Here is a 72,089-nt window from a genome sequence, read left to right on the forward strand (position 1 = left end):
GAGAAGGTGAATGGCAGTATCGACTTTAGAGAGTTCCATTTGGAGGACAAAGCATTACATATCAGAAACATTTAAACACTGCAAATTTCATTAGTATGTGCAGTTTAGAAAAATAATAAAGGCACCTGTAGACGATGTCATCCAAAATGCACTCAGCAAAGTTTTAAACAAAGCCTGTGGACCAAAGGCTGATGATGTGCAAAAGAGTTGAATTGAATGACTGATGATGATCAATGTAGAAAGAAACATTTTTTTTTCTGGACTCTGATAGAGTACCACCCACACAGGAAATTCAACAGACATATTAATTATACCTAGCATGTAACCCAGAAGATCCAGGGAATGTCCTTCATTTATTTTTCTTTGGGGTGGGATGAGAGTAAAATAAAATGATAGCTGCAGATGATGCTGAGATCTGGGTGTTCTGTGTTCATCTGAAAAACCTTAAGTCACACGAATTCCAAAATTGTTATCTTTCTCTGTAAATAAAACTAAAGCTTCATTTCAAACAACTGGTCAAATGCAAATAACTACTAAACTCAGCTCCTATGTGAGCTGTTGCTCAACTATGGGAAAGACTTCCAAAATGATCCAACTGTTCTGTGTGGTGTGTTTCCCTCCTCCCCCCAAACAGACTCACTCTTAGACACTCATATCCACTTTATTTATCCCTCTTGCCACCTCCTGAAATAAGATACTCATCTTTTCAGGACTCTTTCCAACCCCATCTATAAAAGCTTAAGCAATCTTAAAATTCCTAGTTTGCTAAAAGAACCATAGAGAAATTCAGATCACCCTGAGCTGGCAATTGGAGGCTGATATTTCCTCAGTACTGACTTAACTTTGGTACATGGGTGCAAAGCTCATGAAAGGAGACACCAAGTCCCCAAGACCCTGGAGGTAATGGCTGTAGTCGAGACTTTTGAGTCTTGTTCTGTTAGTCGAGGTGGTATCACTGTCATAGCTAATGCTGAGGCAAACCTGCAGTCCATGTGCCTGAGGAGCATTCAGACTGCACAGTGCTTCTGTAGGGGTTCCCATTGGCCCAGTGTCACCAGCTCCTCTGTCCCTCTCACCTCACTGAGCTTCTCCTGGATCGACCCTTTCTCCATATCACCTCACTGCCAGCTTGGCTGTGTCTGGAACTCTCTCCTTCTGACTATAACTCACTGCAGAAATCAGCTTTAACAATTCCCCTTGATAAACCCTCTTCTGAGTCTCCAAGCAGGGCAACATTCCCTACAAAGAGCATGTGGGGCCACATCCTTGAAATGTGTAGTGCCTAGCACGCCTGCACATGGGTTTGACTGTGAGAAATGACTCACCCGTCTGAATTCCAAATGATGGACTGGGAAACAGAAGCATGGTGAAAATGAGACTTTTAATAACACTTTCAGGCAACCATTGTACTGGAATACACGTGGGGCAGGGAGCATAGCCTATTTATTTAGGCCATCATCCAGTTCCTCATTGGCTGAGGACTATGAGACCACTGTTTCCTCCTATGTTTCCTAGGTCTTGTTGTCTCCCATTGGGCCATTAAAATACTGGGCTGAGACCTTTCTAGCTGTTGCCACCTCCCTTTTTTTAGGAGAATCTTCCTGGAAAATGTTTTATGGGCCACATGCACTGCTCTCATACCCTCTCCCTCTCACCCCCTACATCCTCTTTGCTCTGGGGAAATTCAGTAACCACCTAGCCACATGCTGTTTGTTTTCTATGAAGATGAATCAGAGGCATGTTTTTTACATTGACGATGTCCTCTCTGCTCTAAGCCTTCTCAGAGCAGAGCCCAGTCCTGGCTCATGCTCTGTCCCCAGCACAGGGAAGTGAGCAGCACAGGCTATTCTCAATAAGTGGCTGGATGAAGGACCAGAGCCTGCTTCCCCCTCAGTCCTTCACTCTGCAGTAGGAACGATGTCCTATCATGCTTGAGTTTCCCAAACAGAGCACAGCTTCCAACATGCTGTAGGCACCTCACGACTATTTACTGAATAAATGACTGTTAATATAAAAAACATTTACACCTATAGAGAATTTTTGTGAGTTTATTTGAGCCAAACTGTCAACAATTGCTTGGAAGCAGAATCTCAATGCACTGCAATAATGCTCTGGAGAATAGTTTTTACTTATTTTTTGTTTATTTGTTAATTCTTTATTGTTGAAAGTATTACATATGTCTCCTTTTTCCCCCATTGACCTCTCCCCAGCCCCTCCCCCCCTGCCCCAAATGTCCCTGTCCCACTACTAGCTGTGTCCTTTGGTTATGTTTATATGCATGTATACAAGTCCTTTGTTTGACCTCTTACTCCCTCCCCCTTTCCAGCCTCCCCTCTGAGGCTCAATGGTCTGTTTGATGCTTCTATGTCTCTGGATCTATTTTTATAAATTACCATCAAAGGTGGACTCCTAAGTGGGTTACATGAAATCCATTAGTGATAAATTAGAGAGGTGGGAGGAAGCAAAGGGGAGGGGGGGGACATCTCTGGGATTGGATAAAGAGTAAAATGATAGACACAAACTTCTTTTACTAGGGGGTACAGGATAGTTAACAGTCAATAATTAACATGATAATAACAATGAAGGAAGTAGTGGTATCTGTCCTGTCACCTAGGGCATTTGGTTGTACCCTGAGGGATTCAGAAAAAAGGAAAGTTACTGGTTACCCTGACATTTCAACAATATGTTATCATAGATGCAAAAAGGTAAAGATAGACCTTGTCAGGGAAGATACTCGCCTAGGCTGTGACTACCCACCATAGTTAAGGTTTTAATTTCAGACCATCCTTTCTGGTTTTTTTTGTTTGTTTGTTTGTTTTCGGTCTTTGAGTTTACAAGACTGCCATGCAGGCCTTCTCTGAGTTTGTTGGGTTAGCATGTGACCCCTTTTCATCCACATGACTAACAGGAACACACATTCTATTTCATAACATGATATGGAGACAGATAATCAATTAAGAATCTATATTATGTCCTTTTAAAAATTCTTATTTTTAACAAAATGGCCATAATAATAATAATAATATTCCTTCAAGAGCAAACTCATGGTACCCCTACCAAAATTAAATATGTCCTGGTATAAAAAAACCATCAGCCAGTTTATTTAGGTTTGATTTTTTTTTTTTTTTAAGAGAGAGTGGAAGGGAGGGAGGAACAGAGAGAGAGAGAGGAACATCTATGTGAGAAGAGATACATCAACTGGTTGCCTCCTGCTCATGCCCTGACCTGAGCCAGGGATCTAACTTTAAACCCAGGTATGTGCCCTTGATAGGGAATTGAAACTGTGACCCTTTTGTCCATGGGCCAATGCTCTAACCACTGAACACACAAGCCAGTGCATTATGAGTTTTTGTTTGTTTATTTTATTTGTTCATTGGTTGCTTTCTGTTTTATATACCACATCTGAATGAAATCATATGGTTCTTGTCTTTTTTTCGTCAGCCAATTTAACTTAGTATGATATTCTCAAGATCCATCCATGTTGTCAAAAATGGCAGTATTTCATCTTTTCTTATGGTTGAGTTGTATCCCATAGAATATATATACCACATCTTCTTTATCCAATCATCTACTTCAGTTGTTTCTATATCTTGGCCACCAACAATAATGCTGCAATGAACATAGGAGTACATATATCTATACAAATAAATGAATAAATGTTTTTAAAAATTTTGGGGGTAAATATCCAGAAGAGGAATTTCTGGATCATATGGTATTTCTGTTCTTAATTTTTTTAAGGAATTTCCATACTGTTTTCCATAGTGGCTATACCAGTTAATATTCCCACCAGAAGTGAATGAGGGTTCCTTTTTCTCCACATCCTCTCCAACACTTGTTATTTCCTGTCTTGTTGATAATAGCCAATGTAACAGGTAAGAGATGGTATCTTGTTGTGGTTTTGATTTGCATTTTTCTTATAGATAGTGAAGCTGAGACTCTCTTTGTATATCTGTTGGCCATTTGTATAACTTATTGGGAGAATTGTCTATTAAGGTCCTCTGCACATTTTTAAATTGGATTGTTTGGTTTTCTATTGTTGAGTTGTATAAGTTCTTTATACATTTTAGATATTAGGCCCTTATTAAAGCTATTGTTTCACTAGTGAATTCTAACAAACACTCAAAGAAGATTTAAAACCGATCCTTCTCAAACTCTTCCAAAAAAATGAAGAGGCAGTAATATTTTCTAACTCATTTTATAAGGCCAACATTAGCCTGATACCAAAATCTAGCAAGGACACACACACACACACACACACACACACACACACACACACAAATTACAAACCAATATCTCTGATGAATTTAGATGCAAAAATCATAAATAAAATACTAGCAAATCAAATACAACAATAAATTAAAAAATAAATTAAGATCAAGTGGGGTTACTTCAGGAGCACAAGGATGGTTCAACATGTGTAAATCTACCAATATGATATACCATATTAACAGAATAAAGGGTAAAAATCATATGATCATGTCAATAGAAGCAGACAAAGCATTTGACAGGATACAATGTGACATGCATTTATGATAAAAATATTTAATAAGATGGTGATACGGAATTTTTTAACTGAAACCTGGATTCTTTGTCCACCAGACTCGAAGAATGAATCCACGAACAGAAGGTGGTATAGCAAAGGTGGAAATTTATTGAAGAACAAATATAGACTCCCATGTGGGGAAAGAGAAAGATTCTCACAGCACAGACTCCTGCATGGGGAGGAGGAAAGAGTCCCACAGACTTTCTGTTTCCATGGTTTATAAAGGCTGCAGTTCCTGTGTCCTGATATCCGCTCTGATTGGTCAATATTCCCTTTCGAATTGGTTACTATAGTAACTCCTGAGGCACTTTTGATGATCACATTTGAAGGCTGTTTTTTTAACCAAGTCCCAACTTTTTAAAATTCTAGCTTGATTTTCAAAAAATTAGTTTCATTGCATACTTTTATCCCTAAACTGAAATAGATTTGAGATTGCGTTCTGCTGATCATGCAGAGGCATTCAAACTAATACAAACTGTTAAACAAAATCCAGATGCAAAGATAAGGAATAATCTATACAGAATATCATCTTTCAAAATCTGAGAGCAGAAGTATGTCTTAGGTTTCTTGCTCTAGAGTGAGAATAAACCAATCAGGAGAGATTGAGTGAGTGGGAGTGAGGAAGGGAAAGTCCCTGCTAGATTTGTGTTTTTAAAAGAATGAAATGCTGACAACTTGATCATAACCAGGTTGCTTTCTCGCCATTACCACAATGAGTAAAATATCCTTAGTCAATATTCACGAGAACTTTTTTAACAATGCACTTAATTTAAGCTGTTTGTTAAAATGTATTACCTATATCGAAATGTTTAGATGTTAGTGATAATAAAAATCAGAAATATTCTGGAAAGGATAAAGAACATTTTCCAAGCTCATTGCAATGGTTTCTATCCCATCTTTTTGTATTTACTCACCCTGTAAATCAGCAAATTAATGGCAACCTGAGTTCATCCTAGATCAAGTGCATACTTTCCCTAGTTAGAAACTGCATGGGGTGTCAACCAATTAAATCCATATTGTGTCCCCTCTACAGTGAAGCCATGCAGCCCACAGTTTCTTCTACATATAGAAATTATCTACTGCCTGGAGAAAACAGTGACAGCTGAGAATGCTATAACCTTTTCCTGTTAAGCAAAAGCTCTGGTAGCCATGATATAAAACTTTCCTAAGTGGTCACACTACATACCTGGTAAGAGCTCACCAACGGGGAGGGAAAAAAAAGCCATTTAAACATTTAAAACTTCATATGTACTATCATTGCCACCTCACCAGCCAATAAAACCACAGCCTTCTCAGTGTTTGTGGGAATAGCGATGTACCCTGCTACTGGGGGATTCTGGGCTACAGTGGGGATGCCAGGGAGAAGAGACAGAGTTGGCCAGGAGAAGATTCCACACCAGGCTCAGTTGACTTTTCTGCAAAAAGCAAAATAAGAAGCAGAGAAAGAAAAGGAAGAGAAGAGAAAATACTGGTGCATAAGAAAGTTCACTGACTGCTACATGAATGTGATCCTGCAACTCTGCCCAGATCTCCCACCTCCATGGGACCAGCCCCCTTCCTGTATAATAAGAAAATTAAATCTTATACAATCTTCCTAGGTCACGATACTTCATTAAGACTTCAAAATCTAAACTTTTTAGACATAGTTCTGTTATCAGAACCTAGAATTCTGAAGCCAACACACACACACACACACACACACACACACACACACACACACACACATCCTAATATATAAAAACCCAGGGTCTGTAACATTCAAAACGACCAAAGGCTCAACTGACCAGAAGTCAGTGCTGAGACAGCCCAGCACTGACGGCTGCTGCTGCAGGTGCCCTGACCCAGCACTGACTGCTGAGGAGGCTGTAGATCAGGCCTGAGCAGAGGACTGGAGAGAGAAGCAGGGTCTGATCCATAGCCTCCGTGGCAGCTGTTGATCAGCACTTGCCTCTCTCTTTCCCTCCAGGCCTGGCCAGCAGCTGATCCTCTCTTTCTCTCGGGCCTCTGCTGGGGCTGCTGATCAGCCCTGCCTCTCTGATCAGGCCCGTTGATAGGCCCAGCGCTGCTGACGGGCATAGAAACCGACCAATCAGAACCAAATCTGGGTGAACTGCAAAGGCAGAACCTAAGGTGGGGGCTGAGGAGGGGTTTTAAGGACAACAGCTGTTTGGTGTAAGGTGTAAAAAAGCAGTTCAATTTTTTAATGACTGGTTTGGCAGTATAGTGCATATGGCTGACTATCAGTCCAATATAGGAATTATTTATTTTTGTCTGCCAAGAGCATCTCCTCCTGCTGAAAAAGGCTTCTCCCCTCATTTAAGCAATTCTATCCTATATAATCTATCTATACTAATAAAAGAGTAATATGCTAATTAGACCAGGTTGACCAGCCATCTTCCGGACGTCCAACTTCCTTTCGGACAAAGCCATGGTGGTGGGGGCCGAGGCAGAGAGGGCAGTTGGGGGCGAGATCAGCCCGGCAGGAAAGGGCAGTTAGGGGTGATCAGGCAGGCAGGCAGAGGCAGTTAGGGACTATCAGGCAGGCAAGCAGGTGAGTGGTTAGAAGCCTGTGGTCCCAGATTGCAAGAGGGATGTCTGATCAATGGTTTAGGCCTGATCCCTGTGAAATCAGGCCTAAACTGGCAGTCGGACATCCCCCAAGGGGTTCCCGATTGGAGAGGGTGCAGGCTGGGCTGACAGAATACCACCCCCAGGCACGAATTTTATGCACCGGGCCACTAGTGCATGTATATATATATTTCCCACTGGACCCATAAGTGACTCTTCTCTCACCACTTCCACACATGACCTCACTGACCATTCTTGAACTTCCCTTTGGTACAGCTTTAATGATCACATTTGAACTTCAGGAAGGATGGGAGTGAGAGAGAGTGAGCCCCCAAATTTCTCAATCATGACATCTTTTTTTATTTAAAAAAATGTTTAATGTTGATATTGTTGCAGGAGTCCCCTTTCCCCCTGCCCTTTGCCCACTTTCTTCTCCTTCTGCTGCCTCCCCCTTTTTTGGCCTTTACCAAGTTATTGTCCATGACCATGGGTATGAATATTATTGGTGCTCAAATGTATCTGCTTAGCAAAATAAACTCAAGATTTAGCATAAAAAAATCAAGATATGCTGAAGAAAGGAAGTAGATGGCTCACCCATTCCTCCTGCCTCATTTCTATAGATCTCATTCTCAGAGGGACAGAGTTTTCACATTCAGTTCAGAAGAACATCTCAGCCCACCTAGTATGGCCAAGAGCAGTCTTTGTTATAAAATCATAGTAGAAATTCCCAAATCTTAATTTATTCACTCAAAAAAGTACTATTGAAGATTTACTATGCTTCAAGAGCTTGTACCTCTTTAAAATATTGAAAAAGCAAGGCAAGTACATTTCATAAATTTTGTGCCCTCCCATAAGCAGATTGAAGACAAAAAGATGGAATCGATCTTGTGCCTGCCACATTCTAGTAGTGTGAACTTAGATTCTGAAGCTTAATTTTCTTATTAATAAATAAGCATAAAATAGCTATTTTGTAGGATTCCAAGTAGACTGAGGTTAGGTAAATATCTACACTAATAAAAGAGAAACATGCAAATTAACCATCACTCTGCTACTCCCACCAGCCAATCAGGAGGGAATATGCAAATTAGGAGGAGAAAGATGACAGCTTCCCAGCTGCTCTAGGCATGGAGTGGCTGGGTGGGGCAGGGCGCCTGCTATGAGAAGGAGGGTGGGGGGCGAAGGGATCTACAGGAGCGGCACTCTGGCCACAACAAAGACAAAGACTGCAGACTCTGGAGTCTGCAGTGAAGATGAAGATGGCAGTCTACAGCGAAGATGGCAGACTCCAGCCAGAGTCTGCAGCGAAGACGAAGGCGGCAGACTGTGGCCAGAGCCTGCAGCAAAGGCGGCAGACTCTGGCTGGAGCGAAGGCCTGGGTCCCAGGTGCCAGAGGAAAACCGGTGCTGGAAGCCAAGGGAAGGAAGGCCTATTGCACTAATCTCTTCGTGCAATGGGCTTCTAGTACAATAATATCAAGAAATATTATCATTACCTAATCAATATTGTTACTTAAATGGTTGCTTATATCATGAAGGAACAACAAGAGACCCTGGTAAATTTCATTTGGACAGAGCTCTTAGCATGTACAAAGCTAAAGCTCTGCCTGTCAGCTAAAGCCTTCTGGAATACCAGTGTTTCTTGAACAAGTCAGTTGCTGGCTACCTGATCAACTGCACTCAATATTTTCCAGAAAATAAAAAGATGTCAGGGTAACTCACTGAAAACCTCCACATGGGGGATATGATCACCAACTGTACACGTTTCATCTCTAGCTACCAACTCCAGAAATGTCCTCGCCACATATTTGGGCACCAGATGGGGTGATGTAGATGAGGCCAGTGGCTGCCAGACAGAAATTCTCAAACTTCATGAGGCGAAGAATGGATATTGCAGGGGTCAAGAAGATAGCAAATTGGCAGCATGAGCCATAGTGAAAGGTTTGGAATCATGTGTGTGTGTTCCAGAACTTCCACCAAATCCAGTTCCCCAAATATAACCAAGGCACTGAAGGAAGCAGTGGAGGAGAGAGTGGAGCAGGCAAAACTTCTTTTAAAAAGATTGCCATAAATGGGAAATTTAATTGCTTTAACTCTAAAATAACTTATTGAAAAGAGCCAATTTCTATAAACCAATACAAGAAAAGCGCAAGTGAAAGAATTTCAATGACCAACAAATAAAGCACTTGTGGTCGGTCACATGGTTGCAGCCCTCCACTTGGTTATTCTCTTTCTTCCTTTTTTTTCATTGCAGGTTTTGAAAAATAAAAATGGGAATATATGTCTGCATATTATGAATATTCTTGTCAGCATTCTTTCCCTCATAACTCTTTTCTTTCAAATATATTTATTTCTTATAAAGATTGGAGCATTGTATATTGTGAGTGTCTTTCCTTGTCAATATTCACCCACAATGTTATTTTAATGGCTAAGCTGAAGTCTGAATAAAACCCACTGTTCTATCTCTTATCTCCTGCTTTTCACAGAAGTTCTTTTATGGTGTAACCTAGGTTGCGACCAATGAACTTTTCTCACCAAAATTATTGACCATATTAATTCCATGATAGCTCCCTCAATGAGGCCTGTTCCTTTCTGTCTTAATCTTCCATCTGGTCTGAGGACACTACATGGCTTCTTTATTACACAGCTTGTCTTCAGTGGATCCTTAGGTAACAGCACCTCTCACCCCAGAGAGCCTCCAGGACCTGCCATGTTTCAGGACTCACCTCCAGTGAATTATTCCCTCTTTGTGGAACCCTGAATTCCCATCCTTGGTAATTATCTCTTAACTAGAAGTCAAGGTGGTTCCTCCACCATCACCATCACCATGTTGTATCTACTTAGTGTTTCATAAGCCTAATGAATGTGTCCCAATTCCTCAATTCCTCTTTCCACCTCTGTCTGGCCCATGTATTATACTGAAAGTATTTATTTGCTGACTGTTGCCAAATATTCCACGTTGTAAGCTATTTAGAAGCTCAACACCATTTTATTAACAAATTCACAATTGAGCACTCTGGCTCCTTATAAATGCCCATGAGGAGACAAAAAGAAGCAATCAGTTAACCAAAAGTTGGCTTTTATCTCCATGGAGACATCTCTTTCCATTTTCAATTTAGAGTGACCTGCCCAAGAAATCATGTTTTCATAATTATTAGAAATATTCTGCATGTTATTTGGCCAGGAAGTCTATAGCTCACCTGAAACTCACATGAACTTAGAAGAATTTAGTTGGGGTTTTTTTGTTTGTTTGTTTGTTTGTTTCCAGTTTTGACTCAAGATAAAACAAATCAGGGCTATGGAGGCAAGGATGCTCCTGATTCTTTATGTAGCACCCAAGCTTACAGGAATTTGAGAGGTGTAGTAGAAAGTCACAAAAATCCTACCCATAATACATTTCTTTTGCTCCGAGGCAAAAATTGTTTGTAAAAACTTTTCTTTTGATTTCTGTTATCCAAATAATTCCAGCTTAGATTGGAACTCAAATATTAATCTGATAATGACACCGTTGAGACACATTCTCTGACAATTGATCTCATATGACTTCCCAGGGTTTACTTTAGCCATTTTCTGCATTCCTTTGCAGCCAAGTTTTGCCCATCTTTAAAACCAACCCCCACCCCCAACACAACCATCATCTGGGAGGAAAAAGACCCTGAAGAGCATGTCTTAAGATGATTACTATGTGCTTGGGAGTATCCTTTAATTTAAATTTTGTGTTATTTTATTTTTAGCTTCAAAGCTTTTGCAGGAATGAACACCTGTCTTTCGGGTCATTATAAGAAATTGTCAGGTATCTAACATACTTTGTTTTGTCAAGTCCTCCAGCAGTGACACCAAGATAGAAGTCACATTTTAATTAATGATCAAAGGAAAGGACACCTGTAAAGCTGGGGTGGGCTTCTAAATTCTTTGATATTCGGTTTATAGATCTGAAAAGGCCTTTTAGTTCTCAATGTGTTTGTCCTTCCTTGGAGATCAACTTAAGCCTTCCCTCCCACCCCACCCCCCCGCCAAGGCAACATATTCAGCTAACCTGAGCATGGAAATTATGGGTGATAATGTCCATTCACACAGCAACTCTTAAAACCTTCTAAAAGTCATACTCTATGATGAAGGACACCAGGATACTGTCCAAAATGCCCCACTGCACTGGAAATTTGTGGCCATGCTGTCTAACACACAAGAGCCCTCAGGAGGCCTCAGAAATCCTTGGACTTGACATTAGTTTAAGGAAACTACCTGTGGCCTGTTACTGCAAAAACAAAGAATGTAGACTCATTCAGACAATTTAGAATTCTAAGTTCAACTGTAATTATTCCATCTTACAGGCAGAAATCAGGTATTTTACATAAACTAAATGCAAACATAGTTATATATGTTTATAGTATATGTGATATATAACATACTATTAACCTATTGATATATTATTAATATAATAATATATAAATTAAATAGTATTGATATATAAACATATATCAATATTAGCATGTTTATATGTTACTAGAGGCCCGGTGCATGAAATTCATGCATGGGAGGGTGTCCCTCAGCCCGGCCTGCACAGTCTCCAATCTGAGACACCTCAGGGGATGTCTGACTGTCATTTAGGCCCAATCCCACAGGCACTGCTGGTTCCTAACCGCTCGCTTGCCTGCCTGCCTGATTCCCCCTAACCACTTCTGCCTGCCAGCATGATTGCCCCTTAACTGCTCCCCTGCCAGCCCAATCGCCCTCAACTGCTCTCCCCTGGTGTCCTGATCGCCTGCAACTGCCCTCTCCAGCTGGCCCGATTGCCTCCAACTGTGCAGGTCTGGTCACCCCCAATTCCCCTCCCCTGCCTGTTCACCCCCAACTGCCCTGCCCTGCCAGCCATCTTGTGGTGGCCATCTTGTGATGGGCATCTTGTGGCAGCCATCTTGTGATGATGTAAGGGTGTCACGCAAGGGCGGGAGGACAACCTAGGCTTTTACTTGTATAGATAGGATACATATAGTATTACATACTATATATGTTATATATACTAATAACAGATAGGGTGATCTTTATACTCATACATACTAATAATATCCATGGAGAAAATGGGACAATTGAGACTCAACTATAAAAGGTTGCACTGACATGTAAAAGTAATTTGGTTTCACTGACTGGCTACTAGAAACAATATTTAAAATCATTTACAAAAGTGTAAATATAGAAAAGTATAAAGAATAAAATTCAGAAATAATCCCCTTCATATTTTAGTGTACTTTTATGCATTTTTAATGTGAATAGAATTTTATTATTTAAGTATACTGGATGTATAATTTTATATTCTTTTTTAAAAATTAATATAAGTATTTTCTTTTATTGTTAAAAGTGTCAGTGAATATTACTTAGTGACTATATAGTTATGTATCCTATAATCCTCAATAATTTACTTGATTATTTGATTTTCTCTAATTTTGTACTAGCAAAAAACATCACAATGAAATAAAATAAAATAAACTGTAAAGTTCCTGATGCACAGTGCTAAGTTGTCTTTCAAATAGGCCATCAGTTTACAATTTTACCAGAGATATATAGAAATACCCAATTACCAGTAATTAGTGTTTATTTTTATCATTTGAGACTAATTTTGTTTTTAAATTTTCACACTTTTTAAATGACTAGCATGGTTGAATATTATTATTTATCAGACATTTTATTTTTAGTCTTACTGACTATATACTCCAATTATTGATTTGCATGAGTTCTTTATATAGTAATAGTAATTTTCATTAGGTTTATTGCAAATAATATTCTTCTATATTTTTTAATTTTATCAATGGAATTTTTAATGCATAAAGATCTGTAAAGATTTTAAAAGTCTATGCAAGCAAATCTACCAGTCTTTCCTTTTATGATTCCTCTCATTGTTTTTTATTTCAGAAAGACTTTGGCCATAGAGATAACATAAATATTTGCCTGTGTTTCCTTATTATTTATCTTAGATCAGCTCTCCCTATATTCATATTTCTTTAAATTAAATATTTATAATAAAGTAAGCTTTTGTTCTTCAACACAGCATATTTTGCAATCATTTTCATTATTTTTCAGAAACTAACCAAGAAAAATCTAGGTCCTTCTCAGCTAAGAAATCATATGGAAGCACCAGCTACTCTCATAGGTCTTGAAGTGTCCCCAGTCCCTTTTCTGCCCTGAGTTCATAAAGGGCCGATGTGACAGTTTAAGTTACTCTGTTACATGAAGAATTATAGTTTATCATGGAGCAATAGCCTGAGCACAATTTATAACTTCAGAGAGGGAATGGTAATTGTGATGGGCTCTGTTTTTCTAACAAGGTGATCTTCTGGTTTGGTATGATAATTTGAATTAAAGGAAGGTTTTGAAGACTTGCCTATGCTCCATGAAGAGGAAATTTGATGAGAAGCAGCAGTTTAGTATTTGCTATGAAGTTACTCAACTTAAAGCAGCTTTCAACATCTTTTGAAGAAACCACCCTGTAAAGTTAACTACTCAAAGTCATATAATGTAAAGAAGTCAAAACCCCTGGTAGGCCAGTCCATTACAGAGCCTGAAGAGTAAAAGTTTCAAAGCTCAGGTCAGTGGAGAAGTCAAGAGTGACATTGTCTGTAGAGTGCTTCCTTGCCTCAAAATGAATATGAGCACCTGTGGAAATGAGCCCATGCCTAACCAAACTTAAGTCAAATGATCAAAAAATGGTTATCACTCTAACACCAATTAAACCAGAAATTATTGGAGAACAGCATTCCTCTTCTTTGTGCATGACTTCTGATTCCTAGGAGAAAAAGACATACAGAGATACCATTATTCAAATGTTTCACTTACTTTGAGACCAAACATTAGAATCCAATCTTTTCTTTAAAAATGGGGCAGGGGGAGGAACACCACTTGATTTATACTGAAAGGTAATCTGCCTATAATGATTAGAGAGTATCAACAATTTAAAATGCACAAGTGGGGCTGTGCTTAAAAGAAGTGTCACCAGGAGGATAAAAGCTTCACTTGGAAACAATGTAGGGCAAAGGAGACAGATAAGAAGGAAGAACTGGAGATGAAGAAGAGTTCCTGGGGTGTCTTACTCACTCTTTTCATATAACAATTGCAAGCTAATTCTCTGTAAATGTAGAAAGAAATAATACTTTGAGGTATTATGATCACTCTATTGCAAAATATTTAAGAGAGTGCCCATACTAATATATAAAAACCCAGGGTCTGTAACATCCAAAACAACCAAAGGCTTGACGGACTGGAAGATAGTGCTGGGTTGCCATGGCGACCCAGCACTGACTGCTGAGGGGGCTGCGGATCAGTACCGAACAGAGGCCTGGAGAGAGAAGCAGGGTCTGATCCATAGCCTCCGTGGCAGCTGTTGATCAGCACTTGCCTCTCTCTTTCCCTCCAGGCCTGGCCAGCAGCTGATCCTCTCTTTCTCTCGGGCCTCCACTGGGGCTGCTAATCAGCCCCGCCTCTCTGATCAGGCCTGTTGATAGGCCCAGAGATGTTAACTGGCATAGAAACAGACCAATCAGAATCAAATCTGGGTGAAGTGCGGGGTGCCAATAGCAGCCTAAGAGGTGGAGCTTTTGACACTGACTGGCATAGAAATTGATCAATCAGAACCTAATCTGGGTGAACTGTGAAGACAGAACCTAAGGTGGGGGCTGAGGGGTTTTAAGGGCAACAGCTGTTTGGTGTTAGGTGTAAGAAAGCAGTTCAATTTTTTAATGACCAGTTTGGCAGTATAGTGCATATGTCTGGCTATCAGTCCAGATATAGGGATTATGTATTTTTGTCTGCCAAGAGCATCTCCTCCTGCTGAAAAAGCCCCCCCCCCCATTTAAGCAATCCTATCCTATATTATCTATCTATACTAATAACAGAGTAATATGCTAATTAGACCAGGTCAACTGGCCATCTTCCAGACATCTGACTTCCTTTTGGATAAAGCCATGGTGGTGGGGGCCGAGGCAGAGACCCTTAGGGGCAATGAGGCTGGCAGAAGAGGGCAGTTTGGAGTGAGATCAGGCTGGCAAGGTAGGGCAGTTGGGGGTGATATCAGGCCAGCAAGGGAGGGCAGTGGGGGCGAGATCAGGCTGGCAGAGGAGGGCAGTTAGGGGCAACCAGGACGGCAGGCAGAGGCAGTTAGGGGTGATCATACAGGCAGGCAGAGAGGTTAGGGGTGATCAGGCAGGCATGCAGAGGGGTTAGGGGCAATCAGACAAGCAGGCAGAGGCAGATAGAGGCAATCAGGCAGGCTGGCAGGTGAGCGGTTAGGAGCCAGGAGTCCCAGATTGCAAAAGGGATGTCCAACCCACAGGGATCAGGCCTAAACCAGCGGTTGGACATCCCCCAAGGGGTCCCTGACTGGAGAGGGTGCTGGCTGGGCTGAGGGAAACCCCCCATGCACAAATTTAATGCACTGAGCCACTAGTGCAATTTATAACATGACAGACTCAATGCAAGGTATATGTTATACTAAAGTAAAGTTCAATTGTCATACACATTCCAAAATTTCTTACATGGGATGCTGAAATTTGGGAATGTTGGAGTACGAATACTTCACATTCTAGCCTATGCAGACTAGTGTCAATTGCTATTGATTTTTATTATATAAAAAATAATACATTTTTTTGTTAAAAATATGGGCCACTGCATAAAAATTGTGTCACATTTTTAAAATGATAGTAACATAAATAAGGCATTTAAGATTGGAAAAGATCATTGTTCTTAGGTGAATTGAGAAAGAGAATAATAAATTCGTGGAGGAATACTTTGCCAGGGGTCTACTACAATCAGACAAAATTGGCCATTTTATTCCCTCTAAGCTTCCACTCCCAACCTGTAACTCCTTAGGAATACAAGTAATTTCACTATAATTTAAGCAGAACTGGTTTTGAGTTTTTTGTTTTGTTTTGTATTGTGTTTTTTTTTTTCTTTTGATTTTTAAGAAAATTAAGTGAAAATAGACACTTCTCCAAAGTGGACATTCGGAAGGCCAAGAGACATTAAAAAATGCTCAAAGTCACTAATCATTCGAGAGATGCAAATCAAAATGACAATGAGGTATCACGTCACACCTGTCAAAATAGCACCATCAACAAATCAACTAATGACAAGTGTTGGCAAGGATGTGGAGAAAAAGGAGCACAAGCACACTGCTGGTGGGAATGCAGACTGGTACAGCCATTATGGAAAACAGTATGGAGTTTACTCAAAAATTAAAAATGGAACTTCCATTTGACCCAGTAATCCCACTTCAAGGAATATATCCTAAGAAACCTGAAACACCAATCAAAAAGAATATATGCACTCCTATGCTCATAGCAGTGCAATTTACAATAGCTAAGATTTAGAAACCGCCCAAGTGCCCATCAGCAGATGAATGGATAAAAACGCTTTGATACATTTACACAATGGAATACTATGCAGCTGTAAAAAAGAAAGAACTCTTACCATTTGCAACAGCATGGATGGACCTAGAGAGTATTGTGATAAATGAAATAAGCCAGTCAGAGAAAGATAAGTATCATATGATCTCACTCATAAGTGGAATCTAATGAACAAAGTAAACTGATAAACAAAATAGATCCAGAGACACAGAAGCATGGAAGAGACTGCCGATCCTTAGAGGGAAGGAGGAGGAGGATGGGTGGGTGGGAAAAAATCAACCAAAGAACTTGTATGCATATATGCATAACCCATGGACACAGTCTATAGGTTGGTGAAGGCCTTGGGGCAGGGGGCAGGGGCCTAGATGAGATCAATGGGGGGTGGGGAGGGAAGGGGATATATGTAATACTTTCAACAATAAATTTTTTAAATAAAATTAACACAAAAAGAAAAGTCAGGAAAAGCACTCATGTAGGCATGATCATCTGCTTAGCTTCTGAGCCAAAAACCCAGCACAGGTATTTTATCTATACAAAAGGGGATTGTGGACACAGGTGGGACTGAAGAAAACAATGCAATTAAGTCAAGTCTCATGCATCCCTGTCAGGGAGCATCAACTTCCCCTGACAACTCATACCTTGAGTTCCATCTCTATTCTTAACATGATTTCAAAGAAGGAAAATCAAATCTGTCACTGTCCAAAGATTCATGCCTATTTTTCTCTTAATCTTCCCCCTCAAGATCACCCTTTGAACCAGATTTTCTGGGTGAATAGAGATTAAGGACAATTATGGTCTCTGTTTTTCTTTTAATGGCCAATGCAACCCTGAAATGTGCCCATGAAATCTATGGTGAACACATCCATACCACCTGTCTTCATCTGTCAAGTGCCATATTTCATTGTTTCCACATGCCACTTTTGGTGTTTTCTTTCAACTTCAATCTGAAAGCTTTACTTTTCATGTGCTTTCAGTGCAGGGAACCAGTAAGAGAATTAAATTATCACAGGGCTTTGAGGGAGAGAAGGAATAGTGAGAGATTCCCCAGTAAGATCCTTGTCCACCCTGGACTTTGCTCATTATAAAAACAAACAAACAAACAAACAAACAACAACAACCAACAGGCAAACAGCAGACAAAGGAGTTGGGAGTCCTGGGATTTAAGAGTGACGCCTCCACTGTGAATGGAGTCCTGGAAGGCTGTTATCTTCATCTGTCTTGTCATAACAGGAGGGCAAAAGCCCCCAAAGAATCCATCTCATTGACGTAGAAATGGTAGCTGGAGCTGTTTCCTTTTAAATAAATCTTTGGGGCTAGTACTGTCTATATAATCTTCCCCAGAGCTAAACCCTCACCAGAACAAAAGACATGACAGAAAAATTAGGTGCGTGCCAAAGTATTCTGAAGTGGGAAGGTGTGAGACATTTCCTAGTCTGGGTTTCAGCCCCTAACACCTCACCGGGCTCACACCGTTCATTTCCCACCGGGACCACAGTCTGGTCAATCCCCTGCCTGGTTTCTCAATGAACAAATGTGGATTGTTCATAGTCGGCATGTGAGATCAGGTTCTGAGCCTTCTGTGACAGGCAGATTTTGTGACACAGGAACAAATAAGTAGTTGGAGAATAAGTAATAAATAACTTATGTCAAGATGCATTGCTGTGACTATAGACATGCTTGTGCTTAGCCTACAATGCCAGGGGCTGCAGGAATGGGGCAGATCTGAAATTAGGAGCCTTGGCTCTCTCAGAATTTACCTAGAGATCCATCAACAAAACTGTAGCAATAGTCCTCAAATCATTAACTGGTTGGGATTAGAGTATGGTAGAAATAACTTGTGAAATTTGAATTCCACAGAGTAACGTATCTAATATATAGATCTAGATCTAGATTTAACTATATCTGTCTGTGTATAATTCCAGTACTAGTATATATCAGATATCATATACACATATCCTATATAATAAAACCCTAATATGCAAATCGACTGAATGGCTGGCGGAACGACTGGTCACTATGATGCACACTGACCACCAGGGGGCCGACACTCAGTGCAGGAGCTGCACCCTGGTGGTCAGTGTGCTCCCACAGGGGGAACACCACTCAGCCAGAAGCCAGGCTCACAGCTGGCAAGCTCAGCAGCCATGGTGGGAGCCTCTCCTGCCTCCACTGCAGGCAGGAGTAAGGAGTTAGGGGTACCAGACTGTGAGAGGCCTGGACTGTGAGAGAGATGTCTGCCTGCCGGCTTAGGCCAGATCCCCAGATCAGGCCTAAGCCGGCAGGCAGATATCCCCCAAGGGGTCCCGGTCTTCAAGATGGTGCAGGCCAGGCTGAGAGACTCACCCCCCCCCCCCCCCAACAGAGTGCACAAATATCGTGAACGGGCCTCTAGTAAGGATATATAACTAATATTGAGATTAAGGATGGTAGAAATAGGTGGTAAAATTTGAATTCCACAGAGCAACATATCTAATATGTGTGTGATTCCAGTACTAGTATATATCAAATATGTACCATGTTTCCCCGAAAATAAAACATCCTCCGAAAATAAGACCCACTTACAGGTTTCCTTCTGAGTGAAATATAAGGCATCCCCCGAAAATAAGGCCCCAGGCTCTGTCTCGAAATGAAAATTAATTTACCGTAAACTAGTCGCTAGGGCTGCCCCGACTGGCGTCTAGCAACCAGTGACATTACGGGGAGTCCTGACGTCACTGCTGTGTGGAGGCGGAGCAGAGGTTGGAGTGAGCGGTGAGCGCGGGGCGGGAGAGAGGTGGAGACTTTCGCAGATGCATGTAGAAGAAAAGGAGGATTAGAGCAGACGGGACGCGGCGAAGGTGGTGAGTGCTGGTCTGTCTCTGGTGACACTACCTGATGCTTGCGGCCGCCTTCATGATGACTGAAGGTTCTCAGTCAGTGGCAGACCCTGCTCCAGCCCAGATCCAGGCCCCAGCAAGCCCAGTGACAGTCCCCAGGCAGGCCCCAGGGGGTAAATGTCTGATAAAGGGGTAGGGGGGATGTCTGGTGAAGGTATTCAGTGGCACAAAGGTGGGGGGAGGGGGATCACTTAAAATGACACAGGAGGATCAGAGGGGGCAATCAAAATGACACAGGAGGATCAAAAGGGGTTACTAAAATGGTAATCCCCCCTCTGATTCTCCTGTGCCATTTTGATTCCCCCCTCTGATCCCCCCTGTGTCATTTTGAGTGATCCCCCTCCCCCCACCTTGATACCCCAATTCCTTTTTTTTACCCCTACGGTAGAAATGAGTGCAAAAAGAAAAAGCTACTCTGTGGAGTACAAGCAAGGAATCGTGGAAGACTCTTTGGGCCAAAATCTTACTGCTTTCTGCAAAGAGAAGATGTTGAGTATCCGATTGGTCCGAAAATGGCGAGCAGAGTATGGTAACCTCATTGAACAAGTGGACAAGGGAAATGCTAAAAAGCGCAAGTGTGGATCAGGTCGGCAACCATTATTTTCCAAGCTGGAAGACCTGATCTGTGAATGGGTTGTTGACAGGAGAGCAAAGGCTTTGGTTGTGAATAGGGCTCAGATTCAAGAATTTGCCCTTGCAATGGCACCACAGTTTGACATAGCCCCCGAAGACTTCAAAGCATCACAACACTGGCTGGATAATTTCCTTCAGCGAAGTGAACTGTCTTTAAGAAGATCTACAACATTGTTTAGGTTGGAAGATACTCAAGTTATTAATCGAGCACTTGCATTCAAGTCCTTTATTGATGATGCTGACTTCTCTAAATACAATCTTTCCAACATGATTGCTATGGATGAAACTGCAGTGTTTATGGGCCAATCATCTCAAACAACAATTGAACAACGGGGTGCCTCCTTAGCGTACATTTCCTCCACTGCTTACAAACGTGCATGTGTTTCCTGTATTTTGGCAATTCGTCTGGATGGCACTAAAATCCCACCTTTAATCATTTCTAAGGGCAAGAAGGAAAAGATTGAACGTGTTTTGGGCACTTTTATTCTTGAAACTGAAAAAGCCTGAGCCACACAAGCAGTTATAAGGAAGTGGGTCAATTTAATAGTGCCACTTGTTATGCGAGGGAGCCAAAGAGGTCTGCTAGTCTGGGATGCAGCCAGCACTCACCGCGCTAAAGACATGAAGACATTTCTTCACGAAAGAAAAATAGATCAGATAATGATTCCCGCAGGAATGACGGCCTATCTCCAGACTCTTGATATTGCAATAAACAAGCCATTCAGAGACAATTTGCGCATGGAAATTAATGACTACATTGAAAATAGAATGCAGAGAAATCAGCGTGGAAACTTTGTGAAACCTAAACTGCAAGAAGTTGTGACTTGGGTGAAGAATTCATGGGAGAAAATCACTGACAGTTGCATTGCAAATGCACTGCGAGCAGGCTACCTTGACAAGAAGTACTCATTTAAAGACAGTGCTATTGCTAAACATGAGAGATTTGGTCCACTGATTCTAAAAGAAATGGAGTCACAAGAAATTCACCAGGAAATTCAGGAATTGGATTGTTATAAAGATGTTCCAGAAGATGATGACATGATTGTCATTGAATAAATGAGTAAATTCTTGATACTGTAGGATTCACAGTTTGTCTGGTTTGTGTTGACAACTACCGTACCGTATACAGGTAATAAATTTCCTTTATTTTCATTTAACAATAAATGTGTATCGTATTCTTCTTCATGGAAAAATAAGACATCCCCTGAAAATAAGACCTAGTGTGTCTTTGGGGGCAAAAATTAATATAAGACACTGTCTTATTTTAGGGGAAACACGGTAATTACATGTAAGTATATAATGATATATAATACTAGAGGCCCAGTACACAAAATCATGAATGGGTAGTATCCCTAAGCCTGGCCAGTGATCATGGCTGATTGGGGCCTTCCAGCTGCTGGCCAGGGCCTTCACTCATTCCGTGCCACCCCCTGGTGGTCAGCACACATCATAACGAGCAATCGGTTTACCGGTCGAACTCCCGTGGGGACAATTTGTATATTAGGCTTTTATATATATAGATAACTAATATAATATAAACATAGACATGTATAATGTACTAGTGTTTTTTAGTATATGTGCTGCTAAAGCAGGCACTGGTGTTTTTTTTCATTTTAGGAATAGTATTAAGTGTCTAGAATGAGTGTGACAGTCATACAATGTAAGATAAATGGCCTCTGTTCTGAAGAAGCATCCTTTAGGTCTGTTTATTTAATATGTTTAAATATGCCCTATAATAACTATGGAGTGTCTCCTCTACCAGAGCTCATGCTGCTATCTAACAAGCCTTATATATGTTCTTCATACCAACTGTCCATGGAATATTTTACTTCTATTACATGTGAAATAGAAGTAATGAAAGTAAGTTGGTTCTGTGAGGTAAGTTAACCCAAAGCCATGAAGCCAGAGAGTGTGGATTCCACTCTATGTGGCTGTTTGTCTGTATTCCCTTTCAGTAAGTCATCACTGGGCAATGATTATGACACAACAAGGCATGAGGGCCATGAAGGTGTCATAAGCAAAAGCCACCATGCTAGTGCTGTAGGGACACAGTTTCCTACTGAGAGATAGAACTGATGAAGCTTCATAGGAGAAGGGCCTTTGAATTGTGTCATTGACAATCTGCCCATATTTACAGAAATGAAAATTAGAATTCTGTTAAGAAATAGGCCTGGATGTCAGTCATTAATTAAATGGTCACAAGATTAGTGAACCATTTAATCAAAACTTTTGGTTCAATCCAGGGCTCCAGGACATTTCTAGCCAGTGTTTCATTGAGGCAGAGCACCCATCTTTGTGTCTGTCAATTGATGGAACTATGAATGAAGCAACACCAACAACAGGTGTCCCCTAGAAGACTCCCATAATCCTCCCTGTGTGGAATTCACAGGGCCAAAAAGTAAACAAAATATTCAGTTAATCAGGTTTTCCAACAAAAATCTTTAGTAGTGGGTAATCTGAACATGTGCACAATGACATTTTAATAGCTGAATCAGAGATAAGGGCAAGTATCATGGGCTGTCAGAATATCCAGGTTAAAATTAAAATTCTAGTTACATCAGTTGTATTACCTCCTTAAAACTTAGTTTCTTTATATACAAAACTAGAGGCCCAGTGCACGAAATTCGTGCATGGGGGGGAGGTGTCCCTCAGCCCAGCCTGCACCCTCTCCAATCCAGGACTGCTGGCTCCCAACTGCTCACCTGCCTGCCTTCCTGATTTCCCTTAACAGCTTCTGCCTGCCAGCCTGATGACCCCCTAACCACTCCCCTGCCAGCCTGATTGATGCCTAACTGCTCCCTTGCCAGCCTGTTTTCCCCTAACTGCCCTCCACTGCAGGCCTGGTCACCCCTAACTGCCCTCCCCTGCAGGCCTGGGTCCCTCCCAAGTGCCTTTCCCTGCAGGCCTGGTTGCCCCCAACTTCCCTCCTCTGCCAGCTTGGTCACCTCCAACTGCTCTCCCTTGCAGGCCTTGTCCCTCCCAACTGCCCTCCCTTGCTGGCCATCTTGTGGTGGCCATCTTGTGTCCACATGGGGGCAGCCATCTTGTGTGTTGGAGTGATGGTCAATCTGCATATTACTCTTTTGTTAGATAGGATAGAGGCCTGGTGCATGGGTGGGGGCCAGCTAGTTTGCCCTGAAGGGTGTCCCGGATCAGGTTTGGGGTTCCCTTGGGGTATGGGGTGGCCTGGGCAAGGGGCCTGTGGTGGTTTGCAGGCCGGCCACACCCCCCGGTGACCCAAGCAGAGGCCCTGGTATCTAGGGTTTATTTATCTTCTACAATTGAAACTTTGTAGCCCTGAGTGGAGCCAAGCCTTCTGCTTGCTCCATGGCGGCAGCCATTTCTTTTGGGATTTATGTATCTTCTATCATTGAAACTTTGTAGCCTTGAGTGGAGGCCTAGGCCAGCAAGGGCAGGCGGAAAGCTTGGCTTCCTCCATTGCCGGGGAAACCCAAGCCTCCCTCCTGTTCTCTGTGGCCGTAGCCATCTTGGTTGGGTTTATTTGCATATTCGCTCCTGATTGGCTGGTGGTCATGGCTTGTGGGTGTAGCGGAGTGATGGTTAATTTGCATATTACTCTTTTATTAGGTAGGACTAGTGGCCCCAAAATTCATGCACATTAAGAGGGAATTAATTAGAGGAAATATTTTAATATTGCTATTTGTTCTTTCTCTATAATAGAAGGGTCAGAGATGAAAGAAAATTAGTAAAATGTATATGAAAATTTTCCTCCTGTCAAAGTCTGGGGCACGTGTGGGACCCAGAGTCAAGTCCCTGCCCATCCACGCATGCCTCAAAATCGCATGAGACCCAGACCTGGCAGGCCCCACCCCCGTCAAGCGCCGCAAGGTCAGTGGGGAGGGGGCAGCCTCAAGTCCCCCGGCCCAGTGCTGGGTGAGGGGTGCAGCCTCAGGTCCCCTGTCAAGCCCGGCTGAGTGGGGGACAGCCTCAGGTCCCCCGGCCCTGGTGCCAGGGCAGGGACCGTGGTCTCAGGTCCCCCAGCCCTACCACAAGGGCACGAGGGCATGAGGGCATGAGGGTGTGGGGGTGCAAGGGCGTGAGGGCATGATGATCATTTGCATATTAGCTCTTTATTATATAGGATAGTGACTATAATAATACTTACCTCAGAGATGTGCTATGAGGACCAAATAAGATACCATCAGATGAAATTCTGCCACATACTGAGCACTGAGCAAATACAATTAATACCATTACAGTTAGTGAACTTCCCCTACCTAATCAGTGGAAGCACTTCCCAATGTCTTCTTGGGCTGATAAATAAAGGTTTAACAACATATGGAAAGAAGAATATTGAGTTGAATGAGTGGAACAAAGTTTAAATTTTTTAAGTCATCATCCAGATTAAAAAATTTTGTATGTCCTCATAGGCAAACATCTCTTCACCAACCTTCTGCCATCTCCAGGCCAGGCCATACCTGCCATGAAAATGTTCCATGTTGCCAACAGGAGAATCATAAGAGGGTTGTGATAGGAAAGCTGACAGGCACAGGTGACAGAGGCCTTGAAAAAAGAATCCTCTGCCTTCTCTCCTGCCCAAACTACCCAAACACAAACAGCTCTGTGGGCCCAAGATTCCCCATTTGTGAAATGATGCTGAACCAGGTGTCCATGGATCCTGTGAGGTCAAAACACCTACATCCATGTGACTTGGCTACAGAAAAAAAAAAAAAAAAAAAAAAAGAGATGCTCAGCCCTTCTCCCAACATGGAACAAGTACGTGTGTGAAATGTCAGTAGTTTACCCAATTATGGCCATTTTAGAGATAATGATAGAGAAACAGTCACCAGGAGATTATGTCAACTGTATATGGTCACCTTTGGATTGCCAGGCAAGCATTAAATTAGCCACTTTTTAGTGTCCTGATCTATTCTCATTACCCTCCTTCCAAGTGAGAAAGGTCTTATTTCAAACCACAGTTTGGTACCCTGCTGGCCAGGTTTTCACAATCCCTTGAGGTAATGTTTATTCAACCTCACACTTTAGCAACTATTTATGAGCACTATTTACAAGTTTCAGAAACTGCCCTACCATTAGTAATGCTACAAAAAATCCCAAAAATTATCTAAAGTTGTTAATCTAGATAAAACATAGGGGCAACTCCAAACCACTGTGCAATACTATATCTCTGGTTTATTCAAGTATAATGCACATTTAACATCAACTTAGATTTTTCAACTCTCATTACAGGCCTCCCGGTAATTATAGTCAACAGTCAAGTTGAACTCAGCCAGAGAGATAGCACAAGAAGAAATTGTGGGGAAATTTTCAAAACAAGACAAAAACTTCAAATAATTTTAAGAAAGATTTAGAAAAAAATAAAGTTTGTCCCAATGTAAGACAATGCAAAGATAATGCATAAGGCCATGTATCAGGCACACTGGCCACTTCTGCTATGACAGATAAGGGTGGGTCTCACCCTGGGCTGGAACCAGCAGGTGCATCAGCTGGGCCCTTACCTCTTCCTGGAGCATGCCAGCCAATCATCAACCTGTTTCTGGCTACACAGTTAATGATCTGTTGGTGCCCACACTTTTCACTTTGTCACAACAACTGGGCTGCAGCTGAAGCGCAGCTGGCCTCTCATTTTCCCAGCCCTATAATTTAGTTTAACAGCTTTAGGGACAAGAGGAAATGGAAGAGTGCCCTGGAGCCCCCACACTTGCTTCAAAAATGAGTTTCGTGCCATGCTATATATATTCTCACAAGTATTTTAGGCAAACAGTGTAGGCAGGTCATGCCCAGATGGGCACAAAGCACTGCTTACTGTAGGTTTCTTTCTGTCAGGGGCAATTGGGTTTATATGAGTGTGTGTGTGTGTGTGTGTGTGTGTGTGTGTGTGTGTGTGTGTGTGTGTTTAAGAGAGAAGCATGCCTCTGGGGGCTGGTGGGTTGGTATCAGTGATTGTGTGTGTGGTACCTTGAAAAATATGTGAGCATAAATTCTGCTCTCAAACATAAGGTTGGAGAACACTATCCCACACTGAAACAGATACCTTGAAAGCAATTGTGATTGTCTATTGGAGGAGACCTAGCCTTGCAGGTAAGCTAGTTTGACTCTCCAATTTCACTTGGGAACTTTGTAAATATGGGGGGGCAGAATGAAAAGGGGCTTGTGTGAAATTGAGCCACATTTACCAGAGCCTTTGTGTCCAAGGAAATAGTGTTCTCACTATTGAAAGCATCTCAGCTGAAAAGCCAACCATGCATCCTGCAGCCTAGATACTTCTGGGCTTGGGGTAGTCTGCCCCAAGTGTGTGGGATGAATGGGGCCTGGAAATAAAGGGCCTGAGCGTAGTAATAAACAGGAGATAGGAAAGGTAGGAGCTGTGCAGCTGGAAGGCAGAAGGTTTGGGAGCTAGAGGGAGAGGTGTGAAGCAGTTACCTAAGAGAGAGGAGATTCTTAAAGGGTTTGGGGGAAGTTCTGCCATGTCATATGCCATGTGGCTACTTTCTACATTCCTCCTTCAGCAATTCCTGGTGATTTTGGAGTTGGATCTTTAGGGAAGCATATGGACAGAAGGCAGTGGCAAGAGCCCTGGGTCTGCAGGTAGATGGCCTTGGGGCAGAGATCTTCCTGAGTGCAGCCTCTCAGGTCAAGGGAGATGAGGAGTGTGGGAGCACCAGCAATTCTACCCACATCTTGTGAAAAATAAGATGCCCTCACCCATCAGTTTGTGCTTCTCCAGAGAATGCAGAATTAAGTCATTGCACCAACAATTATTCAGTCAGAAATACAGAATGAAAATTCACCCCTTGCTGTGACATCATTCACTTCTTTTCTTTCTATAATTTTATTCCCATCAGCCAACAAATGTACCATAATTTCCCCCATTAAAGTAAAAGTGCCTTTTGATCCCACATCTCCCTATGCCCATCATAATATTTTTCAGCTCCCTCTACAGCCATGCTACTTACCAGAGTCATCTATATGTTCCTGGGTATCTGTCCTCCTGTGCCCATCAGCCCCATTCCAATCCTGTTATCTCCTCCACAGCTCACTTGGAGCTACCCTTTCAAACTCCCCAAAGATATCCACATGGTTTAATACACTGGACCATTTGGTCCTCAGTTCATCCACATTCTGTAATTAATAGTATTGGTCACTCCCTCATTCTTTATTTGGCTCCTGGGATACCATAGCTGCCTGTTTTTCCTGCTGGGATTTTCATGGGTCTCCTGTGCTAGTCTCCTATTGTCTCCCCAGCCTGGATGATGTGAGTGGCCCAGAACTCAGTCACTGAACATCATCTATTATCATGTCTTCAAGTGGCATCTGAATGTCATCTGAATGTCGACACTCCAATTTTGAATCCCCAGTATACGTCTCAATCCTACACTCAAGGCCATATATAAATTGCCAACTTGATATCTAGGCCTTTATGTGTAATAGGCATCTGACACTCAGCCCTTTGGCTATTCTGTAGCTCATCAGGCAGTCACTCACCTGGAATGAGTTATTCCTTCCCCTCTTTCAGTCTTTGCCTATACAGTTTTCTCTGACCATCCCATTTATATTCAAAACTCTCTCCACTCCATGTACACTCAATTTGTTTTTTTCTCCATGGTATTTATGAGCCCCAAACATATTACATATTACAAGTATGCACTGTCCTCCCCACATCTAGTTCACTGCTATATCTCCAGCACCTTGAACACTTGCTTGGTATACAATTAAATGCTGAATTTACTGAGTGAATGAAAAAAATTAATGAGCAAATTAAGGGGAAATGAGCCCTAAGGAAAGTTTAGAATCTGTAATAAGGATCTTACCTCAATTGTAGTATAAGTAAGTCTTCCCAAAGCAGTGACAGTTAAGCTAAGCCAAAAAGAAAATAAGTTAGTCAGATGGGTGCTGCTTAAAAATATCAAGGTCATCAAACACTAAGAAAGCTGAGAAATTGTCAGCCCAGAGGAGCCCAAGGAGAGATCACAACTGTGGTGACCTGGACAGGGTCCCAGAGTAGAAAAATGACTGAAGTATGGTAGCAATCATCTAAGGTAGAAACTGCTGTTTGGGTTCTGTACTTATTTGTTTGCTAAAACAATAGAAAGTTATTTTGATTTTCTGAACTTATGTATGCTATCCCAATACTCCATTGATGATGGTTGGAATATCCCATTGATTGTGATCTCACTAGTTACTGAAGCACATTCTTCTGGGAATCAGAACAGCACAATTATCCTAAATTGTTTCAGTAGCTACAGATAACTGAGTTTCGGTTGACTCAGTGATCCCAGAATCTGGACAGCACAATTATTCTAAATTACCCAGGTGGTCCCAGATAATGTGTTTCTGTTGATTCAGTGATTCGTACATAACTAAGTTGCTCAAATTCTGCTTCTGTAAAAATGCTTTTTCGCGAAACAGTTTCCTCATTCCAGACCCAAAGATGTAATCAATACTTTTGTGATATTCTGCCAATATAAGCCTGATGTGATAAGCTGTTTGGGGCTGCGAGGTCTGGAGCACTTTTGCTAGCTCGTATGCCGCCGGCTTTTAATAAAAGACTCCATAATTCGACTTTTTGAGGCGTCCTTTGTAAGATGGGGGTTACACTACAACATGACATTAGCAAAAACAAACAAACAAACAAACAAAAAAGAAATAGTGCAGTCCAATAAAGTATGAACTTCAGTTAATAATGATGTCTGGTTCATTAATTGTGACAAATGTACCCCAATAATGTAAATGTTAACAATAGGGGTCCCTACAGGCACACAGAATATGCTGCACCTCTTTGCAATTCTTCTGTAAATTTAAAACTATTCTGCAATTAAAAGTTTATTTTAAAAAGAAAAACCTAACTTATATCCCATCTCCTCCAGAAAGTCCCCACTTGTAAAGTTCCACTTCTGTGACAAATCCTGTACCCACTGTTGTTCTTGCTCCCAGCAGCGTATCTGCAAAGTGTGTTCTTACACTCCTATGTTGGCTGTAACCTCACTGTATTCAGGCCTCTGGGGTCATCTTTCCTATTAAGAAACACACTTCTCAAAAATCATGATGTTCACTCTGTCTTGGGTACATCCATGGTGACAGCTCAGGTTTTCCTATACCATGGGCACTTAATAAGCGTTGAACAAAACACTTCACCTCTTTGCTTCCTCCTCTCCAGAGTTAAAATCAAGATAATGGCACTTAGTTTGATCAGGAGGACATTTTCTGAGAACTAAACCATAGAGTAGTTGCAAGAATTAAATGAATGATTGCATGTAAACATCTAAGGACACAAGAAATGATAAATGTCCTATGTGATTATTTATACCACTTCTGGCTTTTTATTTTATCTTTTACTCCACAAACACAGAGACCTCTGTGATCCAACCAGCCCTCAGCTCAGTGTCCAATCAATTACCAGGTCCTACCAGTTCTGCCACTTAAAAGTCCTTGTGTACACTCACTTCTCCTCACCCCCAGTGTCACTATGCTCATCCAAAGTTATGCCATCTGTCCCTGAAACATGTTCCTTTCAAGCTGTAGCTTGTCTTCCTGCAAACACTCTCATCCAGTCCATGCTGACACCTAAATGATCTTTCCAACATGAACATCTATATCATTCCCCTACTCAACACATTTCCATGTCAGACCCAGGTTCAAAATCCTTCTCAGGGCCTCATGTCTCAGCTCATCCCCACTCATTCATCCCTCCTTTCTCACTGTGAGCCAACCTATTGGACTTTTCTTCACGTCTGCCACACTCCCCCCACCCCTATTTTCAGCTCCAAGACCTTTGTAGATGTTTGCTTTTGCCTACAAGTCCTTCCTCTTTTCTTCCTCCCTATTTTTGCCTGATAATTTCAATCCTTCTCCACATACTACTAGTTTACAAGTGACTTCCCCAGGGAGCCATTTCCTGAGAAAATATACATATTCACCCAAACTTTTCTCATGTTAAATAGCACCCTGTGGGCCCACCTTGGTAATGCAAGGTAAGATTTATCCTCTGTGGATTTATCCTAGAACTTTGTCCCTGGGACCCAGCACAGTGGCTGGCATGTAACAGGCAGTCTGTATGCATGAGCTGATCAGTTAACAGACCCATCCATTGATGGATTGCTCTGTCTACTTCTAGGTACAATGCAACAGTGCTGACATTTCTGCTGGTTGACTTCTTTCACAATGCCTGTCTCCTTCTTTGAAATGCATGACCAAAGACACAAATATTAAAAGTCTCTTTCCATAATCCATGGGGATTCTCCAAGGATGTTTGATTTATCTTACTTGTCTTGAACTCTTACCATGTGGGAGTGTGGTCTATATGAGCAATACGTTCATTGTCATAAAAATTATAATGACAGGTAACCACATTAAACATGGCCCAAAAAGAAGAAGTAAGATAGATTTTGCACAGCTATCTTGTCAAGATTGAAGTCAAACAATATTCATTGTGCGTAAGTGATACAATATTCAGTGTGCATAAGTAGTTTACACTGCTTCCTTTCAAGATAATGATACAATTTCTGGAGTACTAAGGATATTAGGAAAGCAGATGATATGAAACCTTAATGAAAATGTCCCTATGTTTTTCGCTGAGCCTGTCCAAGCTCCCATGGTTCACTGAGGAAACTGACCTAATGCAATAATAAGGTCTGTGCTCCCCTCAGCTAAGACACAGCTCCTGTGGTTAATTAGTCTTTCCAGGACTCTGACTTATTTGAATTTGGCCAAAATGCCTTGAGAGGGGATTTTCTTGACATGTCAGACTCAGCTTCAATTGGGGAAGACCTGACAGCTTTTCAAAGAAGTTGCCCTCCTAACAATTGTTTTGTGATCTGTCATCTCCAATAAAATATAATTTGGGCTGAGTACCTCTTCATACAAAGGTGGTGGGAACTCTCTCTAAACTCACTCTGAATATCAACTAGTCCATAAAAATGTAGGTTCAGGAGTGTATGCAATGCAAATGTGTGTGTGTGTGTGTGTGTGTGTGTGTGTGTGTGTGTGTGTGTATTACACTGTTCACACATTTGGTTTTAAACAATGAGGCCATTTTGCTCTCAAGAGGCCTCATTTTTTCTTTCAAAAAGTTATGGATGATTTTTAAGTTAATTCTACCCTTCAGCTCTTATTCAGAACACAGTTTTGTTGTTTTTTTTTTTTTTCTATGTAGGTCAATTTGTATTATTTTTACCAGGAATCTTTAATCTACCTTCAATTAATGGTTTTTAAAGTTTCGTTGAATGTCTTGACATTTTCCACAAATAGTGCATATTTGTGTGTTTGCACAACATTCAGAAAAGGAAGTGTCAGATTCTCAAATAGGTCTAGGACCACTCCAAAATTAAAAAATACTAACTTAAATAAAAAGAGGGAAAAGTGGTAGTTAGGAGCCCAACCTCTGGAGATAAACTGATAAAGATATTTAGCCTCTCTAATCCTCTTAAAAAGGAATAGGAATACCTATCCCATGGGTCATTTGTAGGAGTAAAGGATTCATTGCATTGATAACACTATGAAAATGCAAAGGCACTAACAGTATGTTTCGTAAATAGTAAATACTAGTTAGAATTATATTTATACAATTGTCTGCACCCTTCAAAGGAACCATCTTTCTTATCCCTAGATTGGAGTCAAGGGGACATAGTTCAAATTCATGGTGTCCAGTTTCTGCTGCCTCAAGCCTGTGGAGCTGCCATACCCATAAACTGGAAGGTCAGGCTGTGAATACCTAGCATCTTTTATTTCAAAGGTATGGATATAAGAAGAATGTTCTCCAGGAACCAGAGTTCTGAAAGAAAACCTGTTTTCTACAATACCAAGTGTTCCCTAAACTCTCTTAGATGTCTTGTCATTAAATCAACTACAGTGAGCACACTGGCCTTTGGAAATTACAGTGTACTCATGATTGCTCAACTTACCACAGGCCTTTAGAGCCACTTTTAGTAACAGTCTATTTCCAATGCACCAAGTGGTGAGAAGTAGAGACCTCAGTTCTGACCTAATTACAGCCCTTAGCATTTGTCTCCCTCGCCAGCCAGCATGTGAGCACATGGCGGGTGTGTGTGTGTGGTGGGGGGGTGGGCAGGGGACTGTCTCTTCAGCATTTTATCCTATCTTCAGGTAGACAGGTGACTTATTGGGCATTTTCCAGTGGCTGATGAGTTTACTGTGATTCTGATCTCAACTGAGGCTATTATATGAAAACTAGAGGCCGCTGTATGAAATTCATGTACGGGTAGGGTCCCTAGGCCTGGCCAGCGATCAGGGCCAATTGGGGCCTTCTGGCTGCTGTCTGGGGCCTTCCTTCATTCCGCACCACCCCCTGGTGGTCAGCTCACATCATAGGGAGTGATCGAACTCCTGGTCGAATTCCTGAGGGGACACTTTGCATATTAGCCTTTTATAAATATAGATTTCTTAGACCCATTGCATGCCTATTGTATGCAGAGTGACAATTGTGATCTTTTCTTTCAAAACACATACAATCTATTCAAATATTGAATAGTTAATGTTCACATTTGAAAGTAATCTGTAGTAGATTGCACTACTTTTTCACAATTTTTCATATTTTCCTGTTCTTGCCAGACTTCACTGTGAGCACAGTAGGTATCCCTGTTCCTGTGAGCTTGGCTGTTATGTACTTGGAAAGGGCCTTAACAATAATTACTGACATTCACTGAGGATTTATTCATCAACTGGAAATTTCTGTAAACCTTTACATTAACCAATTTAATTCTCACAGGAGCCACATGAAAGAAAGACTGTTGCTTCCCCAAGTTCACAGAAACAGCAGGTTGGGCAACCAACATCAGAACTTAGGTCAAAATAGCTACAGATCACATGCCCTTAGCTAAAGAGAGCATTAAACATCAATCCTGATGGTATCCCCTTCCGAGCCACACTGGTTCCTTCAGCCTGGGCATCTTCTTAGGTGTGGAGCACCCAATATCAAAAGATAGTTCATTCGATGTTGTCAGAAGAACTTCTCCCATATATAAAACCTAGTGTTTCTACTCTTCTGAAGCAACGTGGACCACGCCTTCTTCGTCCAAAAGCCCATTGAGTGACTGAAGGCTATTAGGTCATCTCTGATAATGATTTACTCCCTCAAGCCTGCAGAGACAACTGACATTTTCATGTGGTGGCCCTTAGGTTGATTAGGGTCTATGTCTTTTTCATCATTCTCCCAAAACGACATTGTCTGTATTATTTGTAAAAATGCTTTAAAATTAGGAAAGCTTGAAAAAATGTAGGTGTGGTGATTATTATTAAAATGGGCACTCAACAAATCCAGGTGAATTGAATTAGACACATCCACTGAAAAATGTTTGATATATATAAGGGTAAAATATATGAATTTTTTTATTTCTTTACTGAATTTCAGGAAAGAAAAGTAGAAAACCTATTCCCCTGATATCTATGACTTTTAGCAGAGCGTTAGAAACAGTTACTTAAAACTTTGTTCAACAAGTGCAAAAATCCCACATGCTCTGGGATTAGTCCTCACATGTGGTCATCTATAAAAGGAACTGCCTTCCAGAGAACTCTGAAGAGGTTCTTCACAGGAACAGCATCAGTTGTAACTACAGTTCAGAAGGTCTAACTCCAGATGTATGTCCTTGTCTTATGGAGGCTCCAATTTGCATCTCAACAAGTTTACCAGGTACACGTTCAGTTTTCACAAACTAACAAAAAGAGACAGAGTGAGTATTGATGAAAACTCCCTTGATTATTGAATCACTAGTACTACAAATACATAAAAAAGATAATTTTGGCATTTTTTTCTACCTCTAGGAAAATCCAAGTGATATTGTTTTAAATATGTCCTCCTACAAAGAAAAAGGAGGAAGTATATCAGGGAATTTAAGAGAATGCTTTTGGGAGCCAGACCAATAAGGATCCCAGTTCCAGATCTTTCCTTTACGGGGTGAGTGTCCTGGAAAAGCTATAGCGGTCTCTAAGATCCCTCCCAGCTAAAAGGGAGGTAATAAGGGCACCTCTACTATGCTATTGTTTTGAGAGTTAAATGAAGTAAAGCAATTAGCATTGTACCCATTCCATATATCATAGGTATTATTATAGCCAATGCTTTTAAACTGAATCAATAGGTGATAGAGTTGAATCTTTGTCCTCTTAAAGGATTTTTTGCTACTAAGACGCAGTTAATTGTGCCACAGAGCTTGTTTTCATATTGTTCATATGGAAACAGCACAAAAGCTTCCTTTCTCTACCCTAGGAATAGATTCATGGATTTCAGCACTCTTGGGGATCTCAGCTTTTATTTAAAAAGCTAAGTTGTTTGCTGGCAAACTTCCAAACTCCATTTCATCATCTTTATAACAATAGAAAGGCAGACTAAAATTTGTCTACGAAATAACTGCCATTTAGAAAACACAAAAGGAAATCAATAGAATAAAGTGAATGAAACCAAAAGCTGTTTTTTGAGAAGATATTTTAAATGAATCAGCAAGCCTCTAGCCAAGCAAACAACAAGGATCTCTTACCCTTTAAGACAACATAGAAAGACCTGGAGATTATTAGGCTAAGACATTAAGCCAGTCAGATAAAGACAAGTATCACATAATCTCACTTATATGTGGAATCTAATGAACAAAATAAACTAACAAACAAAATAGATCCAGAGATATGGAAGAATGCAACAGACTGATGATTCTCAGGGGTCGGGTGGGGATAGGAAGGGCGGGAAGAGATTAACCAAGGAATTTATATGCATATATGCATAACCCATAGACAGAGATAATAGTGGGGTGATGGCCTGGGGAGGGGGCAGAGGAGGAGAGGAGGGGGCCAATGATGGGGGGAAAGGGACATCTGTAATACTTTCAACAATAAAGATAAATTTTTAAAAAGAAAAGACACTAATATCAAGCATGAAAGAGAGAGCATCACTATAGATCTTCTGACCATTAAAAATATAAAAGGATAATAAAGAAATACTATGGACAGCTCTATGCTCACAAATTTGATAGCCTAGATAAAATGGACCAATTCCTTGAAAGTCACAATTTGCAAGAACTCACACAAGAAGAAATATACAATCTGAATAGGCCTGTATCTATTAAATAAATTGAATCAATAATTAGTAACCTTCCAAAACACAAAGTACCAGGCCAAATGGGTTCACTGGTGAATTCTACCCAACATTTATGGAAGAAATTATACCAATTCCATAAAAACTCTTTTGGAATATAGAAACAGAAGAATATACACTAAATCATTCTATGAAGCCAGGATTACCATAATATAAAAACCTGACAAAGGCATTACAAGAAGAGTGAACTATAGACCAATGTTTCTCATGAACAAACATGAAAAAAATTCTCAACAAAATATTAGCAAATTTAATTCAACAATGTATAAAAAGAATTATACACTATGACCAAGTGGAATATATCCCAGGCATACAAGGCTAGCTCAGCATTTAAAAATCAATTAATGTAATTCATCACATCAAACAGGCTGAAAAAGAAAAATCACATAATCATATCATCAAATTAGAAAAAGCATTGACAAAATCCAATACCCATTCTTGATACAAAAATGATATTCAAGAAGAAATAATGAAATTACCAAATTTATAATTAAATCTCAGTTACCACTATTTGGAATAGATTCTTAAAAATGGAGAGCTAAAGTACTAGAGAAAAATTATTTGGAAAACAGAAATGGCTCATCAGAGTTCATGTATTATGGGACCCTTGATTATGAGTATCTTTTTAAATAATACAGCTATTGACTAACTTTTTACTTTATTATTTCAAGCACCCATGTTAAAATTTTAAGGGTACATACTAGAAGAATATAAATATAATGCATGTATAACCTCCAACTAATAGAGAGAAGATAGGGGAAATGATAACATTCCAGAACTAGGAAAAGAGAATGTAGGGAAGTATAGAAAATCAGGATTAGATAGAAGAAATGAAACCAAATATAGGAGGAATTATCTATCTATCTATCTATCTATCTATCTATCTATCTATGAGCCTAAGCAACCATTGTGACTGAATGACTGGAATGATGGAAATGACTGGTTGACCAGTCACTATGACGTGCACTAACCACCAGGGGGCAGACACTCAATGCAGGAGCTGACCCCTGATGGTCAGTGTACTCCCACAGCCAACCTCCTGCAGCCGGCCAACCTCCCGTGGCCACTCCGCCCTGCTGTCCGGCCCCCCTGATAGGCCCCAATTGGGGACTGGCTAGCCAACCTCCTGGGGCCCCTACCCCCAGCTGGCCAGCCCCCCAATAGACCTTAATCGCCAGCCAGGCTGAGGGGCCCCACCTGTGCACAAATTTGTGCACCAGGCCTCTAATAATAAATAAAAATGGACTTAACTTCACAAAAGACAAAATTGTCAGATCTTATTTTTATCAAATAGTATTTCTGCAATAACTAATAATATTGATATCTTTTGACCCAGCAACTGCACTTACATATGTGCAAATGAGGGCATGTACAAGAATGTTAACTGCCACACTGTTTGCAATAGCAAATATATTGGAGATGATCTAAATGCCAGTTACTAGAGACATTGACTAAGACATTGTGGGTTTGTTCACACAATAGAATGCTACTCTGAAATTAAAATAAGTGAGCTGGCTAGGAAAACATCTATCAGCAAGGAGTATTTCAAATCATAATATTGATTGAGGAAATCAAGTTACAAAAATATACAGAGAATATCTTGCCATATTTATGTATCTTCAAATATGCAAAACAATGATAGGTATTGTTTTAAAATACAATCACAGAAAATAGAAGCCTAAAATCCTATATGGGAATACTAAACAATAAACTCAGATCACAGTTTCCTTTGGGAAATGAGGAAGAGAAATGGGACTAGGGAGAAGAACACAGTGCCTTCAACTATACCTATAATGTTTTCTTCAAATAAGATTATAGAAATTATAGATCCAGAGACATAGAAGCATGGTACAGCCTGCTGAATTTCAGAGGGAAGGGAGCGGTGGGTGGGAAGAGCTCAACCAAAGAACTTGTATGCGTGTATATATAACCCATGGACACAGACAATAGGGTAGTGAAGGCCTGGAGTGGGAAGCAGGGACAGACTAAAAGGGGGGGGAGGGAATGGGACATGTGTAATACTTTCAAAAATAAAGATTTTAAAAATCTATAAAAAAAAAAGTAGTAAAACTTTATACTTAACAAAGCTTGGTGGAAGATACTCTAAGTTTGATTATGACTTACTATTACTTAGCACTATTTACTACACTTTTCTCCATGGTTTAAATTTTTATTCTAAAAAAATTAAATACAGTTCCTAAGATTTGGAAAGAGCCCAAGTGCCCATCAGCAGATGAGTGGATAAAAAAAAAAAGCTGTGGTATATTTACACCATGGAATACTACACAGCTGAATAAAACAGGAACTCTTACCAGTTGCAACAGCATAGATACACCTGGAGAGTATTATGCTAAGCAAAATAAGATAAAGATAAGTATCATATGATCTCACTCATATGTGGAATCTAATGAACAAAATAAACTGATGGACATAATAGATCCAGAGACATAGAAGAATAGAACAGACTAATGAATTACAGAGGAAAGGCAGGGGTGGGTGGGGTGGATGGGGAGGGATTAACTAGGGAATTTATATGCATACATGCATAGCCCATGGATACAGACAATAGTGTGATGAAGGCACAGGAAGGGTGGGTGCAGGGTCAAGGGGATCAATGGGAAATAAAAAACAAAGGGGACATCTGTAATACTTTCAACAATAAAGATAAATTTTAAAAAAGAAAAACTAAAATAAGAACTTAAGTTTAAAAAGAGGTTTATCATTATTATTGAATTCAGGGGGGGAATTTTTTATGGAGTCCCTAGTATATTCCATGAATCTGCAAGGTACCAGATACAATTGTAAACTCAGAACTCTATTTTCATTCAAAAACATAGCATAGGGGGAAATACATAATATGTTAGATGCAGTAACTGAAATAATAATAAATAAAAATGGACTTAACTTCATTTTTAAGTTATTTTAGGTTGTGCAAATAAGGGCATGTGCATTCTTGTACATGCCCTCATTTGCACATCCAGTCCTGGATTACAAGAGGGCACTACAAAAGAAAAAATCTGCCAGAGTGAGTATTGAGTAAATAATTGATGAATGAAAGAACATTACTGGGTGAGAAGAAAGCCAGAAAATTCACATACACATTGAAGCTCACATATTCCAGGTGCTGAGATAGCACTTAGAAATCTCAGCATGAAGAAGACTGCCCTGTAATAAGGGGTCACCTTCATTTTTCTGATTTGGAAATACAGCTGAAAGAGTAACAAATGCAGATAAGATATAGGACGAGAGAGAAATCTTCTGGCATAAAGACCATATGTTGTAGTCCATAGACAGAGACCTAAATAGTAAATGAATCAAAAAAAGAAAAACATTATTGGAGAAAAGTAAGAACATTACTCATATATAATAAAGAGCTAATATGCAAATGGTCGTCACATCCTCACGTCCTCACGCCCTTGCGCCCTCATGCTGGAACTGCTCAGACACTCAACACTGGGGAGAGAGGAATGGATACCAGCCAGGCACAAATGAGCTCATGAGAGAGGAATGGGGACCAGCCAGGCTGTGGCCCAGGAGAGGAACAAACCGCCCACCTCGTGGTCCCAGGCACCAATAGCTGTGCCTGAACCTGCACTTGTGGCCCAGGAGAGGGACAAGCCATCCGCCCCATGGTCCCGGGTTCCAGGGCCTGCGGCCCAGGCAAAGCCTCCTGCCACAGTCTCCTGTAGCTGTGCCTGGCCTGGGCAAAGCTGGCCCGGGTCCTGGGTGCCTGTGGCCAGCCAGAGGGAGGGAAGCCTGGGTCCTGGGTGCAGGGTGAGGCAGAGGCAGTTAGGGGCAATCAGGCCAGCAGGGGAGCAGTTAGGAGCGATCAGGCCGGTAGGGGAGCAGTTAGGGGTGACCAGGCAGGCAGGCAGGCAGAGGGATTAGGGGTGATCAGGCAGGCAGATAGGTGAGCGGTTAGGAGTCAGCGGTCCCGGATTGCAAGAGGCAGTCAGACATCCCTGGAGTGGTCCCGGATTGGAGAGGGTGCAGGCCGGGCTGAGGGACCCCACCCCCATGCATGAATTTCATGCACTGGGCCTCCAGTAAATTATAAAATGGTTCTCAGGTACAGGGTTAGCGTGTTAACTTATAATAAATGATCACATTCAATCATATTTCTGCCAAGGGACTCACCTCAGGTTCAGTCACATCAGAACAAGATGTAGGGCACCAGCTGCCATGTATCCTAGCCTTGGTATCACTAGGATCCCCATCCAAGCCTCATATGAGGATGCCTTGTTTGCTGGTGTTAATATGAACACCAATTACATGAGGGCTCAGACTTAAGAAACACATTCTGTAGGTTATTGTTTTGATGACTACTAATGACCCACATCGTTGCTATGTTGATTTTGTAAAGCAGCAATTCCTGTCATTCTATTTTTCCGAGGGTGATGACTATGCATGCACTTCTGCTTCAATTACAAGTCTTCAAAGAGCCCTGAAGATGCACAAAAGCCCATCGCCACCTGGCTGACACAATGGGCTCACCAGGCTCTCCCACTCCTGCTGTAATTGCTGTCTCAGTAGTTGTCCACTTTCTCTTCCTCCTTGAAAATCCCAAGAACAAGGTGGCACTGGTATTCTTTAATAGTCTATTGACTTTTCCTTACATGTCCAGTAAAAGATGTGCCCTATGAGTTGTCATTACTCAAATTACAAGTGTTATGAATTAGGAAAACGTCTTTAACGTAATCACATAACCTTCACAGGACACTGTATTAGTATATATTTATATGAAACCATTGCCTTCACAATCATCATTTTTTCTGAAGTCCACACACTAAAATGGAGCTCCTAATTCATATAACAATGAAAGATCAACAATGACATATGTCTCTGAATTCAGTCTTTTCCTGCTCACCAAGTTCTGTGTTTAAAATATATTTTAATCAGGAAATTTAGTATATTTCTAAATTACTCTCTTCACGTAAATATTACACACAAATTTCTACTTCTATTGGACATCTTTATTTACTAAAAATAGTTTTAACTTGCTTTAGAAAAAGCCTAAAGAATTCAAACAAAACACTACATACTGTAACATATTTTTTTACATTAATTTAACTAGAGGCCCATTGCACAAAGATTCATGCAATAGGCCTTCCTTCCCCTGGCTGCCAGCACTGGTTTTCCTTCTGCACCAGGGACCCAGGCCTTCACTCTGACCACTGCCTCCATCTTCACTCCGGCCGGAGCCTTCAGTCTTTGCTCCAGCCAGAGTGCCATTCCTGCAGCTCACTCTGCCCACCCACACTCCCCCTCATAGCAGGCATCCTGCCCCACCCAGCCGCTCCATGCCTGCATGTGTGCTGCCCAGAGGCCCAGAGCAGCTGGGGGGCGAGGCTGCAGCCAACTTTGTTGGGTTAATTTGCATACTCACTCCTGATTGGCTGGTAGGCCCCGCGAAGTGATGGTCAAATTGCATGTTTCTCTTTTATTAGTGTAGATGTTCAACTTAAATGCCCCACAATTAAAATCACTATTAGAGGTTAAAACCACTCCCTTATGCGTTCACTATTTTGACATATTAAAACAAACATTTTCTAAACAATAAGCCCAGTGTCTTTCAGTGACCTAGAGTTGAGTAAGATTCCAATGAGTTAGATTCAAGAGATCTATTGGAGTCAAAGCATTTCAGAGCTAAAGGTTATTGTGGTCAAACAGACTAAGAAACCAAGGCTCATAGAAGTTCAGAGTTTTGTCCAGGTCCTGTGTGGCTGATTGGTAACAAAGGAAAGATAGAATGGACAAAGCAAAGGGCTTGTTTTATGCCACCAAGCTTCACCCTCACCTTTCTATATTGGTGCAGATGGCCTGTTGACACTTAACATAGAAGGAATTCTGTAAAATCGGTTTCAAAACGTGTATTAATTAATAGTTGAAATTGCCTTGGCTGATTTTGGGTTTCTGTTTATTTGTGTCAAAAAGATCCCTATAGTATATTTTTAAAAAAATCACTCTATACCAAACCTTTTGCCCTGGAAAACATTTTTCTTAAAAAAAAGGGGGGGGCAGGGAGAGAACCTAAAAGAGTTACAAAAAGAAATACTATATTAAAGATAAATTACTTGAGATAAAATTAATTCAGCTGTAGAAAATTCACATCAATGGGTGATAAAACCCAAAAAATTTAGCAGCCAAAAAATTAAAGCCCACTGAAACAAAGTAGCATTTGTAGATGTACCACAGTTTTTTAATCCACTCATCTGCTGATGGGCACTTAGGCTGTTTCCAAATCTTAGCTATGGTGAATTGTGCTGCTATGAACATAGGTGTACATACATCCTTTCTGATTAGCGTTTCTAGTTTCTTGGGAGATATTCCTAGAAGTGGGATCACTGGGTCAAATGGGAGTTCCATTTTTAGTTTTTTGAGGAAACTCCATACTGTTCTCCACAGTGGCTGCACCAGTCTGCATTCCCACCAGCAGTGCATGAGGGTTCCTTTTTCTCCGCATCCTCAGCAGCACTTGTCATTTGTTAATGATAGCCATTCTGACAGGTGTGAGATAGTACCTCATGGTCACTTTGATTTGCACCTCTGGGATGATTAGTGACTTTGAGCATGTTTTCATATGCCTCTTGGCCTTCCTTCTGTCTTCTTTCGAAAAGATTCTATTTAGGTCCGTTGCCCATTTTTTATTGGATTGTTTGTCTTCCTTTTGTTAATTTGTATGAGTCCCCCGTAAATGTTGGAGATTAAACCCTTATCAGTGATAACATGGGCAAATATGTTCTCCCATGCAGTGGGCTTTCTTATTGTTTTGTTGATGGTTTCTTTTGCTGTGAAAAAGCTTTTTATTTTGATGCAGTCCCATTTGTTTATTTTCTCTTTAGTTTTCATTGCCATAGGAACTGTATCAGTGAAGAAATTGCTTCGGCATATGTCTGAGATTTTGCTGCCTGTGGATTCCTCTAGTATTTTTATAGAAATCTTATAAAATTTCACGTCTTATGTTTAAGTCATTTATTCATTTTGAGTCTATTTTTGTGTATGGTGTAAGGTGGTGGTCTAGTTTCATTTTTTTCATGTATCTGTCCAATTTTCCCAACACCATTTATTGAAGAGACTGTCTTGAGTCCATTGTATGTTTGTGCCTCCTTTGTCGAATATTGATTGAGCATAGTGGTTTGGGTCAATTTCTGGGTTCTCTACTCTAGTTAATTGATCTATATGTCTGTTCTTGTGCCAGTACCAGGTTGTTTTGAGAACAGTGGCTTTATGATACAGCTTGATATTTGGTATTGAGATCCCACTTACTTTGTGCTTCTTTCTCAGGATTGCTGCAGCTATTCAGGGTCTTTTTTTATTCCAGATGAATTTTTGGAAAGTTCGTTCTAGGTCTGTGAAATATACCATTGGTATTTTAATGGGGAGAGCATTGAATCTATAGATTGCTTTGGGTAGTATGGACAATTTTTTTATTCTTTTTTTTTTTAATTGTTTGAAGTATTACAAATAGTAGTACATATGTCTCCTTTTTTTTTTTCCCCATTGACCTCCCCCCGGCCTCACCTACCCTCCAGTACATGCCTTTACCTGGCCCGCCAAGTGTCTTGTATCCATTAGTTATGCTTATATGCATGCGTACAAGCCCTTCGGTTGATCTCTTACAGCCCGCCCCCAGAACCGCCCCTGCCTTCCCGCTGTAGTTTGACAGTCTGTTCAATGCTTCTTTGCCTCTGTATCTATTTTTCCCCCTTTTCTTTCCTTTAAAAAATCTTGCCTCTGCAGACTAGAAATAAACATATAATAACAAAAAATCTTTGAGTCCCAATTTCAATGTCCAACAGTTCTGAGTCCCCGTTTCAATGTCAAACAGTTCCTTATGTGTACATGTCAGCAATGATATCTGGATGGTGGGCACATGGTGGCAATGTAGGTCAGACCCTCTCTGGTTTGGTCCTAGGCAACCTGCTGCTTCACACAGCTGCTGACTGCTGGCGTGGCAAGGCATCATCAGCGTCTTCCATCTCTGGACTGTTTCTCCTCTTGTCTTTGTGGTTGGAGCAGACCTGTCAATTCCTCTCTGTTGCAGGAATCCACATGGTCTTGGAGTTGTTTTCTGAAAATATACAAACATATTCTCAACCAAAAGTTAATAAAGGAATCTTTTCTATATAATTGATTTGAGATCCTTTTTATTTTTGCCCAAACGATTTTCCTTTGTCTTACTTAGACACCATGTGTGTTTTTCATGGGTGTCTTGCTGTTAGCATTACCAATGAAAATTAATTTTGTAAAGTAAAAATTTTCTAGATGTAATTTACTTATAAGATATTTTTCCTTACATGATATTACCCTACTAACGCCCAGCTCAGATTGGGATACAGGTGACAGACAGTGACTTGGCCCAGCTCAGATTGGGACCCAGGTAACAGACAGAGACTTGGCCAACAGCAGCTGCCCTATATCTAAATCCAGCCTACCACCAGGAATGCTCAGGGCCTACTCAAGAATGCAAATAATCCTTTCCACTAATATTTACAGGGTAAACTAAGATTGTTGGTAGAGTATTAAATTTGACAGTAAAATAATAATCAAGTTTTCAGATTAATTTAAATAGGCTAATTGAAATAAGTGAATATTCAAGAAAATTTAATTGTACTGAACAAAAAGCTGTTCCTAAAGTGTTAACTAAAATTTCTATTGGTAGTTCATCTCATGGTAAAATTCCTGAACATGCAATGAAACTAAAGCAGTCATATTTTTGTGCAAAAAAAATAAAATTTGAAGTTATCAAGACTGCATTATAAAATTTACAAAAGCCTCCATTAGTATGGACATTTTAATGCTGTTGATTCTACCAATCCATGAACATGGTATGTTCTTCCATCTGTTTATGTCTTCCTCTATCTCTTATTTCAGTGTGCTATAGTTTTCCGCGTGTAGGTGTTTTACCTCCTTCGTTAAGTTTATTCCTAAGTATCTTATTTTTTTTTGGTGTGATGGTAAATGGGATTGCTTTTAAAGTCTCTCTTTCTGTAAGTTCATTATTGGTTTATAGAAATGACATAGATTTATTGGTGTTAGTTTTGTATCCTGCTACATTGCCAAATTCATTTATTAAGTCTAATAAAATTTTTATGGAGTCTTTAGGGTTTTCTGTGTACAATATCATGTCATCTGCAAATAAGGACAGTTTTACTTCTTCTTTTCCAATTTGGATGCCTTTTGTTTATTCTTCTTGTCTGATTGCAATGGCTATTACTTCCAGTACTGTGTCGAACAGGAATGGTGAGAGTGGGCATCCCTGTCCTGTTCCTGTTCTTAGGGGAAATGGTTTTAGTTTTTGCCCATTGAGTATGATGTTGGTTGTGGGTTTGTCATATATGGCTTTTATTATGTTGAGGTATGATCCTTCTATTCCCACCTTGCTGAGATTTTTTATCAAGAAAGGGTGTTGGATTTTGTCAAATGCTTTTTCTGCATCAATTGATATGACTATGAGATTTTTATCTCTCAATTTGTTTATGTGATGTATCATGTTTATTGATTTGCAGATATTGTACCATCCTTGCATCCCTAGGGTAAATCATACTTGGTCATGGTGTATGATCTTTCTGATGTACTGCTGAATCTGATTTGCTAGAATTTTGTTGAGGATTTTGTCATGTATGTTCATGAGGTTTATTGCCCTGTAATTCTCTATCATTGTATTGTCTTTATCTGGTTTTGGTATTAGAGTAATTCTGGCTTCATAGAATGAGCTTGTAAGTGCTCCTTCTGCTTGAATTTTTTGGAATAGTCTGAGGAGGGTAGGTTTTAGTTCTTCTTTGAATGTTTGGTAAAACTCCTCTGTGAAGCTGTCTGGCCCCCAGCTTTTGTTTGCTGGAAACTTTTTGATGACTGCTTCAATTTCTTCCATAGTTATCAACCTATTGAGATTTTTAGAATCTTCTTGATTGAGTTTTGGAAAATTGTATTTTTCTAGGAATATGTCCATTTCCTTCAGGTTGTCTATTTTGTTAGAATAGAGTTGTTCATAGTATTATTTAATAATCCTTTGTATTTCTGTGGGGACTGTTGTTATTTCGCCTCTTTCATTTCTGATTTTCTTTATTTGGGTCCTCTCTTTGCTTCTTGTTGAACCTGGCTAGAGGCCATCAATCTTTTTATCCTTTCAAATATCCAGCTCTTTGTTTTGTTGATCTTTTGTATTTTTTTGTCTCTATGTCATTTATTTCTGCCCTGATCTTAAGTATCTTCTTCCTTCTGCTCACTCCGGGCCTTTCTGGTTGCTCTCTTTCTAATTCTTTGAGTTGTAGAGTTAGATTATTTGTTACAATTTTTCTTGTTTTTTGAGGTAGGCCTGTAGAGCTATAAACTTCCTGTCAGGACTGCTTTCATCGTGTCCCATAGATTTTGGGTTGTTGTGTTTTTATTGTCATTTAGTTTCCAGGATGTTTTTAATTTCTTCTTTGATTTCTTTGGTAACCCAATCATTGTTTAATAGCATGCTATTCAGCTTCCAAGTGTTTGAATTTTTGGATTGTTTTTATTGATTTCTAATATTATGCCATTGTGGTCTGAGAATATGCTTGATATGATTTCAATCTTCTTGAATTTGGGAGACTGCTTGTGACCCGATATGTGGTCTATTTTTGAAAATGCCCCATGTGCACTTGAGAAGACGTTTATTTCATGGCTTTGGGGTGAAATGTTCTAAAGATGTCCATTAAGTCAATCTGATCTAGTGATTGCTATTTCTTTGCTGATTTTTTGTCTAGAGAATTTATCCAGTGATGTCAGTGGTGTATGTCAGAGGTCTATTAAAGTCCCATACTATGATTGTATTGTTGTCGATCTCTCCGTTGATATCTTCCAGGAGGTTTTTTCTTTTTTTTTAATGTTTTTGGGTGCTCCTGCTTTGGGTGCATATATTTTAATCACATTTATATCCTTTTGTTATATCGATCCCTTTAGTATTATGAAGTGGCCTTCCTTTTCTCTTGTTATGGCATTCACTTTGAGGTCTATTTTGTCAGATATAGGTATTGCTACCCCAGCTTTTTTTTTTTTTTTCATTTCCATTTGCCTGCAAGATATTTTTCTATCCATTCACTTTCAGTCTGTGTGAGTCCCTTGTTCTGAGGTGGATCTCTTGCAGACAGCATATATATGGGTCATGTTTTTTTTATCCATTCAGCCACTTGATGTCTTTTGATTGGAGCATTTAGTCCATTTACATTTAAAGTTATTATTGATAGTTACTTGTTTATAGCCATTTTTATTTTTTGTACCTTTGTTCCTTCTTTCCTTTTTATTTCTTCTTTTTACAACAGTCCCTTTAGCATTTCTTGCATTGCTGGCTTGGTAGTGATAAAATCCCTTAGCATTTTTTTTGTCTGTGAAGCTTCTTATTTCCCCTTCAATTTTGAATGATAGCCTTGCTGGCTAGAGTATTCTTGGATTCAGTCCCTTGCTTTGCATCACTTTTTAAATTTCCTTCCATTCTTTTCTGGCCTGATGTGTTTCTGTTGAGAAATCATTTGATAATCTAATGGGAGATCACTTGTACGTAACTTTCTGTCTCTCTCTTGCAGCCTTTAAGATTCTCTCTTTGTCCTGAACATTTGCCACCATAATTATGATGTGTCTTGGTTCGGTCTTTTCAGGTTCATCTTGTTTGGGACTCTCTGTGCTTGTGTGACTTTTTTCTTCCTCACATCAGGGAAGTTTTCTGACATTATTTCTTCAAATAGGTTTTCTAACCTTTGTTCCTCTTCCTGTTGTTCTGGCACCCCTATTATTTGTATGTTGCTTCGTTTCATGTTGTCCCATAGCTCCCTTAGGCTCTCCTGTCTTTTAATTGTTTTTCTCCAATTGCAGTTCAGTTTGGGTGTGTTTTGCTTCCCTGTCTTCTAATTTGCTAATGCGGTCCTCCGCATCTCCTAATCTACTGTTGAAACTCTCCATGGTGTTTTTTATTGCAGCTATATCACTCTTCATTTCTTTTTGATTCTTACATAAGTTGTTGATTATTTTCCATCGGGTTTATGAACTGTATGAGCCTTATTCTGAATTCTTTTTCTGACATATTGTCTGCCTCTGTTTCACTTAGCTGCTTTTCTGGTGATTCCTCCTTTCCTTTGGCGGTTCTTTGTCTACCCTTTTTGGTCTCACCTACTGATCTAGATGTTGATTCGTGCAGGGGCTGCTCCTTGGGTGGCAGTGGCTCCTCGGGCTGCAGTTGCTCCTCAGGCATTCACGGTAACGGCTGCTCCTCACTTGGCACCAGCTCCTCTGGTGGGTGCTGTTCGCAGCAGTGGTGGCTCCTCTGGCTGGTGAGGAGGCTGCTTGCACAGCTGCTGTTCTTCAGACAGGGGTGGGCTGATCAAGAGGCTGGTGCTCCTCGAATGTGGGTGGGCTGCACATGGCCGCTGCTCCTTGGACAGGGGCAGGCTTCTCATGTGGCTGCTGCTCCTTGGAAAGGGGCAGGTTGCTTGCAGGGCTGCTGCTGCTCATATGGGTTCAGGCTTCTCACGCTGCTGCTCCTCAGACAGGGGCGGTCTGCTCACACTGCTGCTGCTCCTCAGGCAGGAGTGAGCTGCACGTGCAGCTGCTGATCCTTGGATGGGGGCTGGCTATGTGTGGCTGCTCCTCCTCGGACCAATGCAGGCTGCGCTGGCTTCCGCTCCTTGGACATGAGCAGTCTGCTCGTGTGGCTGCTGCTTCTCGGATGAGGGTGGGCTGATTGGGCAGCTGCTGCTCCTCGAATGGGGGTGGGCTGCTCACAGAGCTGCTGCTCCTCACTGGGGGCAGGTTGCTCACACAGTTGCTGCTCCTCAGGCAGGGGCGGGCTGCACGGGGCTGCTGCTCCTCAGTCGTGGGCAGGCTGCTCGTGTGGCTGCTGCTCCTCGGATGGGATGGGCTGCTCATGTGTCTGCTGCTAGTGTGGTCGCAGTGCCCTGGGCTTTCTCCAGGGGGTCCTCTGCTCTTCCCAGCTGTAAATTGTCTCACCAGACGAGTCTCCTTTGTCAATTCACTTTGGATGTTATTCGTTTCAGCTGCTTATTCTATTTGCTCTGGGACAAGGCTTGAGACATGTCTGTCTATTTTGCCGCCATTTTCTCTCTCCTCCTATTATTTTATTTTTGACATTGTTACAGATGTCCCCCATTTTCCCCACCTTTACCCACCTCAACTGAGCCCCTACCCCCTAGGCCTTTACACCATTATTGTCTCTGTCCATAGCCTATGCATATATGCATATAAGGTCTTTGATTAATTTCTTCCAGTCCCCACATATTCCACCCTCCTGAGATCTGTCAGACTGTTCCATATACCCATGTCTCTGAATCTATTTTATTTATTAGATTCCATGGGAAAGTGAGATCATGTGATATTTCTCTTTTTCTGACTGGCTTATTTTGCTTAGCATTATTCTCCAGCTCTATCCACACTATCTTAAAGGATACAAATTCTGTTTTACAGCCACACAGTATTCCATTGTGTAAATGCACCAAAGCTTTTTTTATACATTCATCTACTGATGGATACTTAGGCTGGCTATTACAAATAAAGCTTCTATGAACACAGGGGTGCATGTATTCTTTCTGATTGGTGTTTTGGGATTTTTAGTATGTATTCCTAGAAGTGGGATCACTGGATCAAATGGCAGTTCCATTTGTAATTTTTGAGGAAACTCCATACTGTTTTCCATAGTGGCTGCACCAGTCTCTATTCCCACCAGTAGTGTACTAGGGTTCCCTTTTCTGCACATCCTCACCAGCACTTGTTATATGTTGATTTATTAATGATAGCCATTCTGGCAGATGTTAGTTTTAAATTGCATCAATTTGATGATTAGTGACTTTGAGCATTTTTTCATAATCTATTGGCCATTTGTATGTCTTCTTTGAAGAAATATCTATTTAGGTTCTTTGCCCATTTTTTAAGTGCATTGTTTGTCTTGGTGTTGAGTTATATAAGTTTTTATATATATATATTGGATGTTAACCCCTTATCACATGTATCATTGGCAACTATAATCACCCACAAAGTAGTTTCCCTTTTCATTGTGTTAATGGTTTCTGGTGCTGAATTTTTTTAGTTAGATTTATCCCATTTGTTTATTTTTCTTTTGCATCTTTTGCCCTAGGAGATATATTGGCAAAAATATGCCAGATGCTTATGTTTTCAAGAATTTTAATGGTTTTGTGACTTACATTTAAATAGTTTATCCATGTTGAGTTTATTCTTGTGTGTGGCATAAGTTGGTGATGTAGTTTCATTTTTTTGCATGTATCTGACCAATTTTCCCAGCACCATTTTTTGAATAGACTGTCTTTGCTCCATTGTATGGTCTTGCCTCCTGTGTCAAATATTAATTGACAAAAATGGCATGGGTTGACATCAGGGATCTTTGTTTGGTTCCATTGATCTATATGCCTGTTCTTATGCCAATACCAGGCTGTTTTGATTACAATGGTATTGTAGCATAGTTTGATATCCGGTATCGTGATCCCTCCAACTTTGTTCTTCCTTCTTAAGATTCCTGAGGCTATTCAGGATCTTTATTGGTCCCATATACATTTTTTGAATATTTATTCTAGATCTGTGAAATATGTCATTGATATTTTAATAATGATTAAATTGAATTTGGGTAGTATGGAGATGTGAATTATGTTAATTCTTCTAATCCATGAACACTGCATAGGCTTCTACTTGTAGTATCTTCCTCTATTTGATTTTTAAATGTCCTATAGTTTACTAAGTATAGGTCTTTTAACTCCTTGATTAAGTTTATTCCAGGTACTTATTTTTGTTGTTGTTGTTGTTGTTGTTGCAATGGTAAATGAGATTATTTTCTTAGTTTCTCTTTCTGAGACTTCATTATTGGAGTATAAAAATGCCATTGATTTCTGGATATTAACTTTGTATCCTATTACTTTGCTGTATTTATTTATTACATCTGATAGTTTTTTGGTGGAGTCCTTAGGGTTTTTTATGTATAATATCATGTCATCTGTGAATAATGATGTTTTACTTCTTCCTTTCCAATTTGGATGCCTTTCTCTTTTTCATCTTGCCCAATCACTGTGGCAAGGACTTCCAATATTATATTAAATAAGAATGGTGAAAGAGGACATCCCTGTCTTGTTTCTGTTCTTAAGGAAAACACTTTTAGTTTTTGCCCATTGAGTATGATGTTGGCTGTAAGGCCTTTATTATATTGAGGTGTGATGCTTCTATTTCCACTTTGCTGAAAGTTTTTATCATAAACTAGAGGCCCGGTGTGTGAAACTCATGCACTCAGGGTGTCGGTCCCTCAGCCCTGCCTGTGCCCTCTCGCAGTCCAGGAGCCCTTGGGGGATGTCCAACTGACAGCTTAATGCCCCCCGCCCCCCAGGGAGTGGGCCTAAGCCAGCAGTCGGACATCCTTAATGCTGCCGAGGAGGCGAGCGAGGCTCCCACCACCGCTGCTGCGCTCGCCAGCTGTGAGCCCAGCTCAGGGCTTCTGGCTGAACAGCACTCCTCCTGTGGGAGTGCACTGACCACCAGGGGGCAGCTCCTGCAGTGAGCATCTGCCCCCTGGTGGTCAGTACGCATCATAGCAACCAGTTCCACCATTAGGTCGATTTGCATATTAGCCTTTTTTATGTAGGATGGGTGCTGGATTTTGTTGAATGCTTTTCTGTATCAATATGATCATGTTATTTTTATTCTTTATTTTGTGTGATGTTTCACGTTTAATGATTTGCAAATATTTTACTAACCTTGCATCCCCACAATGAATCCCTCTTGGTCACAGTGTATGATCATTTTAATAAATGCTGGATCAAACTTGCTAATATTTTGTTGAGGATTTTGGCATCTATGTTCATCAGAGATATCGGCCTATAATTTTATTTCTGTGTAGTGTCTTTATCTGGTTTTGGAAGTAGGATAGTGCTAGCTAACCCCGTATAAAAGCTTGGAAGTCTTTCTTCCTCTTGAATAGTTTGGAATAGTTTGAAGGGGATAGGTGTTAGTTCTTTGAATATTTGGTAAAATTTGCCTGTGAAGTCATCAGGTATAGGTCTTTGCTGGGAGTTTTTGGATTACTGCTTCAATTTCATTAGTTGTTATCAATCTATTCAGGTTTTCTGATTCTCCCTGATTGAGTTTTGCAAGATTGCATGTTTCTAGGAATTTGTCCATTTCACCCAGGTTGTCTATTTCATTGGCTATACTTGTTCATAGTATTTTTCTGTGATATTAATTGTTATATCACTTCTTTCATTTCTGATTGTATTTATTTCATTTCTCTCTTTTGGTTTCTTTATGAGTCTGGCTAAAGGTTCATAAATCTCATTTTGTTTTTGCTTCTTGAATTTTTTTAAAAAATTGTCTTTATTGTTGAAAGTATTACAGATGTCTCCTTTTACTCCCCATTGACTCTTTCCACCCTGCACACATAACCCCCACCCCTAGGCCTTCATTGCACTATATTTTTAATATTCTTTTTGTTAATCCTCACTCAAGGATGTTTATTTTAATCATATTTATTGTTGAAAGTATTACTGATATTTTCTTTTTTTCCCCCATGGACCTCTTCCAGCCCACACCTGTGCCAGGCCCCAGGCCTTCACCACACCATTGTCTGTGTCCATTAGTTATGCATTTATGCATATAAGTTCTTTGGTTTATCTTTTCCCATCCACCTACCGCTGCCTTCCCTCTGAGATTCATCAGTCTGTTCCATATTTCTATATCTCTAGATGTATTTTGTTCATCAGTTTATTTTGCTCTTTAGATTCCACATATGAGTGAGATCATGTGATACTTGTCTTTTTCTGGCTTATTTCACTTATCATAACACTCTCCAGGTCTCTTCATGCTGCCTCAAAGGGCAAGAAAACACCAATTAGAAGGAATATATGTAACCCTATGTTCATAGAAGTGCAATTTACAATAGCTAAAATCTGGAAACAGCCCAAGTGTCCATCAGCAGATGAGTGGATAAAGAAGTTGTGGTACATTTATACCATAAAGTACTATGCAACAGTAAGAAGAATATCTTGGTATCTATCTTGTTTATATTTTCAAAGAACCAGTTTCATTGATCTTTTGTATTGTTCTTTTAATGTCATATCATTTATTTTCACTTGGACCTTTATTATTTCCTTCATTCTACTTGCTCTGGGATTTGTTTGTAGTTCTTTTAGATGGAGGGTTAGATTGTTTATTTGAGCTTTTTTTTTATTTCTTGAGGTAGGCCTGTAATGCTATGAACTTCCCTCTCAGGAGAGTTTTCACTGAGTCCCATAAATTTAGAGTTGTTGTGTGTTCATTTTCATTTGTTTCCAGGATTTATTTTTTAATTTCTTTTTTTATCTCATTGGTAACCCATTCATGTTCAAAAACATACTATTTAGCTTACGTGCGTTTGGATGTTTTTCAGTTTTGTTATTGTAGTTGATTTCTAGTTTCATTTCATTGTGATTGAGAGGATGCTTGATATTTCAATCTTCTTTGTACTGTGTTCCTGATAAATTGCTTTCCTCCATTTTATTTAGCTCTTTTTTTTTCTTTTTTTGGGGGGGATATTCCTCCTGTTCTTTCATTTGGGGACTATTTATTGTTTCCTCACATTTGCTGTTTCTTTGGGTTTGTTTCTATGTATTGGATAGAACTGCTATGAGTCCAAGTCTTGATGGGGTGGGGTGGGCTTCTGTAGTAGGTGTCTTGTGGGTCATAGTGGTGTAGTCTCTAGGAATGGCCCATGTGTGTGTGTTATAGGGGCCCTCCTGATGTAATTATGTTTTGATTGCTTTTGTCCCACTGTGGGTGGACTCAGCCCTCAGGCTGGCTAAATGTGAGGCTTAACCCCAATCACATTGTGCAAACTGTTATACAGATGCCTTTGGATACCCTGCTTGTGAAGCTCACTGGATTTTGCTCCAATGTTGTCCAAAACTGGCTACTCTGTGTACCAGTTTGTGTATCATGAGCCTTTTGGGAGGTTCTCTGGTGCAAGCCAAAATCAGTCACTATTCCTGCCTGGCTCTTGGCAACCTGTCTGAGGCTCAGCAGGGTGGAGGACTAGTCGTTTGGTAAGTGGGGCCTCCATAGCCCAGAGGATGGGTCTGCCTCAGGTCACACACCTTGAAAGTCCCTGCTCTGAGCTGCTCTCCCTTCCCCCAAGGAACTGCACTCTGGGGAGTGTCAGGGAGCCTCTCTATGTCTCCTCTTAACTTTCTTTCATGTTGCTTGTTCTCAATATTTCAGATTAGCTATACTTCAACTGGTTTTTCAAGCTGATAGTTCTTTCATTTAGCTTTAGCCACAAGTCTAATCTAGTTGGAAACCAAGCAGACAGAGCTTCCAAATACTCCACAGTTATCTAGGAAAATCTGTATGAAAGACCTTGTTGGTATCCTGAGATAGATGTCTGCCCTCATTGCAGGTAGCCCCTTGTCCTTGAAATGTCTTAAATCTTTGCTGTAGACAGAGGTGAGTATCACTGTGAAGGCAGCTTGGGCTGGAAGCCTGCATTTGTGCCCCCTCAACCTTCATTCTGACACATATCCTAACCTATAATTAAGCCCCATCCCCCTTCCCACTTGTGTCCTGGCCTTGCAAAATCTGTTTCCCTGAATTCTTATCTTACAGGGACCATAAATAATGCACAGCCCCCACAGGGGATTAACTGCTGGCACTAGCCGGGGCCATTGGTCATAATCTCACCTCCCCCTTATAACTATCAGCCCATGAAAAGCAAAGAAACTTAGGGCTATATAAACAGCCCCTCACTGCATTGGGCTGCTCAGCTTTGGGAACAAATTCCCCTGTGCCACAGCACCGGTGCTCCTGCAATAAAGTGGCTTTTCTGAATCTTCCAAGTACCTGCTTGTGTGTCCTCTGGTCGCCTGGTAATTTCTGCAACATAATTTGGTTCCCTGACTGAGAAGACGCCAGCTGAGCTGCCCCTTTGAGGCACCGCTGGTGAGAGCAGGTGGGTGGGCCAGCTGGACCGGGTCCTTGTGACGAAGGGATGGTGTCACCAGCAGTTGTCTGGACCCCAGTCCTCACCAGGCCCAGACGGATTGGGCACCCACACACATTCCAATGGACTCCAAGGAAGACAGAAAAACCTTTCCAGGACCTGCGGTCTGATCGGTGGTTTCCCCGGGTAACCAGTCCGAGTTTAGGCCCACCTTTAGGGGCAGAAGAGGAGACTGATCAACTCCTAGGCAGTATTTACTGCCTCAAAATAGGGACATTGTGGTGTGGAAGTCAAACTCAGACTGACTGGTGTGTGAATGAGAGTGTGATAGTCCGTGCTCCACAGTGCAAGCTATAGAGCCTGAGTGAGTCCCAGTCCACAGTTTTATGGTTACCTCATAGGATGGTGTCAGCACCTGGGGGACAGAGGCAACTAGGTCCCTCCCTGTGGTGTTGATCCAGGTCGGGGGTTTATACCAACCCGCCATCAATGTCAAGAGGGACCTAATTCTTGGTGACAAGCACAGCTGGATGGATGAAGTGAAGGTTTCCCTGTTTGTCTTGAGTCTCCGCTCACTGGGAGGGACCACACACACAAACATGGGAGGTAGTCCCTCCAAACCCACTGTCTTGGAATGTATGCAGAAGAATTTCAAGAAAAGATTCTCAGGGGATTACAGAGTGAAACTAGTCCCCAGGAAGTTAAAACATATGTGTGAAGTAGACTGGCCAGCCTTTGGGGTAGGATGACCAATAGAAGGAACCTTAGATGTCCCCCAGTGAAGGCTGTTTATAGAGTTGTGATGGGAGACCCAGGTCACTCAAATCAATTTCCTTACATAGATCAATGGTTATAAATAGCCCAAGTCAGGCTACCTTGGGCCTGGTTCTGCATTAGTGATCAGGGACAGTGAAAGATATTAGTCACTCAGGAGAAGAAACAGACATCTCAGAAAGACCAAAGGCCACTCATTCTTCAGGGTGATATGGAGGAGGCCCCTCCACTGAGCTTAGAAACACCATATGCTCCCCAATCAACTCCTAGCACTCCACCACCTGCCAGGGAGGGCCAGATACATCACCTCCCTTTATCTCACCACCTGCAGCCCTGAATGCCCCATCATCTGAGGTAGAAGAACCCCAGCTGCTTGAGAGTCCACCTCTCTCAGTTACACCCCTGCTGGCTGCAGCACTTTACTGGCCGCTGCCACCAAGGGAGGCGTTAAAGCCACCAGAACCTCTCGAGCAAGTCTGCCAGTGATTCAGATTGGCCAGTCAAGGGCCTAGACCGCTTCTTGCAATTCAGATGCCCCTCCATGAAACCATGGGCCCTCAGCTTAAGGTCAAGGATAGAACCTTACTAGAGGAGAGATGGGTCTTTTACTATCAGCCTTTTATAATGACTGATCTCCTAAATTGGAAGCATTACACTCCAGCCTATTCTGAGAAGCCTCAAGCCAAGATCAACCTTTTAGAGTCAATCATAAGCCAACCTGGGTCAATTGCAAACAGTTCCTCCTCATCCTCTTTAACACAGAGGGCCCAGGCACCAGCAGGAATAATGGATGTTGAGAGGTGGGGTAGGGAAGCCCTGCCAGATAAGGCACCTCAGGGGGACCCCATTACAGAGGAGGGAAGGAGCTCACTACAGAGATGCCGCCTAGCCTTCCTCTAGGGAGTCTGAGCAGGGGCTAAGAAGCCCACTAATATGGCTAAGACTTCTGAGGTTTTCCAAAAACCAGAAGAAAACCCGGTGACTTTCTATGAAAGACTCTGTAAGGCATTATGGATCTACACCCCATTTGATCCTGAGGCTATAGAAAATCATCACATGATAAATGCAGCTTTTGTAGGCCAAGCTCAACCTGACATTAGAAGGAAACTCCAGAAGCTCAAGGGATTTGCAGGCAAGAATGCAACTGAATTACTAGAAATAGCCAATAAGGTCTTCATAAATCAAGACTGAGCGGCCAAGAAGGAGGCCAATGAAAGGCTGAATAAGAAAGCAACCCTGATAGTATCCGCCCTAGGCCACCCACTCCCTCCACCAGGAAAGAGGGGAGAGAAAAAGGAAGCAGGGAAGCAAAGGAAGAACCTTAGGCATGATCAGTGTGCCTATTGCAAGGAATCCGGACACTGGAAGAATGAGTGCCCCAATCACCAGAAAGGGAAACCCAGGGCTTCCAACCAGCCCAGCTGTTACTGGCCGGATCCACCTGAAGCAGACCTGATTGGGTTGACAACAGCAGACTCTGATTAGGACAGACTGGGCTCTTTCTGACTAGGCCCCCATTAACCCATGGTCAAAATGAAAATTGAGGGTCAGACTGTGAACTTTATGGTTGATACAGGGGCTGAGCATTCAGTTTTTACACAAAAGATAGCACTCTTCTCAGGACGAGAGGCCACTATCGTAGGGGCTACCAGAGCCCAGACCCATTGACCATTCTGCAGCCCCCACTGATGCTGATTAGGAGGCCACCAAGTAGTCCATGAGTTTCTGTACCTTCCAGATTACCAGGTACCTTTGATGGGCAGAGACCTCCTAGCAAAAATGGGAGCAGAAATAGCCTTCACCCCAGATGGCTCAGCACAATTGCACTTAAGTGAGAAGGCCACTCCAATGATCCTATCCTTAGCAGTGCCACAGGAGGAAGAATGGAGGTTGTATACCTCCCGGCCCAATAAACCAACAGTAGGCCTGGAACTAGAGACTGAGTTTCCATTAGTCTGGGCAGAAAGAACCCCCACTTGTCTATCCTAGAACCATGCCCCAGTGCTAATTGGTCTAAAGCCTGGAGCACAACCTGTCAAGATCCGCCAATACATGGATCTAAGGGAGGCACACCTCGGAATCCAGGTCCACCTGGACAGACTATTTAAGTGGGGGCTTCTAAAGTGGTGCCAGTCTCCATGGAACACGCCGCTGCTGCCCGTAAAGAAGCCTGAGACAAACGACTACTGCCCGGTACAGGACTTAAGGGCAATTAATGAGGCCATTGTCACACTGCACTCAGCACTGCCAAACCTGTACACCCTGTTAGGGCTCCTACCATCAGAGGTGGAATGGTTTACACGTTTAGACTTAAAGGATGCCTTTTTCTGTCTTCAGTTAGCACCTAGTAGCCATTCCTTGTTTGCGTTTGAATGGGAGAACCCAAAAATGGGGACCAAGGAACAATTTACATGGACTAGGCTGCCACAAGGGTTCAAGAATTCACTGACCTTATTCAGTGGGGTGGTAACATCTGACCTATCTAAGTAATCAGGTCAGGACTTAGGATGTGTCCTCCTCCAATATGTAGATGGCATCCTACTAGCTAGCCCTACCCAGGCTCAGTGCTGGGAAGGAACAAGGGCCCTACTGTAACTCCTGACTGAAGCTGGCTACAGGGTCTCCAAGAAGAAGGCTCAGATATGCCTAAGCTTCCAAATCACTCAAGGGAAACAGAGATTAGGGACTGAGAGGAAACAGGCAGTATGTGCTATTCCAGTTCCCACCACCTGGCGGCAGATCGGAGAGTTTTTAGGAGCAGCAGGATTTTGTGGAATATGGATTCCAGGGTTTTCAGAACTGGCAAAGCCCCTATATGAGGCCCTAAAAGGGGAAGAAAAGGCGCCCATTGTCTGGGGCCCCACCAAGAGAAGGCTTTCACCACCATAAAATCAACACTCACTGAGGCACCAGCCCTAGGGCTCCCAGATATGACAGGACTTCAATCTGTTTGTACACGAGAACAATGGGGTAGCCCTAGGGGTCTTGACCCAGGAATTTGGGCCCTGGTAGAGACTGGTAGCATACCTTTCAAAGCAAATTGACCTGGTTGTGGCAGGCTGGCCACCTTGCCTTAGAGCCCTTGCAGCCACTACGCTGCTGGTCAAGGAGGCAAATTTACGTTAGCACAAAACTTACATGTTAATGGGGGGGGGGGGGGGGCGGATAAGCACACATTTGTAATAACTTAATCAATAAAAGGAAAAAAAAAAACTTAAATGTTTAAGTACCCAACTCTGTCATCACCCTATGGAAGCGAAGGGACAACAATGGCTAACTCATGCTCGGATGACTCAGTACCAAGGGTTCCTGTGTGAAAACCCACAGGTGAGACTAGAAGCAGTAAAAACTCTAAACCCCACCACCTTCTTGCCTGTTGCTGCAGGGTCCCCAGAGCACAACTGCCTGGAGGTACTAGATGAAATCTATTACAGACCTGTCAGAGAAGCCCCTGCAGAACCCTGAACTCATTCTGTATAAAGATGGTAGCAGCTTCATAGATAAGGGCAAGAGATATGCTGGGTAGCAGTTGTATTGGACTTTGAAACCTTAGAGGCAAAGGCTTTCCCTGAAGGATGGTCGGCCCAGAGAGCAGAGCCATGGGCTCTAGTAAGGGCATTGGAGCTCAGTAAGGACAAGGAAGCCAACATTTACATGGGCTTTCACTATGCCTTTGCCACCCTACATATCCATGGGGTCATATACAAGGAAAGAGGACTCCTCATAGCGGGAGGAAAAGGAATCAAGAACCAAAATGAAATCCTGAAACTGTTAGAAGTAGTCTGGGAACCACAAAAATTGGCCATCATCCACTGCAAGGGACATCAGAAAGGAAAAGACATAGTATGTCTGAAGGAAACTGTCAAGCAGATGTGGCAGCCAAACAGGCTGCACGAGAGCAGGTGACACTATCAAAGGTTATGGTAGCCCCTGAACTGCCTGTACCCCAAAAATACACAGCCCAGGAAGAGGAATGGGCACAGCAAGAGGGGGGAAATAAAACAAAGGAAGGATGGTGGGTGCTCCCAGACCACAGGATCTATGTGCCAGAACTAGCCCACAGGTGGTCCTTTAGCAACATAAACTTACCCATCCAGGAAAAACTGCCCTCGAGGCCTTATTGAGCCTGTACTACCTGATTGCCTGACTTTCATCTCTCTCTTTCTCAGTTTCCCAACGCTGCCTCCTCTGTGCCCAAAACAATGCCAAATTCCTTTTGGACCAGCAGGAATCCAATGCTGCTGCCAAGCACCTTTTGATGATTTAGAGGTAGACTTTACTAAAATAGGGCCTAGCAAGGGAAATAAGTATCTCCTAGTTTTTGTCTGCACCTTCTCAGGCTGGATTGAAGCATACTCCACCTGCACAGAGAAAGCAAGAAAAGTAACAAAGGCACTACTGAAGGACATTATCCCCAGGTATGGGATGCCATTGACAATAGGATAATACAATTGCCCAGCCTTTGTAGTGCAGCAGGTAGCTAAGACCCTAGGCATCCAATGGAACTTACACACAACCTATCAGCCCCAGAGTTCGGGAAAGGTATAACACATGAACCATACCTTTAAGCAGGCCATGGTTAAGCTATGTCAGGGAACTAATTTATCCTGGACAGACATCTTGCCCCTAGTACTTCTATGGGTATGCTGTGCCCCAAAGGCTAGGATAGGTTTTTCCCCTTTTGAAATCCTATATGGAAGACCCCCTCCCCTAATTCAATCTAAGGGAGATTTGAGAGAATTGGGAAACTTAGAGATTCAGAAGCAACTACAAGGACTAGGAAGGACAGTCCTTGAGGTGCACAGGTGGGTAACAGACTAATTGCTTATCTCCTTAGGAGTAACTGTACACCCCCACAAACCAGGGGACCAGGTATGGATAAAGGATTGGAAGAAAGAGCCCCTTAAGCCAACCTGGAGGGGACCCTATCCAGTCATACTAACCACCCCTACAGCTCTCAAGATTGTAGGACTGAACACCTGATCCACCATTCCTGGGTGAAAGCAACCCACCAGTTGGATGATAGACAACCTGAGTGGAAGGTGACCTCTGACTGGAACCACCCCCTGTGGATCATCCTAAAAAACACAGTAAGGCTGGCTAATCAATCCACATGAGGGCCTGAGGATTCCGATGGTTGTCACCTGTTAGACTGATCCTGGCAGTGGATACAGGACAACTAGTTAGCAATATCAACTCCTGGATCCATCTGTCTGAAGAATCTTGAAGAGCCAATGAGTACCAGGAAAGTAACATGCTCTGGTATTTCTGGATAATCATTGTTTTCATCTTTCTAATACTTCTTATTCTGTCTCTGTACAAGTGTCAACGGAACCCTAGGCTGATACTGGGAGAAGAACTTTTCTGCCCTTGCTGGAACATATAAGCACCTTAAAATTACTACCTCCTACACAGCAAGAGAACAAGATGAGGCTGGTTCTTTTACTGTTACTAAACTCTCTTAATCTTTACCACTCCCAGGTCTACACCCTGCCTCTTAAGAATCTTCTACCGTACTAGTAAGTCCTCACTATCTCTACCAAATGCTTAACCTCACCTTTTCCCTCTTAAATTATACCAGCCCAGCCTTAGCCAAGGAATGCTGGCTCTGCCTTTCCCTCTCCTCTTCAGCATATATTGCCATCCCTATTCCCATTGAGGGATGGAACCAGGCCAAAATCACTCTGGCTTATAAAAAAGAAAAGGGAGATATATTTTCTGAAAGAGCTGACACCCTACTAGGTGATTATCCTACTGCCCAGCAAACCAAGCCTACCTCCTCTTTTGTACCTATATTCAGTCTCTGACTAAGGCAGCTTCATCCTCTCTCTCAGTCACAGGCCCTAATGCTCTACACATCTCACTACTCGCCCAAGCCCCTTTATGCTTTACTAGATAACAGGGCAATTTATCAATAGGTCACCTCCCATCCTTTGCTTGCAACACCACAGTCAAACTAGAACTACCAAATACCTATTGGTCCCAACGGATTGACTGCCAGGTATCCCTGGAAGCCAATGGTTATTTTCTACAGCCAGTCTATTTTACCTCTTATCCAACCATCCATGCCCAAGGTTTCAATTGTTCCTTTCCTTCCCTTTCATTTTTTCTTTGGATAACACCTCATACTAGTATTCCTACCCACTTTCACTGCAAAAAAATATCAACCTCTCACCTGTCACCCCTCATTGGTAGTGTCATGGCAGCCACCCTCGGTTTGGAGTGCGGAATCAGGGCAGAGACCCCCATACCCTTCAACTCACCCATTTTCTCTACACCTTTCAGCTTGATCCATAATCAGGGAGTCTTCTTCCTCTGTAGGGAAAACACATATGTCTGTCTCCCCACAAACTGGACAGGGACTTGCACTCTTTCTACCTCTCAGCCAATGTAGACATAGCCCCCAACAATCAGTCCTTGCCCACCCCTGTAACACACCATATCTGATACAAAAGAGCAGTCCAGCTAATCCCTCTCCTTATAACACTCGGCATTACAGCAGGAGCTAGCACTGGCATAGGGGGACTGGCAACTTCCCTTTCCGACTATCAGAGCCTACCCAAAGACCTTGACGACAGCTTAGAAGAAATACCCAAAGTATTGTTGCAGTACAGGATCAGATAGACTCATTTGGCAGCCATTACCCTTCAAAATCAAAGAGGATTGGACCTTCTCACAGCAGGAAAAGGAAGGCTGTGCCTGTTCCTTGAGGAAGAGTGCTATTTTTATGCCAAACAGTCCAGTATTGTAAGGAATGGGGCCAAGAAACTAGCTCATCGGGCCTCAAAAAGAAGACACGAATTATTGGAATCTCGGAATTCCTGGAATAATATATGGAATTAGGCCTCTTGGGCACTCCCGTTAGCTGGCCCCCTCCTGATGCTTCTAATGGCATTTTTGTTTGGCCCCTGTATTCTCAACATGCTAACCCATTTCATTTCCTCTCCCCTAGAAACTCTGAAGCTCCACATGTTACTCCAGACCAGATCTCTGAACTACCACTATGATCTCTTAGGTGAAGAAGACTTGAGCTGCTGAACCCCCACGTTGTCCCTCCTCAGATTGAAGTATCAGAGTGGTTGGCAACCCTACTCCATAGCTTTGCATCTTCTATTGAATCCCCAAGGGCTGTAAGTCAGCTTGAGGATCAAGAGGTGGTAATGTGAAGGCAACTGGGGCTGAAAGCCTGAGTCTGTGCCCCCTGAACCTGCATTCTGACACATATCCTAACCTATAATTAAACCTCAACCCCCTTCCCACTTGTGTCCTGGCCTTGAAAAACCTATTTCCCTGAATGCTTCTCTTACAGGGACCATAAACCATGCACAGCCCCCACAGGAGATTAACTGCTGGCACCAGCTGGAGCCATTACAACTATCATAGGGGCTGCAAAAGCCCGCAAAAAGCAGACAAAGAAACTTAGGGCTATATAAACAGAACCCCTCCCCCCACTGCATTGGGCTGCTCAGCTTTGGGAACCATTTCCCATGAGCCACAGCACCAGTGCTCCTGCAATAAAGTGCCTTTTCTGAATCTTTCCAGTGCCTGTTTGTGTGTCCTCCAGTCACCTGATAATTCTACAACATCAGAGGAGTATATGTCAATTTGCAGTCATGTACCTTAGTAAACCTGACATGGCAAAGAACTGTTGGGGTTTAATGGGCCCCTTGCTGGATCCTAGCACCATGTCCAGGTTTGCAGGGTGGTTCTGGTGAGCTTCTTTGGAATCCTGCCAATTAGGCCAAGTAAATCCTATCTAATAAAAGAGCAATATGCAAATTAACCATCACTCCACTACACCCACAAACCACGCCCACCAGCCAATCAGGAGCGAGTATGCAAATTAACCCAACCAAAATGGCTACAGCCACAGAATGAGCAGGAGGCTTGGGTTTCCCCGGTAATGGAGGAAGCCAAGCTTTCCGCACACCCTGGCCAGCCCAGGCCTCTGTTTAAAGCTACAAAGTTTCAATTATAGAAGATAAATAAATCCCAGATCCCAGGGCCTCCGCTTGGGTCACCGGGGGGGGCATGGCCAGCATGCAAAACACCACAGGCCCTTCGCCCAGGCCACCCCAAGCCCCAAGGGAACCACCACCCTGATCTGGGACATCCTTCAGGGAAAACCAGCTGGCCCCCACCTGTGCACCAGGCCTGTATCCTATCTAATAAGAGAGTAATATGCAGATTGACCATCACCCCAACACACAAGATGGCTGCCCTCATGTGGTCAAAGATGGCTGCCCCCATGTGGACACAAGATGGCCACCACAAGATGGCCAGCAGGGGAGGGCAGTTGGGAGGGACCAAGCCTGCAATGGAGGGCAGTTAGGGGTGACCAGGCCAGCAGAGGAGGGAAGTTGGGAGCAAGCGGCCTGCAGGGAAGGGAAGTTGGGGGGGGACCCAGACCTTCAGAGGAGAGCAGTTGGGGGGTACCAGGCCTGCAGAGGAGGGCAGTTAGGGGCAAACAGGCTGGCAGGGGAACAGTTAGGCATCAATCAGGCTGGCAGGGGTGTGGTTAGGGGGTGATCAGGCTGGCAGGCAGAAGTGGTTAGGGGCAATCAGGAAGGCAGGCAGGCAGGCAAGCAGTTGGGAGCCAGCAATCCTGGCTTGTGAGAGGGATGTCGGACATCCCTCGAGGGGTCCCAGATTGGAGAGGGTGCAGGCTGGGCTGAGGGACACACACACCCGTGCATGAATTTCATGCACCGGGCCTCTAGTGTCAATATAAGAAACATCCAAACTTTGAGTCAGAAGATGTGAAGTGAAGACATGGCTCCATCACTAATATTTTCATCTCAAAAAATTGATTTGTCTCTTTGTTTTCCCATCTTATCTTTCATTTCCTTTTTATAACTTTTAAAATAGATTCTTTATTGTTGGTAGTATTACAGATATCTCCCATTTTCCCTGCTTTACCCCTCCTCCCAGCCCTATTCACCCCCCTAGGTCTTCAATAACCTATTGCCCAAGTCCATGGGCTATTCATATAAGTATACAAGCTCTTTGGTTTAAGTCTTCTTGCTGTCTCTTCATTCCCAACACTGGATGAAGGTAAGTCAGTCTGATCCATGCCTCCATGTTCTGGATCTTAATTTGTTGGTCAATTCATTTTGTTCATTAGATTCCACAAATAAGTGAGATCATGTGATATTTCTTTCTCAGACTAGCTTACTTCACTTAGCATAATGTTTTCCAGGTCCATCCATCCTTTCCAAAGGGTAAGAGAATCCTCTTTTTTATAGTTGCATAGTATTCCATAGTGTAAATATCCCACAACATTTTATCCATTCATCTACTGATGGGCACTTGATCTGTTTCCAAATCTTAGCTATGGTAAATAATGCTGCTATGAACATAGGGATATAAATATTCTTTCTGATTGGTGTTTTGAGGTTTTTGGGATATATTCCCAAAAGTGGGATCACTGGGTCAAATGGAATTTCTATTTTTAATTTTTTGAGGAAACTTCATACTGTTTTCCATTGTGGCTGCGCCAATCTGCATTCACACCAGCAGTGAACTAGTGTTCCCTTTTCTACACATCTGCACCAGGACTTGTTTATTGATTTTTTTTGAGGATAGCCATTCAGACAGGTGTGAGGTGACATCTCATTGTGATTTTAGTTTGCATTTATCTGATGATTAGTGACTCTGAGCATATTTTCATATGTCTCTTGGCCATTTTTATGTCCTCTTTGGAGAAATGTCTAGTTAGATCTTCTGCCCATTTTTTTAATTGAATTGTTTGTCTTCTTTTATTGAATATACTAGAGGCCCAGTGCATGAAATTTGTGCATGAGGGGATGTCCCTCAGCCCAGCCTGCACCCTCTCCAATCTGGGACCCCTCGAGGGATGTCCAGCTGCCCATTTAAGCCAGATCCTGGTGGGATCAGGCTTAAATGGGCAGCTGGACATCCCTCTCACAATCCAGGACTGCTGGCTCCCAACTGCTTGCCTGCCTGCCTTCCTGATTGCCCCTAACTGCTTATGCCTGCCAGCCTGATCACCCCCTAATCACTCCCCTGCCAGCCTGATTGATGCCTAACTTTTTTGCCCCTAACTGCCCTCCCCTTCAGGCCTGGTCACCCCTAAAGCCCTCCCCTGCAGGCCTGGTCACACCTAACTGCCCCCCCCTGCAGGCCTGGTCCCCCCCAACTGCTCTCCCCTGCCGGCCTGGTCTCCCCCAACTGCCCTCCCCTGCAGGTGTGGTCACCCCTAACTGCCCTTCCCTGTAGGCTTGATCACCCCCAACTGCCCTCCCTTGCAGGCCTGGTCCCTCCCAACTGCCCTCCCTTGCTGGCCAACTTGTGGTGGCCATCTTGTGTCCACATGGGGGCAGCCATCTTTGACCACATGAGGGCAGCCATCTTGTGTATTGGAGTGATGGTCAATCTGCATATTACTCTTTCATTAGATAGGCTAGAGGCCTGGTGCATGGGTGGGGGCCAGCTGGTTTGCCCTGAAGGGTGTCCCGGATCAGGCTGGGGGTTCCCTTGGGGCATGGGGTAGCCTGGGCGAGGGGCCTGTGGTGGTTTGCAGGCTGGCCACACCTCCTGGCAACCCAAGCGGAGGCCCTGGGATCTGGGATTTATTTATCTTCTACAATTGAAACTTTGTAGCCTGGAGCAGAGCCAAGCCTTCTGCTTTCTCCGTGGTGGCAGCCGTTTCTGTTGGGATTTATGTACCTTCTATCATTGAAACTTTGTATCCTTGAGTGGAGGCCTAGGCCAGCAAGGGCAGGCGGAAAGCTTGGCTTCCTCCATTGCTGGGGAAACCCAAGCCTCCCTCCTGCTCTCTGTGGCCGTAGCCATCTTGATTGAGTTTATTTGCATATTCGCTCCTGATTGGCTTGTGGGCGTAGCTTGTGGGTGTGGCTTGTGGGTGTAGCGGAGTGATGGTTAATTTGCATATTAGTCTTTCATTAGATAGGATTGTGTGAGTACTTTATATATTTTGGAAATTAATCCCTTATCAGATATATCATTGGCAAATATGTTCTCCCATACAGTGGATTCCCTTATCATTTTGATGGTGGTTTATTTTTCTCTGTGGAAGTTTTTACTTTGATGTAGTCCCATTTGTTTCTTTTCTCTTTAGTTTCCATTGCCCTAGGAGAGGTATCTGTAAACATATTGCTACATGAGATATCTGAGATTTTACTGCCTATGTTCTCCCCTAAGATTTTAATGTTTTCATGCTTTACATTTCAGTATTTTATCCATCTTGAGTTTATTCTTGTGTATGGTATAAGTTAGTGGTCTAGTTTCATCTTTTTGCATGAGTCTGTCCAGTTTACCCAGCACCATTTGTTGAAGAGACTGTCTTCACTCCATTGTATGTTCTTGTCTCCTTTGTCAAGTATTAATTGACCATAATGTTGTTGGTCAATTTCTGGGGTCTCTGTTCTGATTCATTAGTCTATATGCCTGTTCTTGTGCCAGTACCAGGCTGTTTGCTTATAATGACTTTGTAGTATAGTTTGATATCCATAATTGTGATCCCTCCTACTTGTTCTTATTTCTCAAGATTGGTGCAGCTATTAAGGTTCTTTTTGGTTCCATATAAATTTTTTGAGTATTTATTCTAGTTCTGTGAAGTATGGAATCGATATTTTAATAGTGATTGGGTTCATTCTATAGATTGCTTTGGATAGTATAGATATGTTAATGATGTTAATTCTTATAACCCATGAACATAGTATGTACTTCCATTTGTATCTTCCTCTATTATTTTTTTAAAGTCCTATATGATGGACACTTGTTTCTTGATGAGTCTGGCTATAGTTTTCCAGTTGCAGTTCTTTTACCTCCTTGGTTAAGTTTATTTCTGGGTATCATATTTTTTGTTGTTGTTGCTTTTTTAGTTTATCTTTCTGAGAGTTCATTATTGTTGTATAAAAATGCCTTTGATATCTGGTTGTTGCTTTTTATATCCTGCTATATTGCCAAATTCATTTAGTAAGTCTAGTAGTTTCCTGGTGGAGTCTTCCGGGATTTCTGTGTACAATATCATGTCATCTGTGAATAATGACAGTTAAACTTCCTCCTTTCCAATTTTAATGCCTTTTCTTTTTTCTTCTTCTCTGATTGCTGTGGTTAGAACTTCCAGTACTACTAGTATGTTGAATAACAGTGGTGAAAGCAGATATCCTTGTTTTGTTCCTATTTTTAAGGGAAACAATTTTAGTTTTGCCCATTGAATATTATGTTGGCTGTAAGTTTGTCATATATGGCCTGTATTATGTTGAAATATGATCCCTCTATCCCCACTTAACTGAGACTTTTTATCGAAAAAGAGTGCCGGATTTTGTTGAATGCTTTTGCTGCATTTATTGATATGATTGTGTGGTTTTTATCTTTCAATTTATTTATGTGATATATCACATTTATTGATTTGTGAATATTATACCAGCCTTGCATACCTGGAATAAATTCCACTTGATTATAGTGTATGATCTTTTAAATATATTGCTGGATCTGATTTGCTATAACTTTGTTGAGAATTTTAGTATCTGTGTTCATCAGGGATATTGGCCTGTAATTTTCTTTCTTTGTACTGTCTTTATCTGGTTTTGGAATTAGGATAATGCTGGCTTAGTAAAAATAGCTTGGAAGTGTTCCTTCTTCTTGAATTTTTTGGAATAGTTTGAAGAGGATAGGTGTTATTTCTTCTTTGAATGTTTGGTAAAATTTACCTGTATATCCATCTGGACCAGGATTTTCTTTTGCTGGAAGTTTTTAATGTCTGCTTCAACTTCATCAGTTGTTATTGGACTACTTGGGTTTTCTGATTCTGTCTGATTCAGTATTGGAAGATTTTATGTTTCTAGGAATTTGTCCATTTTGCCCAGGAGGTCCAGTGTGTTAGCATTTGGCTTACAATCCTTTATATTTCTGTAGTGTCCTTTTTTATATTCCTTATTTATTTGAGCCCTTTCTCTTTGTTTCTTAATGAGTCTGGCTAGGAATTCATCAATCCTGTTTATCTTTTCAAAGAACAAGCTTTTGGATTTATTGATATTTTGTACTTTTTTTTTTTTAGTCTCTATGTCATTTATTTCTGCTCTCATCTTTATTATTTCCTTCCATCTACTTCCTCCTGGCTTTTCTTACTGTTCTCTTTCTAACTCCTTTAGTTGTAGTGTTAGATGGTTTAATAGTCATTTTTCTTATTTCTTGAGGTAGGCCTGTTGTGCTATGAACTTCCCTCTCAGGACTGCTTTCACCGTATCCCAAAAGTTTTAGGTGGTTGTGTGTTCATTTTCATTTATTTCCAGAATTTTTTAAAATTTCTTGTTTGATATCGTTGCAATGCACTTATTGTTTAATAGCATGCTATTTAGCCTCCATTTATTTAAGTTTTTTTTAGTGTTGATTTCTAAATTTATGCCATTATGATCTGAGAAGATGCTTGGTATTATATCGATCTTCTTACTTTTGTATAGACTTGTTTTGTAACCTAACATGTGGTCTATCTTTGAGAATGTTCCATGGGCACTTGAGAAGAATGTATATTCTGTTGCTTTGGGGTGAAATGTTCTATAAATATTGGTTAGATCCATCTGATCTAGTATGTCATTTATGGCCTCTGTTTTCTTTTTTTTTAATATATTTTACTGATTTTTTACAGAGAGGGAGGGAGAGGGATAGAGAGTTAGAAACATTGATGAGAGAGAAACATTGATCAGCTGCCTCCTGCACACCCCCTAATGAGGATGTGCCTGCAACCAAGGTACATGCCCTTGACCAGAATCAAACCTGGGACCTTTCAGTCCCCAGGCTGACACTCTATCCACTGAGCCAAACCAGTTAGGGCAGGCTTCTGTTTTCTTGTTAATATTTTGTCTGGAAGATCTATCCAGTGATGTCAGTGTGGTGTTGGAGTCTCCTACTATAACTGTATTGGTGTTAATTTATATCTTAAAGTCCATAAAGGGTTTTTTGTTTATTTGTTTGTTTTGTTTTGTTTTGTTTTTTATGTTCCTATATTGGGTGCATATATGCTTTCACGAGTTATATTTTCATGTTGAATCATTCCCTTTATTATCATGAAGTGGCCTTTTTTGTCTTGTTATGACCTTTGTTTTGAAGTCTCTTTTGTCTGATGTGAGTATTGCTAACCCAGCTTTTTTTTTTTTTTTATCTCCATTTGCATGGAATATATTTTTCCATCCTTTCATTCTCAGTCTGTGTGTTATCTTTTGTTCTGAGGTTGGTCTCTTGTAAACAGCATATATATGGGTCATGTTTTCTTATCTATTCAGTCACCTTATTCTTTTGACTGGAGCATTTAATTTATTTACATTTAAGGTTATTGCCGATAGGCATTTATTTATTTATTGCCATTGTTATTTTCTTTATGCCTATGATCCTATCTTCTCTCCTTTTCTTTTTCTTAATGCAGTCCCTTTAAATTTTTTTTCACTGCTGATTTGGTAGTAATGTACTCCTTTAACCATTTTTTGTCAGGAAATGTTTTTATTTCACCTTCAATTTTAAAGGATGGTCTTGTTGGATACAAGTTGTAGTCTTTGATTTAGGCCCTTACTTTTCATTACTTTAAGTACTTCATGCCACTCCCTTCTGGCTTGAAGTGTTTCTATTTAGAAGTCAGCTGACAGTTTAATAGTAATTTTTTGTAGGTAATTTTCTATTTCCCAATTGCTGCCTTTAATATCCTTCCTTTGTCTTTAACATTTGCCATTTTAATTATGATGTGTCTCAGTGTGAGTCTCTTTGGGTTCATCTTAATTGGGACTCCTTGTGCCTCCTGAGCCTGTGTGACATTTTCCTTTACCAGGTTGGGAAAGTTTTTTGTCATTATTTCTTTAAACAGGCTCTCTGTTCTTTGCTCATCCTCTTCCACTTTTGGTATTCCTGTAATGCAGATGTTTTTACATTTCATGTTGTCTCAGAACTCCCTTAAGCTATCTTCCTGTTTTTAATTCTTTTTTCTATTTGCTGCTTTAATTGGGTATTTATGTCTACCTTGTCTTCCAAATTGCTGATTCAATACCCTGCTTCATCCAGTCTACTTTTAATCTCTTCCAGTGTGTTTTTCATGTCAGATATATCATTCTTCATTTCAGTCTGGTTCTTGTTCATGGCCTCTATTTCCCTTTTCATGCTGTTGTAATTTTCACTAAGTTCCTTAAGCATCTTTATAAACATTGCTTTGAATTCTATGTCTGAATGGTTACTTGCCTCCATCTCATTTAGTTCTTTTCCTGGAGATTCCTTATTTTCTCTCATTTGGGGGTTGTTTCTTTGTCTCACCATTTCAGCTGTATCTTTGTATTTCTTTTGATTATTAGATAGCACTGTTATGCCTCCCCATCTTTGTGGGATGGTTTTATGTAGAAAGTGTCTTGAGGAATCCAGTGCTACAGTCTGTTTGTTCACCTGAGCTGGATACTCTATGATTGCCCCCTGTGTGCTTCATTTGCACTTTCCTATTAGTAATTGGGACTTGATTGTTGATGTCCCAATAATGGGAGGGATCTCCCCTCTGACTTGCTGCCAGTGAGGTTCAACCCCAATGTCATCATGCCAGCTATTATATAGGTGCTTTGGGTCCTCTCTTTGTGGGGTTCACTGGATTTTGCTCTGATCTTGTTTAATCTGGTCCCTTGTTGTGTCTATCCTGGACTTCCTAGCTGCTTCTCTAATACAGGTTAATGTGAGTCACTGTCCCTTTATGGCCCTGGGAAATCTGATTGAGGTCTGAGTGTTTGAAGACCCTAGTAGTCCAGTGGTCAGGGACTCCAGATTTTTGAAAAGCCTTCCCAGGCAATGCACATGCAGGTTTCTTGAATTCAGTTCTGCTTTAAGTCCTACTGCAGTTTCCTCAGGGTAAACTGAAGTTGAAATCTTCCCCAGTCCCTTTGTTACTGCTCTGGAGAAGGCAGCCTGGAAGCTTCTGGGTTTCTAGTTTTCATTTCTTACCAAAGCCACTTGCAGAATTTTCCTTTAGATTCCATTTTCCACCATGAGATCAGGGGCAAGGGGTGTCTTTTTTGAGTGACTCCAAAATTTATTTTAAACACACAACTTTGTGAGCACAGAGGAAGTTTGCAGGGTTTGTAGACCACTAAACAAATGTAGTTTCTTCAAAAATATCTCACAAATGCCTGAGTTACTCAAGCTTTAGAAAAAGGACTACTTATGTAACCTCTTTTATAACCTGCTCCTCTTTAAAAAAAAATGTAAAGAAAAAATAAGATGTTTTTTAAAATATTGTTCTAGCCTTTACAGAACTTAAAACAAAGTTTACAGAATTTTGGCAAAAATATTTCTCCATGCCCCAAGCTCACCACCCATAATGAAGTGATATAAAATATCAAAATATCTACTTTTGTGAATGATAACAAAGCACTAGCAATTGTTGATGTTACTTGTAAATATTTCTCTCTTCTCCATGTCCAGTGTGGCTAGAAAGTGGTCCGGGGTTCCTGAGTAGGAGCTGCTGGAGATTGAGAAAATGAAAGAAAGAGACAGACACAGAGATGGAAGGAAAAAGCTGGGGCCAGGTGGGACCACTGTCCTCTGATGGAGAGACAGGGACCCCAGGCCAATACAGCATGTTTATTTTATACAGCAAAAACCAGGAAGTTTTACTAAAGGTCAAGACAAAAGTGATTATGCGCATTCTTGGGTGGGCCCCAGTCATATTCATTCCTGGTGCTTGGCTGGATTTAAATAACAAAACCCACCCCCTGGCACCTGGGCTGAAGGTCAAGCTGACAACACTCCTGCCGCTGGCAAAGTGTGTTTCCAGGATGTGGCTTTGCCAGTAATGCTGGATTCAGCTGACAATAATTAAAGAAATGCCCATGTGCCTTCCCAGGCGCTCTCTATAGTTACTTACACATGGCAGATAATGCACTATGTGGCATGTAGTATGGCACAGAGAGACTGTCATTTTGGGCTGTTCACATGGGCTCTGGAGCCAGTTTGTGGGGGACATTCACTCATCTGCCTTTTTCCAGCTGTGAACCTTGGGCAAGTTACATATGTCTCTGTGCATGGGTTTCTCATCTGTGAAAACGCAAACAATAGCATTTATTCTGGTGTAAGTCAGGAGGAATAGACATAATAATACACAATACATGCTTAAAACAGTGTCTGTTATATGTCAGCACTCAGGAAATATGAACATGCTCAGCACTGTCCCACTTAATTCTCACAAAAGTCATATGAGGTAGCTATGTAATGGAGGCTCAGAATGGTTAAATAACTTGTCCATGGTCATGTAGCTAATATTTGGTAGAGCTGGGATGCAACCCACC

Source organism: Plecotus auritus, assembly GCF_963455305.1.
Source record: "Plecotus auritus genome assembly, chromosome: 3".
Taxonomy (NCBI): Eukaryota; Metazoa; Chordata; class Mammalia; order Chiroptera; family Vespertilionidae; genus Plecotus; species Plecotus auritus.